General features: G+C 49.3%; 1 protein-coding gene across 1 annotated transcript; it reads right to left on the reverse strand.

The window, feature by feature from the left end:
- Nucleotides 1-45,390: 45,390 nt before the first annotated feature.
- LOC150024702 (uncharacterized) lies at nucleotides 45,391-46,586 on the reverse strand. The gene is made up of 2 exons (XM_090296108.1): nucleotides 45,572-46,586; nucleotides 45,391-45,446 (listed from the first exon to the last, which is right to left on the reverse strand). The coding sequence occupies exons 1-2, from the start codon at nucleotides 46,584-46,586 to the stop codon at nucleotides 45,391-45,393; spliced, it is 1,071 nt and encodes a 356-aa protein (XP_090152234.1).
- Nucleotides 46,587-72,089: the final 25,503 nt, after the last annotated feature.

A 72,089-nucleotide genomic window follows, 5' to 3' on the forward strand; every position in this document is an offset into this window, starting at 1 on the left:
GTTGTGAACAGGCTGCCAAGGCGGAGCGGATGGAGGAGGAAATGGCCACCCAGGCCAAAGCTATGGACCTTCTCCGAGTTGACTACGACAAACTGCGGGTCAAGGTTAGCCGGCTTCGTGTGGAGAAAGAGGCTCTGGAGAAGCAGGTGACCTCTGGAGACGCCGCCATTGAGGAACTGGAGAAGGAGAAAAAGTCCCTTATCCAGGAGATGGCGGGTACCTTCGAGGAGGGGTTCCAAGAGGCCCTGACCCAGGCGTCCTGCGAGAATCCTGGCGTCAACCTTTCGAACTGCGACCCCACACACCACGTCGTCGACGGGAAGGTCGTGCCCATGGATCTGGATGACTGAACCGCTGCCTCTCATCCACCGCCTTCCTCTTCAAGCTCAACTCTTTTATTCTTCACCTTCGTTTTTTGATTTTGTCTGCCAAAACTTGTAATTCTTTGAACTATCCGCACTCTTGTTACTGATTTGGGACGTTCATATGGTTGCCTTTATTTCTTTGTCACATACGATTCTGCCTATGCGATCTCGTTCTCATCTTTTCTCTTCACGCGCTTCACTTACTTTATCCGGGTTCTGCCCATTTCTTTCACATCGTTGGGCGGCTTGGTATGATTGGGTAAGGTCGCCCGCCAACCCTCACGCCCATGGAGAGGCTCACTAAGTGGCGCCGTATCGTCCACGGGACGTCTCTGATACCGAAAGGCCCTTTCTCTGATCCTTAACGCCCGGCGCCCACGCCTAAGGAGAGGCCTGCTAACAGCAGCACCGTATCGTCCCCGGGTGTCTAAAACGCCGAGCGCTCTGGAGAGGGTCTGTTCCCTCCATGGTATTTCCTTCCCATAGGTATCGGGGAACGCCCTGCCAGCAATTCGCTGGCGTTTGGCGATCTCATCTCCCTCCACAGTCTTTCCTACCTGTGGGTATCGGGGAGGTAACGCCTGTGACTAACTTTTCCTTTCTTTGATTTCTTCCCCCTCCACAGTCTTTCCTACCTGTGGGTATCAGGGAGGTGACGCCAGTCAGTATTTGGGTTGGCGATGCCCGCAACATCTCGCGCTGTCGTCGCCCTTTACGTCCTTCCTGGCAACGCCTCGGGCGTTACCTTTACTTTGACATTGACCTTAATTCTTGCCTTGGTCAACGCCTGATAACAGCGAAGAGCCCAAGGCTTTGCCTGTGCCATCCACGTGGCGCTCCTTGTATAGCTGATGGGACCTTCTGTCATTCGACTTGATGCACGTGGCGCTGCTTGTATGGTTGATGGGGTATCTAGTCATTCCATTTTCTGACTCCTGCTGTACCCCTGGCTCACTTTCGACGGCGCATCGTACCACTGGATATTCTGCTGATACGACGTAATCTGACTTAAACCAGTGGTGCCAGCGTCATCCTTTCATCTTCTGCCACGTGTATCAATCGTGCGGTGCATCCATTCACGTCGTTTGGCGCTCTAACCGCTTTATTTAACTCTTCAAACTCTGGAACTATCCTCATCATTTTCTCCCTCTTCATAACCTACTTACGTTCTTTCTTCTTGTACCCTTCCTTCTTGCACCCTTCCTTCTCTCAACTCTCGCATTTCTGGCCATCCTGATCTTGTTAAAGAATGTCTTCTCACGATGCTTCCTCCAGGGTCCGTCCCAAAGACTTGTACCCTTGGGCCTCGAGTGAACTTCTTGATGAGTGCTCATGCTTGCTCTCCACCAGGGCCGTACGGGAACACAAAGGGGAGTTGTGTTCTTATGACCACCGGGCCTTCGCAAGGAGGCACGATGACGACATCGCTGTGCTCCCTTGCACTCTGGGGGAGCCAGTGTGTGGAGACGAACGGGCCAACGACGGGGTCCCTTTCTTTTACTTTTACCAGGTGGTGTTCAAGACCATCGGGGTGCGCTTACCCTTCTCATGGTTCGAGAAGGAACTGCTGACGGAGATCAACGTTGCTCCGGCCCAGTTATATCCCAACAGCTGGGCCTTTGTCAAGGCCTTCGACGTTCTCTTCGGGTTTTTGGGTTGTGCACCCTCGGTTGACCTCTTTCTTCACTTCTTTGAGGTGAAGAGACAGAGACACAACCTCTGGGTAACTCTCAGTAATGTGCCCGGGAGGGTTCTCTTCACACCCTTCCAGAGCTCGTTCACCGGGTGGAAAGGCCGGTTCTTCAAGATCTGTCGTACTGACCTTGTTCCCGACGCTCTGGATGGGTTTCCACTGTACTGGGTGAGAGAGGAAAAGGCCCTCAAAGCCAAACCCCTCAAGAATCTGGCTCCAAGTGATCAAATAGCTTGCCGGATTCTTGCTGAGGCGAGAGGCTTTGACTCTGCTACAGTGATCAACTTGGAGTTCAACGCTAGGACTCTTGAGAAGTACATATGTGAGAACCACTGCCCTAGGCAACTTCGGCCTTCGTTACTTTCTAACTGTGCCTGTCTTTCTTCACAGTGTCTCTAATACATCTGTTCCTGTTGTGCAGGTTCAAAAATAAGCCAAGAAAAGAGGACATGACTTACTCGAGCGCTGCGGGCTGGGAAAGGGGCTTCGTCTTCCTCCAGTGATGGCCCCACGGTGGGCGCCAAATGTTCCGTCCGGTTGACCGGGACGTCTTCGTGCACGACCTCAACCGTCAGCTGGGGTCTCCCTCCCGCTGGTTGCCCGCGGATTCCTGCAAAAAAGGGGACAAAGAGGCGCCCTAGCGGCCGTGTGCACTCCGACGCTCAAGTCAGCCAGCAAGAAACACCAAAAACTGACCACCCACGTATCTGAGCACCGCGTGTGGCACTCTGAAGGTGGTAAAAGAACTGTGTATATGTGTGTGTGCTGTCTCCTTTAGGCAAAAATATTCTCCAGTCACTTGTACGTAATCTTAAGGCACGGGAAAGCAACCAGAGAGTTTCTCCTAAATTTGCCAAAGGTTCCCACCCTTTTTCCGACATTCCCAGCGCTATTTAAACTGCCCCAACATTTAAAGCACCTTAAAGCGCTTTTAATCTCAAACGTAACGCACTCATTAAAGCGCTTAATTACGAAACGTAGCGCATTTAAGACGTTGAAACGCTCGGGAGCCGTAATAGTACCTGAATGCCCGAAAGGGAAACTGTATTGAACATCTTTAATTACCTGGCACCTGACTAGAGGGTGTTTCTATTCTGGCATGGCTGTCGTACACGTGGAGGGCCTCACGACGCCATGACCCCATCTGGGGGCGTTTCTGCCCACCTGGGGACGTCTCTACGTGTGAGCCCTCCTGCTTGGGAGTGCTACTGCGCTAGGGGTGGCTTTTTGGGTGCCAACTCATGCCCCCAAGTATCTAGCCACTTACTCTGAGAGCGTATCTGCCTTCCTCTCGCACCCTGCACCCGGTTATCCTGGGCGTGACCTTCCTCTTGGGTCGTATCTGTCCCGAAGGCGTCTCTGGGGCGGCAGGGGTACTTCACGAGTCAGGCTGCCCTTCACTGGTACTATCACTATGGCCTTGAAGCCACCTTTTCCTTCTCTTTATCACTTTCCCGAGATATCGGGTCCTGAGGCTTTCCCACGGCGTCGCTCCCTCCATGGTCTTTCCTACCCATGGGTATCGGGGAACCATACTGTGATTGCCTTACTTTTACACTGTTTGATCTGGCTACGCCCTGGTTGGGCGACGCCTCCACCCAGGCGACGCCTGGCCTTGGCGACGCCTTGTCTCTATCTCGGCGACGCTTCCTCTTGGCGTCTCTACGCCTGGGCGACACCTTGAGTTGACTTTGACTTTCCAGTTGTTGACTTTGACTTAGTCAACGCCCTGATACGGGACGGTACAATTACTAATAGTAATATTAATATTATTAATATTTTTCTTTGTAAAAAAAGTTATAATGTTAGACATTGTACTGGCAGACATGTTCGGATCCTCGACCCAAACAGTTAAGTGTAGGTGTGGGCCTAATGACATTGTACTGGCAGACATGTTCGGATCCTCAAGTGGTCAACCTGTTGACTTCCTCCCCTTGGGCCCCTTGACGGGTCCCCCCATATGTTGACTTTAACTTTGGTCAACGCCCGGGGATGGGACGGTACACAAGCCCCCCAGTCTTGAGCTGACACTTGTTTCAACAAAAAGACTAAGGCCTCGCCCTCGCATTCACGTGGCATTCCTGCTGACGTGACATTCCCTTGATCAGTTGATGTGACGTTCTCTGAGCGGATGACGCGACATTCTCTGCGTTGAGGATGTGACACTTTAAGCTATGCTTTAATCTCTTGACACGTGGCTTCATCTCACGGCCATCACTTAGCGCCTCTCGAGTTCCTCAAGTTAACGTTATATCTTTCAAAAATGCGCGCTTCAAACCACTGTTTTATTCACTCTTCGCATTCCCTCTACTGTTCATCTTCTCTGTAATTTCTGCGACTCTTGCGCTCTTCCTCTTCACGAAACCTCGCGTCTTTTCAACTTCCAACCTCAAAGGTATGGTTTTTCTACTCCGATCCCCCTTACACTTTACTGTATTGATCTCATAACTGCCTGGGCCTGTTTATTTCTTCTGCATTTCTGTGTTCTTCCTCTTTCCTCTGCTTTCTCGTTCTTCCCTCTTTTCTTGATTTCTCGCGTGGGTAGGGTTTTTCTAGGGTTTCTCTTCCCCTTTCTGTCTTAACCTCATTCGCTAAACCCTTCCTCTTCTTCATTCTTCAGCTCTTCTCATCAAACTATGGCGCGTACAAAAATGACGTCCAGCCCTCCACCCCCAAAAATCAACTATAGGGCCCTTTACCCTTGGGCTCCCGACGAACTGCTCAACGAGTACTCGAGCCTGGTCTCCACAAAGGCCTGGAGGGATCACGTAGGAGAGTCGAGCACCTACGATCATCGCGCCTTCGCGAAAAGGCACGACGAAGACATAACAGTGCTCCCTTGTACCCTAGGGGAGCCTGTATGTGGGGACGAACGGGCCAACAATGGAGTCCCCTTCTTTTACTTCTATCAGATAATCTTCAAACGCATAGGGATGCGCCTACCTTTCTCTAGATTCGAAAAAGAACTTCTGACCGAAATCAATGTCGCCCCAGCCCAACTACACCCTAACGGTTGGGCCTTCGTCAAAGCATTCAATATTCTGTGTGGGTTCTTCGGACATGCCCCCTCTGTCGACATCTTTCTCCATTTCTTCGAAGTGAAGAAGCAGGGGAAGAGCCTCTGGGTAAACCTTAGCGGCATATCTGGAAGGGTCCTCCTGACTTTATTCCAACAGTCCTTCAAGGGGTGGAAGGGCAAATTCTTCAAAGTTTGCTGTTCTGATTTCGATCCCTCTGCCCTCGACGGCTTCCCCTTGTACTGGTGAAGGAGGTGAAGAACACAAAGCCTAAGTCCCTTGATGAGCTGCCCTCGACTGATCGAGAGGCTTGCCAAATTTTGGCCACTGTGGGGGCCTTCGACACCTCCACCTTGATAAGCCTTGAATACAACGCCGAGGCCCTCGCAAAATATATAAGTATGAGAGCCTCCCTCATAGCCTTCTATTCACTGCCCCTGCTTGTTCTTACTTTGTGTATGACTTATCTGCTTTCTTTGTATGGTTCTCAACCTGTGCCTAACCCCTACTGCATTCATCTTCTTGGTGCAGGTTCAAAAATGGACAGGCAACAAAGGGTAAGGCTTGCTCAAATTCTGAAGTCCAAAGGCAGGGCTTCCTCACAAGGGGTTGGACATTCCACACGTCCAACTTCTGCGACCGCCCCTGCTTCTCCCAACTTCGGCCCTCAACAACTTTCAACACCATCAACTCCACCAACACAGTTCTCTCCTGATCATCCTCCAAACTCACCCCCTTCCATCGCGACCATGCCCCTTGCGCTGGTCAAAACTGCTACTTCATCAACCCCCCTTGACAAAGGGAAAGGGGTAGTGGTGGTGCCCTCTGACGACGATGAAGACTATGCTAAGGGGCAAGTCTTCAAGCGACAAAGGACAACCCAGCGTGCCCCTTAGACTGCCACCTCTGCCACTTCCTCCTCACATGGGGCCGAACCTCTTAGGGAGAACCCTCCAAGTGCCAACTCACACCCTCAACCAATGGCCTTGGAGGGTGGGACTGAGCCCGAGCCTACTTCTGTTCCACCACCTACCCCAGAACTCCCCCTCCCAATGCAAGATTCGCTGAGGGGTTTCCTGGGTAGGACGTCCCCGCGTGGCCAGGCTGAAGGGCCCCAGAAGGAGAGCATTTACTACTACATGGGCACCTTCATGTCTGTGCCCACTCCTGGCATGCGCAGGCCAGGGCTAAAGCTGTCGAAGCCTCTGCTTTCCAAACGCTGGAGAAAGAGGTCGCCTCTCTAAAGGAGGAGAAGGAGAGGTTGGCCACCCACTAGAGGCGTCAAGAGGATGCCTACAAAACGTCTCTGAGGATGGCGCAGAAGGCGAAGGAGGAGGCCTATAAGCAGCTGCATGAGGTGTCACAAGCCCATGCTGAACTCCTTAATCAGGTGGTGCCCCTCCGAGTAAAGGTCGTTGATTTAGAAGCGGAGATGAAGACCTCAGAGGCGCAACAAAAGAAACTCGAGAACCAGTGCGTTGATCGGGAGCAAACACTGGGGAAGACTGAGGTCGCGCTTGAGGCAAAGACTGATTAATGCGCCCAGCTGGTCACTGAAAATGCCACCCTCCAAGCCAAAGTCCAAGAGTTGATGGCTGCTTTGGCCTCCAAAGAACAAGAGATGACCACTCAGGCTGCAAACTTCAAGGCTGCTGAGGAAAAGCTGATCGAAGAGGCTGCCACTGGGTTCGTCGGTGGGTTCGCAGAGGCTCTTGTCCAAGCGGCCTGTGCCAACCCTGGCATCGACGTCTCAGGGTGCAGCCCTTTGAACGAAGTGGTCGACGGCAACATAGTGCCCCTGGAGGCCTTTGAAGAATAGCCTTACTTTGCGTTTCGACCAAACATTTGACGTGTATATAATTGCCTTTTGCTTAATTTGCAATTGTCACGAACTTTATCTGTGTTCCGTCCGGTTGACCTAACGACCTCAACCGTCAGCTAGGGACTCCTTCCCACTGGTTACCTGTGGATTCCTGCAAAGAAGGACAAAAGGGCGCCCTAGCGGCCGTTTGCACTCCGACGCTCAAGTCAGCCAGCAAGAAACACCAAAAACTATGCACCTCCGTATCGGAGCACCGCGTATGGCACTCTGAAGGTGGTAAAAAGGAAACTGTGTCTAGTGTATATTTTCTCGTTCTGGCCAAAATCCTTCCCTAGTCCCTTGTGCAAAACCTCAAGGCTCGAGCAAGCAACTAGAGTGTTTCTGGAAAATTAGCCAAAAGTTCGAACCCTGTTTCCAACATTCTCAGCGCTATTTACACTACCAAGGCTCGAGCAAGCAACTAGAGTGTTTCTGGAAAATTAGCCAAAAGTTCGAACCCTGTTTCCAACATTCTCAGCGCTATTTACACTACCCAAGCATTTAAAGCGCCTTAAAGCGCTTTTAATCATAAAACGTAACGCACTTAATTAGAGCGTCAAATTAGAAAACGTAGCGCATTTAAGACGTTGAAACGCTTGGGAGCCTTTATAGTACCTTAAACGCTCGAAACAGAAACTGTATTAAATGACTTTAATTACCTGGTACCTGACTAAATGGTGTTTCTATTCTGACCTGGCTGTCGTACGCGTGGAGGGTCTCACAGCGCCATGACCCCAACTGGGGACGTTTCTGCCCATCTGGGGACGTTTCTACGTGAGTCCTCCTGCTTGGGAGTGCTACTGCGCAAGGGGTGACTTTTTTGGGTGCCAACTCATGCCTACAATCATCTAGTCACTCACTTTGAGAGCGTATCTGCCTTCCTCTCGTACCCTGCGCCTGGCTACCCTGGGCGTGACCCTCCCCTTGAGTCGTATCTGTCCCAAAGGCGTCTCTGGGGCGGCATGGGTACTTCACGAGTCAGGCTGCCCTACACTGGTGCTATCACTATGGCCTTGAAGCCACCTTTTCCTTCTCTTTATCACTACCCCGGATTATCGGGACCTGAGGCCTTCCCACGGTGTCGCTCCCTCCACGGTCTTTCCTACCCATGGGTATCGGGGAACCGCACTGTGATTGCCTTGACTTGATGATATTTGATCTTGGCGACGCCCTGGTTGGGCGACGCCTTGCCTTGGCGACGCTTCCTCTTGGCGATGCTGGCACTTGGCGTCTCTTCACCTAGGCGACGCCTTGTGTTGACTTTGACTCCAGGCGTTGACTTTGACCTTGACTTTGTCAACGCCCGGATACAGGACGGTACACAAGCCCCCCAGTCTTAAGCCGAAGACTTGTCTTCAGCGCAAAAACTAAGGCCTTGCCCACGCCGTCCACGTGCCACCCTGATGACGTGTCATTCCCTGCTGACTCAACAATTCTCGAATTATTGACGTGACACTCTCTGAACCATAGGGGCGTTCTTAATGGCTGATTGGACATCCTCTGAAGGGGGGGAAAATAATGCCTTTTGGGGCTACGCTTAATCGTGCACCACGTGGCTCATCACGCGACCAGCCTCTGGAGTCTTTTGCGCTCCCCTTGGGCGCTTAATCCTTTGACACGCGGCACGATCTCACGGCTCCTGATTAGCGCCTCTTGGGTTGCAAATGTAACGTTCAAGTTACCCCAAACCCCGCGCTCACACCACTGTTACATCCATTCTCTCTGCATTTCCGCACTGTTCATCGTCCTCAAACCCTTTCCCTGCAACTCCTGCTCTTTCCTTCGTGCTCTCCTTCCTCCCTTACTTCGACAACAAAGGTATGATTTTTGCACATCCCGACTCTTCTCCTTCATCGCATTGCATTGTTTATTGAACTGCCTGGGACTGTTTACGTTTATGCATCGTTGTGTTCTTCCGCTTCTCCTTTCTTCTCTGTTCCCCTCTTCTTCTTTCTGGGTTTTCTCGTGTGGGTGGTATTTTCTTGGGGTTTTACCCCCTTTTTCTGTCTTGGCATCACTTTGTTAAAAACCTTTTTCCTTCTTCTTTCTCCAGCTATTTATTCACACCATGACGCGCCCGAACTCCCAGTCTGGTTCTCCTCCCAAGACCCCCAAGTCCAATTATAAAGCCTTCTATACATGGGCCCCCGACGAGCTATTGAACGAGTGCACCAGCCTGACATCCTTTCAGGACCTGGAGAATCATCGTGGGGATCCCCACTTGTATAACTTTAATGCTTTCTGCCGCACACATGACGCGCACATCTCCGTTCGTCCCGACCGACCGGGGGAACCTGTGTGTGTGGATGATAGACCTAGAAAGGGCAGTCCCTTCTTCTTCATGTACCAGACGGTGTTTAAACGCGTCGGGGTGCGCCTCCCATTCACGCCCTTTGAGAGGGAACTCCTCACCGAGATTAACACCGCCCCCGCCCAACTCAACCCCAAAAGCTGGGCATTTGTAAGGGGTTTTCAAATTCTCTGCAGGTACCTGGGCATCCTCCCCTCTGTGGATTTCTTCTTGCATTTCTTCGAAGTGAAGAAACAGGGGAAGAGCTTCTGGGTAAGCTTCTCCGGGATCGCGGGTAGGATCCTTCTCACCCTCTTCCAGAACTCCTACAAAAACTGGAAAGGAAAATCCTTTAGGGTGTGCTGCGCCAAGCACGACCCCACAGCCTTAGACGGCTTTCCCCTGTACTGGACGGAGCACCCTAAGCTGCTCAGGGCCAAAGCCTTGGATGAGCTATACCCTGCTGACAAGGAGGTATGCAAGGCCTTGGCTGGCCTGGGGATCGTCTTCGATACATTGAAGCTTATCGCGAGCGAATACAATGCTTACGCCCTGACCACATATTTTGGTAGGGAGACCCTTCCCTTTCCATCTTCTGTTATATGTACCTTGCTACTATATGTTTGTTCCTCAGGCCTCTGGCACCTGTTTTCCATTGTGCCATGTGATTCGCGTCTCACGTTTCTACGCGTTTTGTGATTTTGCATAATTGCTTTGTCTTTGACTTCTGCTGCTTGGTTTATCTGAATGTCGGATCGGTGATGGGCGCCTCCAAAAGGATGATGCTGGCGAAGGCGATAAAGGACGCTCGTGCGGCCAAAGCGGGCGCCTCTTCCGCCCCTGCTGCTGACCCGAACCCCCCATCGACCTTGCCTCTGCCACCACCGACCCCTACTGAAGCTCCACTAGGCTCATCTTCACCGTCCCCACATAGCCCTGAGGCGTTTCAGACTCCCGGCTCTCCTCTGCCCATCGCCGCCGTTCCTCTTGCCGTAGCCTCATCGCCGGCCCCAACCCCCCTCGACAAAGGGAAACGGGTCTTGGAGATCATATCCGACGATGAGGACTCGGATGGCGTGGCACCCTTCAAGAGGAGGAAATCTGCAAGGGTTCCCCTCCTACCGGCGGCGTCGCCCCAGAGAGAGGATTCTTTCAGGGACAACCCTCCCAGCGCTACTTCCCTTCCCCCCACAACCGTCCAAGAGGATATAGGCGAAGGTGCCGAGTCTGCTCCACCCCCGCCACCGGCAGAGGTCTCTGATTCTCCTGCCCCCGTCGCTGCCGCCCCCGATTTCATCGCCATCCCTCCTCCAATCATGCATCTGATGAGGGGCTTCAGTGGTGGAACAATGCCAGAGGGCTCCGACAGGAAGGAGGGCATGCCTTTCTACTTGGGGGCCTTCTTGGCGGTGGCCCTTGAATGGCGTGCCCAGGCCAGAAACGCTGTTCTGCAAGCTCAAACACTCCAGGCCTTGGAAACAAGGGTAGCTGCCCTGGAGGAGGAAAAGAAGACTCTGGGACGCCAGAACGAAGCTTACCAAACCACCCTGAAGCAGGCGCAAGAGTCCAAAGCAGAGGCTGAGGGACAACTGGCAGAGGCGGTGGAGCTCCAGGCCGACTTCTACGCTCGGGAAGTCGCCCTCAAAGTTCATGTAACGAGCCTTCAAGACATAGTCGAAGCTTACGAAGAAATTCAAAGGGACTTGAAGGCCCGCTGCTGTGAGTAAGCTGACGAAATGGAGCGAATGGAAGGGGAAATGGCTACCCAGGCCAAAGCTATGGGCCTTCTCCAGGCTGACTACGAAAAACTGCAAGTCGAGGTCAGCCGACTCCGCGTGGAGAAGGAGGCTTTGGAGAAGCAGGTAGCTTCTGGGGACGCCACCATTGAGGAGCTAGAGAAGGACAAAAAGACCCTCATCCAGGACATGGCGGGCACTTTCGAGGAGGGATTCCAGGAGGCTCTGGCCCAAGTTGTCTGCATGAATCCGGGGATCGACATTTCCAACTGCGATTCCACTCACCACATTGTTGATGGAAAAGTCGTGCCCCTGGAGATGGACGATTAAACTGCCACCCTCGATAATCAATTCATTCCTTTACACTTGTTTTAACCTTCTTTGATAAAATTGTAATTCTTTGAATCGTCTGCACTTTCGTTACAACTTTGTGGTTTTTGCATTATTACTCTCGTGCCATTGCGATATAGAATTCCGCCTGTGTACTTTTACTTTCTTCCTTTGCCTTCGCGTGCTTCGGTTGTTTTGCCTGTACTATACTCGTTTCTTTCATTGCGTTGGGGGAAGGTCACGCATCGATGCCCACGCCCATGGAGAGGCTTGCCTAATGGGGCCTTAGCGTCCACGGGGTGTCTCTAACACCAAAGCGATCCGTCCCTTGATTCTTAGTGCCCGGCACCCACGCCTAAGGAGAGGCCTGCTACAGCAGCGCCGTATCGTCCCCGGGTGTCTAAAACGCCGAGTGCTCTAGGGGAGGGGTCGTTCCCTCCATGGTCTTTCCTTCCCATAGGTATCGGGGAACAACCCTGCCAGTGATTCGCTGGCGTTTGGCGATGTTGTCTCCCTCCACAGTCTTTCCTACCTGTGGGTATCGGGGAGGCGACGCCACTAACTAGCTTTGCCTTCTTCGATTTCGTCTCCCTCTACAGTCTTTCATACCTGTGGGTATCGGGGAGGCGGCACTGCCGATATTTGGGTTGGCGACGCCCGCAACGTCTCATGCTGGCGTCGCCCTTTGCGTCGTTCCTGGCGACGCCTCGGGCGTCTCATGCTGGCGTCGCCTTGGGCGTTATCTTTACCTTGGCATTGACTTTGACCTTGGCCCTGGTCGACGCCTGAGGACAGCGAAGAGCTCAAGGTTTCGCCTGTGCCATCCACGTGGCGCCTCTTGTATGGCTGATGGGACGTTCAGTCATTCGACTTGGTCCTGACTCCTACTGTGCCCCTGACCCACTCTCGACGACGCATCGTACCATTGGGCATTCTGTTGATACGACGTTTTATGAGTTTAACCAGTGGTGCCAGGGCCATCCTTCCATCTTCTGCCACGTGGCTCGATCGTGCGGTGCATCCATTCGCGTCGTTTAGGGCTGTAACTGCAATACTTCCATTTGCGTCGTTTGGCGCTCTAACCGCAATATTTAATTCTTCAAAACTTTGAAACTGCCCTCATCATTTCTGCGCTTTTCGTAACCTACTTGCACCCTTTCTCCTCTCGCGAAGAGTTCTTCCAGTGTTCGTTCCCACCAACGTTTTACCCTTGCCAAAACTTCAAACCTCCCTGATTCTGTTCAAGAATGTCTTCTCGTGCTACTCCCCCCAGGGTCAACCCCAAGGACCTCTATCCTTGGGCTTTGAGGAGCTTCTTGACGAATGCTCCTGCTTACTCTCCACCAGGGCCATAAGGGAACACAAAAGGGATTCATGCTCCTATAATCACCGTGCCTTCGCGAGGAGGCTTGATGACGACATTGTTGTGCTCCCTTGCACTCTAGGGGAGCCGGTGTGTGGAGACGAACGGGCCAACGACGGGGTTCCCTTCTTTTACTTCTATCAGGTGCTTTTCAAAACCATCGGCATACGCCTGCCCTTCTCCAGGTTTGAGAAGGAACTGCTGACGGAGATCGATGCCGCTCCGGCCCAGTTATACCCCAACAGCTGGGCTTTTGTCAAGGCCTTTGACATCCTTTTCGGGTTTCTGGGTTGTGCACCCTCGGTTGATATCTTTCTTCACTTCTTTGAGGTGAAGAGGCAAAGGAACAACCTCTGGGTAACTCTCAGTAACGTTCCTGGCAGAGTTCTCCTGACCCCCTTCCAAACCTCCTTTACTGGGTGGAAGGGCCGGTTCTTCAAGGTCTGCTGTTCTGATCTCGTTCCCTCCGCCCTGGATGGTTTTCCACTGTACTGGGTGAGGGAGACGAGGGCCCTCAAATCCAAACCCTTCAAGAAGCTTGCCCCGAATGACCAGGTGGTTTGCCGGATTCTCGCTGAGGCGGGAGGTTTCGACTCCGCCACCTTGATCGGTTTGGAGTTCAACGCTGGAACTCTCGAGAAGTATATAGGTATGAGTTACTGCCCTAGAAACTTCTGCCTTTATCGTTCTCTATCTGGGTGTGTTTTGCTTCATGGTGTCTCTGACACATTCATCTCCCTTGGTGCAAGCTCGAAAATAAACCAAGAGCGGAGGACGCTACTTACCCGAGCTCTGCGGACTGAGAGCGGGGCTTCGTCTTCCTCCCGTGCTGACTCCGATGGCCACTGAAGAGTGGTTATTTCGTGTTTTGTATGAGTTGTAATGTCGGCCCTATTCGCATTACTCCCATTTGTATCGAACACTGCTTGTAATATCAACTTTACTATACCATACTTGGTTTTTGTAACGCCGCTTTACTTTGCATACGTCTCATATATTGCGCGCTTTTCCTCCGTCATGTTTCTTAGCGGTGCCTGTACTTAGGTGACACCTTTCTTCTTGGCGACGCCTTTCTTCTTGGCGACGCCTTTCTTCTTGGCGACGCCTTCTCTCTTGGCGACGCCTTCTTTCTTGGCGACGCCTTCTTTCTTCGCGGCGCCTTCTTTCTTGGCGACGCCCCTTTTACTAGCGACGCCTCACGCTACTTCAAACGGAGAAAGATAAAGACTGAGAACCAAGGCACGGTTTTTTCTCAAACTTGTTTTTTCTTTTATTTGGGTGACCTCATTAAAAAACCCCGGAAAGGGAAAAAGAGCGTCCCCTTTAACAAGACTGTTACATAGCTGCTTTACATAAGTCAACTAAAATAAAACATCAGGTTGGCTGCATTCCAACTGCGCGGGATGGGACCTCCATCCAAGGTCTCTAGGCTGTATGAACCGTTGCCCTTAGCCTCGGTAACTCTGAAGGGTCCGGTCCACTTGGTAGACAGCTTATTCTCCAGCTCGTATGGGTGGGCTTTCCTCATAACTAGGTCGCCAATCTGAAATTGTCGCGGCTTTACCTTAAAGCTATATTGCCGCTCTACTCTTCTCTTCATCGCTTCAGCTTTTATTCTGGCTTCTTCCCTGGCTTCGTCTAGTAGATCCAGGTTTACCCGCCTTTCTTCGTTGGATTCCTCCGCCGCAAAGTTTTGAAAACATGGTGAGCTTTCATGTATTTCTACCGGGATCATCTCGTCCAACCCGTACACCAAACTGAAAGGCGTCTCCATGGTAGAAGATTGGGGCGTGGTGTGGTATGCCCATACGATCCTTGGAACTTCCTCCGCCCACGCCCCTTTGGCCTTCTCTAACCTTCTCTTTAACCCCCTCAGCAAAACTCTGTTTGCTGACTCCACTTGCCCGTTGGTCTGGGGGTGTTCGACTGACACGAACACTTGCTTGATACCTATCTTAGCGCACAGTTTTCTCAACTGCTGACTGGCAAACTGGGTCCCGTTATCGGATATCAAGCGCCTAGGTACACCAAAGCGGCACACAATGTTCCTCCACACAAAGTGCTGTACCTCGTGCGCAGTAATCTGTGCCACGGGCTCTGCCTCTATCCACTTGGTGAAGTACTCGATGACCACGATCAAATACTTCATCTGCCTTATCGCCAGTGGGAACGACCCCAGGATGTCGATTCCCCATGTATGAAAAGGCCACGGGCTATATATGGATCGCAGTTCTTCTGGCGGCGCCTTGTGCCAGTCAGCGTGCTTTTGGCATTGCCTGTAGCGCTGGGCGTGTCGCGCGCAATCTTTTTTTACTGTTGGCCAGAAGAACCCCGCGCGTATCACCTTGGAGGCTAAGGACCTTCCCCCTACGTGGCTCCCGCAAATGCCTTCGTGGAGCTCCGCCATTATCCTGGTACACTCGTCGCCACTTACACACGTTAGGATAGGGTGAGTGAACCCGTGCTTGAACAACACTCCATCCACCAGAGTATATCTTGCGGCATTTCTTTTGACCTTCTTACCCTCTTCCGGCTCCAAGGGGAGAGTCCCATCCGCCAGGTACTGTTTGTATGGCGTCATCCAGGTGTCTCCCTCGGTTAGGACACATACCTGCATTTGCTCTCCTTCTTCGGGAATATCCGCATACGTGCTGATGCGGGGCACCTTCAGCGTATCTTGGGTCAAAGAGCGATGACTCCTTGGCCTTCCTCTTGTTGTATAAATCTGGAGGACATCCACCCTGTTATCTTCCATGAATCTACACGGAGCTTTGAGCATCTCCTGGATCACTGTCCTCTGCCTACCCCCCTTGCTTGAGCTGGCCAGCTTGGCAAGCAGGTCGGCTCTGGCATTCTGCTCCCTTGGGACATGTATCAGCTCAAGAGTGTTAAATGCTCCCTTCAATAGTTGGACGTATCTTAGGTTTGCCACCATCTATGGGTCCTTCGCCTGGAACTCACCCGACACCTGCCCCGTAATCAGCTGGGAATCGCTTTTCACCAGGAGGTTCTGCGCGCCTATCTCCTTGGCCAGGAGCATTCCTGCTACCAGGGCTTCGTATTCCGCCTGATTATTACTTGCCTTGAAGGCGAAGCGCAGAGCTTGCTCAATCAGTACGCCGTTGGGTCCCTCCAAGACTATTCCCGCACCACTCCCCTGTTGGTTGGAAGAGCCATCAACCGAGAGCAGCCACTACGAGCCCACTTCCACCTCTTGTTCACCTCCGGGCGAGAGTTCCGCTATAAAATCTGCATACACTTGCCCTTTGATGGATCCTCTAGGCTCATACCGAATGTCGAATTCTGACAGCTTCACCGCCCAGCGTACCATTCTTCCCGCCACGTCAGGCTTCTGCAGCACCTTCTGTATAGGGAGGTTTGTCATCACTACCACCGTAAAGCTGTGAAAGTAATGTCGGAGCCTCCTGGCTGAAAACACCACTGCTAACGCTGCCTTCTCCAGCGCCTGGTATCTCGTCTCAGCGCTGTACCGCCCTGGTAGTCGGAGGTGATGACGTGGCATCAGGCTATTGAATAGGCGTGTTGAGAGGACGCCAGGTTGACAGAAGGGAAGGAGGTCGGGGGGCTCGTGTAGTCGCCAGTTGTTGAGTTGGCGTGCTCCGATCTCCAGCACACCAGAACCGGCGGTCACCAAGTTGAAGATGAAGTCGCCAGATGTAAACTCAAGCGACCAAGTGATTAGAGATCGTCGGAGCAAGCACATCACCGAAGATGAAGGGGGTGCAGATTATGAAGGCGGCCGGCGAGACCACACGGAAGGTGTGTACGAAGGCACCTTAGCTCGCCAATCCAGTAGAGATCGCACTCCAAGACAACTATGCACTGGGTAGTACCATGCATAAGTAACTTAGCCAAATGAGAGTCAGAAGCAGCGCCCAAGTCAAGGAGGCTCCAGATGATGGCACGTGTACAGCTGGATGCGAGCCACGTGTCCAGGTCTGTAACTGTCAGGAGAGAGAAAGTGTCCAGGTATATAAGGGTTTCCCAACGAACTTCTGAGGTACGCACGTTCAGATTGTCTTCTTTACGCTTGCGAGTTTCCTGAGTATACTGTGAGAGAGAACATTACACGGCTCCTTGAGAGTTCTTGTGTGTTGTTCTTAGTATTTGGTGGTTCGGTCACTGACTTAGGCGTTGGAGTGCGATCGGCCGCAGCGGCGCCGCTCTGTTCTTTTGCAGGTTCTTGAGGTGGATCGTGGCGAAGGACGGAGGTTGACGCGGTGCACACGTCGATCCAAGTTTGACGAGGCAAGCTCCAACGTTTTAGTCAACAGGCAGGATCAAGCGCCTTGTAATGCCTTGCTCACGAAATAGATGGGCTTTTGACTCTGGTCTTGCTCCTGGACTAACACAGAGCTGATAGCCCGCTCCGTTACCGTAAAATAGAGCCGGAGGGGCACACCTGTTACCGGTTTGCAGAGGACCGGTGGGGCCGCCAGGTACTCCTTTAACTTAATGAAAGCCGCTTCGCATGCGTCAGTCCATGCAAAGCGACTATTTCTCTTGAGGCACTGGAAATATGGGTGCCCCTTCTCTCCCCCGGCGGAAACAAATAATATCCCCCTCTCTGTGAGCATAAAACCCAAGAACTTACCGACCTCTACCCCGAAGACACACTTCTCAGGGTTTAACTTGAGGCGGTACTTCGATATTGTGACGAACAACTCCTCCAGGTCTGCCGTGTGCTGTGCCCTATCCTGCGACGCCACCACCATGTCATCTACGTAGGCGTACACATTCCTCCCTAGCATGGGCGCCAGGACCTTGTCCATTAACCTTTGGTATGTGGCGCCCGCGTTTTTCAACCCAAAAGGCATCACCTTATAACAGTAACTGCAAGTCTCAGTCATGAATGCAGTTTTACTCTCATCTCTCGGGTGCATCTTGATCTGGTTGTACCCTGAGAATGCGTCCAGGAAGCTCAGCACCTTGCTACCGGATGCACTATCCACCAACGCGTCGATGCTGGGCAGTGGGTACGAGTCCTTCGGGCACGCCTTATTGAAGTCTATGAAGTCCACGCACATCCTCCACTTCCCATTCGCCTTTTTCACCAAGACGACGTTGGCCAACCACTCGGGGTATTGAATCTCCCTGATGTGGCCAGCACTCAACAGCTTCTGCGTTTCATCCTTTACCACCTGCTGTCTCTCTTCGTTAAACTTTCTCCTTCTTTGACGCACGGGGCGGACCGTGGCGTCCATGCTGAGGTGATGACACAGGAAATCAGGGTCGATACCGGGCTTATCCGAGGCGGACCATGCGAAGGCATTCAGGTGGCGCGAAATCACTTCTGCCACCCCTTCCTGTTCTTCTGGGCTCAGCAAACTTCCTAACTTGAATGTTTTCCCGCCAATCTCCCTTTCCACCGCGTCGCCAGGGCCTTCCCCCATGGGTGCATCTGTTTCTGGCGTCGCCCTCGCGGGTACGGCCTCGTTAGGCGTCGACGCCGCGGGCGTCGCCTCAATCATCGTCGTGTCTGCACACGGCAGACGCTCATACACCATGAACACGCCTCTCTTCGTTTTCAGGCTGTTCTCATAGCCTTTCCTTGCCTCCTCCTGATCTGACTTGATGACTATCACCTTGCCATTGAGGTCCGGCAGCTTCATCTTCATATGGCGTGTGGAGGCTACTGCGTTCAACCGGTTCATCGCCGGCCTGCCCAACAAGATGTTGTAAGCGGAGCTGGCGTTCACGACCAAGTACTGGATGCTTTCGGTACGCGAGGCCTCTCCGTCCGTGAACGTAGTCCTCAACTCCAGGTAGCCTCGGACTTCCACCTGGTTGTCCGCAAACCCATACAGGCACCCTGTGTAGGGCCTCAAAAGGTCGGGGGATAACCGCAACTTATTGAATGTCGACCAGAACATAACGTCAGCTGAACTTCCCTGGTCGACAAGCACTCTGTGCACCTTTCTCCCAGCTGTGACAACTGAAATGACCACGGGGTCATTGTGGTGCGGCACCACGTCTCGGAGATCCCCTCTCGTGAATACGAGGTCCGACTCCCACGGCTCACCCGAGATTCTTTCTTCGATCGAGTTGACCCCCCTCGCGTATTTCTTTCGCTGGGAGGCGGTGGGTCCTCCGCCGGAAAATCCTCCAGCTATGGTATGGACCTCGCCGAGAACCGGCGTCTCTTGTGCTTGTTCTTCCGCTGGCGGCGGCAAGGTGGCGGTCGTTGTGGGTTCTGCGACATAATCCTTCAAAAACCCGGTTCTCACAAGCTCATCCAGCTGGTAACCCAACGACAGGCAGTTATCAATGTGGTGACCGAAAGCCTCGTGAAACTCACACCAAGAGTCTTTCCGAGGCCCCAACACCTTATCGGACTTCGCCGGTCGCCTCAATCTCTCAGCTATATTAGGCACGGCGATCAGGTCCTTCAATTCCACCACAAAATTGTATCTCGCCGGCCTCGTTCTTTCTCTGGCCGGGAGATCGCCTCCCGCTGGACCCCGGGGCTGGGGCTTTCTGGCCTCGTAGGGGCGTCTCCCATCTGGTTTCTTCCTTCCCGTCGTGGTCTCATTGACCCTGGCGGGTTGAGCTCACGCCGGTCCCCTCAGGCGTGAGGGTACGACGCTGGTGCGCTTCACGCACACCTCTCCTTCAGAAGCGATATGTTCTACCGCCCGACGCCGTAGCTCAGCAAAAGTCCTAGGGCGGTTGCGAATGATGGATTTTCCAAAAGGACCGGGGCATACGCCTTTCACGAACGCGTACACGATCATAGGTTCCTCTGTCGTACCCACCTTTACTACCTGGGCCCCGAAGCGATTGATGTACTCCTTTAGGGTCTCCCCTTGATACTGTTTCACATCAAACAAATCGTAGGAGACCGGCGGCGGGGCCTTGTTTGCTAGGTATTGTTCCCTGAACAATCGTGATAGTTGTCGAAAAGAGGTGATATGACCGTCCGGGAGGCTGATGAACCAGTCCATAGCCATCCCAGTCAAGGTGCTCATAAAGAGCTTACACTTGGCAGCGTCAGAGCCGCCTACCAGGACCATCTGTATGTGAAATGCAGCGAGGTGCGTCTCAGGGTCCTCCATCCCGGTGAAGATCACCTTGGGCCCCGCGAACGTGTTCGGGATCACCGCATCCAGAATCTCCTGCGAGAAGGGAGTGGAAAACTCCCTTGGCGGGGAGTGGTTCTCCATCTCGTCATGTTCACGTTGCCCCCAATAATTTCGCAGACCCCGGCGCAATTCCTCATTTACACGACGGAGCTCTTCATTCCTCTCATGCGAGGCTTCGAGATCTGCTTGCATGCGCTCCTGTTCCAGTTTCGACTCCGCCATATCCTCCTACAGCCCCCGCATTATCTCCAGGACCTGTTGCATGGATAGTTCTGCTGGGGCCGCGCGTGCAGTACCCCGTCTTGTGGTGGTCATTGTCACGGTCTCTTCAAACTTCTTCCAACGTTACTATAACGTGGTAGGTCTCCTCAAACTTGCGATGGGACTGATGTTTTATATCGGCCCCACGGTGGGCGCCAAATGTTCCGTTCGGTTGACCTGGGACGTCTTCGTGCGCGACCTCAACCGTCAGCTAGGGGCTCCTTCCCACTGGTTACTTGTGGATTCCTGCAAGGAAGGACAAAAGGGCGCCCTAGCGACCGTTTGCACTCCGACGCTCAAGTCAGCCAGCAAGAAACACCAAAAACTATGCACCTCCGTATCGGAGCACCGCGTGTGGCACTCTGAAGGTGGTAAAAAGGAAACTGTGTCTAGTGTATATTTTCTCGTTCTGGCCAAAATCCTTCCCTAGTCCCTTGTGCAAAACCTCAAGGCTCGAGCAAGCAGCTAGAGTGTTTCTGGAAAATTACCCAAAAGTTCGAACCCTGTTTCCAACATTCTCAGCGCTATTTAAACTACCCAAGCATTTAAAGCGCCTTAAAGCGCTTTTAATCATAAAACGTAACGCACTTAATTAGCGCGTCTAATTAGAAAACGTAGCGCATTTTAGACGTTGAAACGCTTGGGAGCCTTTATAGTACCTTAAACGCTCAAAACAGAAACTGTATTAAATGACTTTAATTACCTTGTACCTGACTAAATGGTGTTTCTATTCTGACCTGGCTATCGTACACTGTGATTGCCTTGACTTGATGATATTTGATCTTAGCGACGCCCTGGTTGGGCGACGCCTTCACCTAGGCGACGCTTCCTCTTGGCGATGCTGGCACTTAGCGTCTCTTCACCTAGGCGACGCCTTGTGTTGACTTTGACTCCAGGCGTTGACTTTGACCTTGACTTTGTCAACGCCCGGATACGGGACGGTACAATTTGTAATTAACACTCTTGATTTTTGCTTAAATGCCTATTTGCTTCATCTTTACATACTTGTGTGCTTTTAGCTTCTTTTGCACCTTTGTCTGCTTCTGCTTTCTTTACTATATCGAGTGTGTTACCTTCGATACATCTCTTCATTGCGTTCGACTTTAACTCTTTAGGTACCACGTGACCTTCTCTCTTACCCTTCCCTTTTGAGTCGCGATGCATACCCTTCTCCTGATCTTTTCACTTAGAACTGCACTTGGCCTTTCTATCTGCGAGGAATCTTCCTCATGAAGGCGTCGCCTGCCTCCCCATTGCCCAAAGGCAAAAGAGGATTTGATCTCTTCTATGGACTCAACATCGCTCAAAGGCGCAGAGGGCGTATCTGTTCATCTGGGGCCTCGACGTCGCTCAAGGGCGAGGGAGGACTTTATCTGTTTATCTCTGGTGCCTCAACGTTGCTCGAGGGCGAAGAGGACTTATTTGTTCATCTCTGGTGCCTCAACGTCGCTCGAGGGCGAGGAGGACTTATCGTTCTATTGCCTTAACATCGCTCAAAGGCGCAGAGGGCTTATCTCACTTGCACTGGGTGTCCACGCTCGAAGAGAGACCTGCTTTGGGTGTCCTCAGCGTGTTTAAACACTTGGGCAGAAAATCGCGCTTTGGTGCCCACGACCATGAAGAGGCCTATACAACAGCGCCGTATCATCCATGGGGTGTCTAAAACACCAAGGAAACTTAGCCCTTGATGCCCACGCTCGAAGGAAACGCCCCCCGCCACTTCCTCGCTTGGTGTCTAAACATCAGACACCGGGGCTAGCTATTCATACCTGAGGAGGGGGCATCCCGAAGGAATCCCTTAACCCCTGCTCAGGGACTACGCACCCGGATTTCAACTTATGTCGCAACATCTGACACCGAGGCTAGCTATTCATACCTGAGGAGGGGGTGTCCCGAAGGAATCCCTTAACCCCTGCTCAAGGACTAGGTGCCCGGATTTCAACTTATACTAAACATATCTGTTATCTTTGATCCCTGCACATGAGTATGTACTCCCTTTACTTGCTCTGATTTTGACGCTAGCTCCCTTATATGGTGATGTCTCAACCAGACGATGTCTTAACTTGGCGACGCCCACACCTGACGATGCCTTGATTCTTTGACTTTTGTTTCTTTAAGATTTGATCTTACATCGGGTGAGAGGGAAAAACTGAGACATAGTTTTCTTGAATCTTTTTTCTTTATTCGGGTGACCTCATTAAAAAACCCTCGAGAGGGAAAAAGAGCGTCCCCTTTATAACTGTGTATTTCGTATTGACTTGTAACTAAAGAAATTTCTAAACTACACTTGCTTCCCTAGGCATCGCCCTTTGTCCTAGAGGGGCGCTCCCATACCCTTAACACTCCCCTCTTCGTCTTCAAACTATTCTCATAGCATCTTCGGGCTTCTTCCTGATCGGACTTGATCACAATCACCTTGCCGCTCAGATCTGGTAACTTCATCTTCATATGGCAAATGGAGGACACTGCTCTTAGCCTATTCAGTGCTGGTCTGCCCAGCAAGATGTTGTAGGCTGAATTGGTGTTTACAACTAAGTACCGAATGCTCTTGGTACGCGACCCCGCTCCATCGGTAAACGTTGTCCTCAGTTCTAGATAGCCACGTACCTCAACCGGGTTGACTGCGAATCCATACAGGCATCCGGTGTAGGGTCTCAATAAGTCAGGGGACAAATGTAGCTTGTTGAAGGTCGACCAAAACATGACATCAGCGGAGCTGCCCTGGTTGACGAGAACTCTATGTACTTTCCTTCCCGCTGTGACGACCAAAATGACCACGGGGTCATTGTCGTGTGGGACGACATCCTGCAGGTCAGCCCTTGTGAAAACTAGGTCTGACTCCCATGGGTCATCCGAAAATTCCTCAGCGCCCAAACTCACTGACTCACATATCTCTTACGCTGGGAGGCAGTGGGCCCTCCTCCAGAAAAGCCATCAGAAATGGTGTGCACTTCTCCATGGATCGGCATCTCGTGTGCTTGATTCTCCTCAGGCACTGTTAGGGCCGTGGTCTCAGCAGACCCAACAAGGTAATCTTTTAGGAACCCGTTCTTCACGAGCTCATCCAACTGATAGCCCAACGCCAAGCAGTTGTTCATATGGTGCCCAAATGCCTCATGGAACTCGCACCACAACTCTTTGTGAGGGACCAGGACCTTATCGGACTTCACTGATGGCTTCAGCCTGTCAGTTATGTTGGGCACAACAATGAGGTCTTTTAGCTCCACCACAAAATTGTGCCTCAGCGGTCTATTCCCTTCCCTTGCTGGCCTGTTCCCTTCCACTCGACCCCTAGGCTGGGGCCTCCTTCCCTCGTAGGGGCGCTTCGTTTCTTGATCTCTCCTCCCCGTCGTGGCCTCGTTGGCCCTGACGAGTTGCGCACGCGTAGGTGCTCTCGGGCGTGTGGGCACGACAGTTGTGCGCTTCTCGTATACCACACCCTCAGAGGCAATGTGTTCTACTGCACGACGCCTTATTTCAGCAAAAGACTAGGGGCGGTTCCGGATGATCGACTCGCAGAAAGGCTCAGGGCACACCCCCTTTCTGAACGCATACCTGAGCATTGGCTCCTCTGTGGTGCCAACCTTCACCACTTGCACCCCAAAACGGTTTATGTACTCCTTCAAGGTCTCACCTTGATATTGCTTCACGTCGAACAAGTCGTACGAAACTGGGGGTGGAGCCCTGTTGGCTAGATACTGTTCTCTGAACAACTGTGAAAGCTGCGCGAAAGACGTGATATGGCCTTCCGGGAGGCTGATGAACCAGTCCATGTCAAGGTGCTCATGAAGAGCTTGCACCTTACGACATCGGAGCTGCCAACCAGCATCATCCGCGTGTGGTTATCTGCAAACCCATACAAGCACCCAGTATAGGGCCTTACAGCATCGTAACCCAACTTAGGGATAGTGTAAGTCCTCCTTCTTGGAGTGCATATGGCACAAAGGGGGTGACTTTCTGGGTGCCAACTCAGGCGCCCCAACCTCTAGTCACTCGCCTTGGGAGCGTATCTACCTTTCTCTCGTACCATGCACGTGGTTATCCCCTGGGCCTGGGTACTTCGCGAGTCAGGTTACCCCTTACTGGTACTAGAACCGTGGCCTTGAAGCCACCTTTCTCTTCTCTTTATTACTATTCTGAGGTACTGAGGCCTCTCGCGGTGTCGCCCCCTCCACGGTCTTTCCTACCCATGGGTATCGGGGGGTGGCACCGGCGATGCCTTAACCTGGCGACGCCTCATCTTGGCGACGCCTCAACTTGGCGACGCCTCACCTTGGCGACGCCTCACCATGGCAACGCCTCGTCTTGGCGATGCCTCGTCTTGGCGACGCCTCAAGTGGTCAACCTGTTGACTTCCTCCCCTTGGGCCCCTTGAGGGGTCCCACCATATGTTGACTTTGACTTTGACTTTGACTTTGGTCAACGCCCGGAGACGGGTTGGTACAACAATTAAGGAAAGCAATCAAACAATGATTAAAAAACTGTTTGCAGAATTTCAACCGATTGAAAACACATTTTAATCGGTTACTTATAGCATCAACAAAAGCAGAATTAAAACAAACAATTATAAGGAGTGAGTTAGAGAGAGACTTACACAAACACTTTTATACTGGTTCACTCAACCTTGAGCTACATCCAGTTCCCAGAACAACCACTGGGTTCCACTAGTAATCACTCACAGATTACAACAACACAACCACAAAGAGGTGCTCTTGAAACTACAAGAACCACTCACCCTCTTTGCAAACACTCACCTCTAGTCAGAAAACCCTAAGAATTTACAGGATTTCACACACACTTACAAGTTTCTTAAAGTACAATTACAAGAATCATGAAAGGAATAGAAAACACCTGAGATTATAAAAACTAGGAAACTTCTATGATCAGACCTTGTACCAGTGTACAGCTCAACAAGAATCTTGCAAAACTTTTGAAATCTTCTTTCAAATCAATATGAATCTCAATCTCACTTTGTTTGATATAAAACTTGTGTATTTTGTTTTTAAGAAAAGACTATATTTATAGCACAAAAAGCTAGCCATTTAAGGCAGCATTTATTGCAAAAACAGTTTTGATTCACATCCAAAATAGATTAACAGGTTGTCAAAAAGTTGTTATGAAATGTTACAATCAACCGGTTGAAAAGTCGTTTTAATCGGTTGAATTGGTTAGTCATTTACATAACCAAGTCAAAAAAAGTTTTAAAACCTCCAAACAAGCCAAGTGACAAACAACCGATTATTTCGATAATTCTACCGGTTGTTTTTCTCTTTGCTTAGAAAAAACACTTTTCTATAACAAAACAGATTGAGCAAGCCTTGTGCAAGGGACTAGGAAAGATCTTACAAAGATTCTAAACACCCTAGACTACACCCAAAACAAAGAGCAGCACAACTTCAAGCTTCATCATGGATTTGAAACATCAAAGCTCCCATGTTCAACAAAAGAGATGGTGGTTGCTGCTTTCGTAAAAGGGATGACAACAAGCCCATTCAGTGATTCATTAATCAGGCATATGATGAAGAAATTAGTCGAGGTGCATGAACGAGCTATGACCCATATCGAGGTTTAAGAGGAAGTGCTCAGGAAAAATAGAACCTCACGGTCCAAACAACCTAGACACATGGAAAATAGTTGAGATCGTTGAGCAATGAAGCATCCACCGAGAAGAGAATAAATTCAAGGTATGTCCCTATGTTGCCAAGAAGGACGAGCCTAAGATAAAGGCCAGGGAGGAGACGACAGTCATACCTAGATTCTGAGTACTCTATAAAGAACTCATAAGTATAGCAGGGGTAGTGGATAGGCCAAAATTTCCACAAAAGTCATTAGGATCGTGAAAAGATGCCTGATGCGACTTTCACAGGGCCTATGGGTATATCATCAAGCGGTGCATAACTCTAAGTTATCAACTGGCTAATTTAGTCAAGGAGGGCTTCTTCAAGGAACATCTCGAGGTCAACTAGGAGGAACCAAAAGGAGAGGCTACGTCCATGGATCAAACACATGAAACTCCAGTCCACGGAGATTTGAACACCATCACAAGAGGATTCTCTGGAGGTGGAAACTCAGCCTCCAAACGCGAACAGTAAGTGTAGGCTATAATGCCCCGAAATACAAGGAGGTTTGAATGCCCCATAGAGCCCTCCCTCTACTTCACAAGTTCCAAACTGGAAGATGTGTTTCCCCATGAGGACGATCCAGTGGTGATATTTGTTGTTAGGGTAGGATGAAAGGTGCACAAAGTCCTAATTGATCAAGGAAGCTCGATCGACGTGATGTTTTGGGGAACATTTACAAATTTGCAAATATCCCCTGATCATTTCTGGCTTTATGATGGCTGTTTGGTCGGCTTCGCAGGGGACTAGGTAGAAGTACGAGGATACGTTGAGCTGAGGACAACCTTCTCTGATGAAAACGCAGCCAGGATGATTCCTATCAAGTATATCATCGTCAATGCATCTTCTGCATACAACCTGCTCTTAGGGCGACCCTCCTTGAATAGGTTGGGTGCAATAGCCTTAACCACACACATGAAGATGAAGTTTCCCTCGTTGGAAGGAGGGATAATCACGATAAAAGTTGATCAAAAGATGGCATGGAAGTGGTACGAGAGCAGTTTGAAAAATCATAGGGGAACCTACGCAGTCACCATCCAATGATGATAGCCAGGATGGATGGCAGAAGCAGATATCACTGATGAGAGGCAACTTGGGTCTGCTGAAGAAGTGTGAGAGAGGGAGATAAAAGGGAAGAAATTCAAGCTCAACACCTCGCTTTGCAAAGAGTTAGAGGATAAAATAGCCGTCGTCATCTAAGAGAATATGAACGGTCTCTCATGGTCGTTTGCGGACATGCCTAGAATAAATCCACATTTTTTGTATCACCGTCTTACCATGGATGAAAAGGTTAAGCCCGTAGTCCAAAGACGAAGGAAATTCAATGAGGAGAAACGTTGTTGAACAAGATGCTTTGATGTCTCCAAATCCAAGTGGAAAGCTTGAAGACCTTGCTGTTGTTGTGTGTGTGCCTAGTTGTTTGAGACTTGTTAATTCACTCCTTAAGATGATCCAAGCTTAATTGAATCTTTAACATTTTTAAAAGATGGGTTTTCTAAAAGAATGTGAAATTTCAACAGGTTGAAATTTTGAATCAACAGGTTGTTTGATACTTAGTGGATTTCAAAATGATTTGGAAAAGCTTTGTCTTTGCCTTTGCTGTTAAACAAATTTCAACAGGTTGAAATTTCGAAACAACAGGTTATTTGACACTTAGTGGATTTTAATGCTGTCAAATAAAAATCAATCGGTTATTTCGAAAAATCAACCGATTGTTTTGCTGAAAAACTTAACAAAATTCTGTTAAGTGGTTTTTCTATTTTAAATTATTCCAACTGCTTTTGGGCTTTTGTTGTAACTGTTTTAACCATTTGATTGAAAGATAAAAAGATGGTTTTACGCTCCTATGCAATGACTAAGTAAAAGAGATCAATCAAAAACAATTTTCAAGTTTTCAAAGAGCTTTTGGATCATCTCAAGTGGAGAATAGGATTGGGTCCTGTATTCTGATCTTTGATCTTGTGATTTACCCATGTGTATTCTATTCCTTTCCTTTTTAATAATTGTATTTTTGTACTGGTGTTGCCAAGAAGTGTTGTGGTTCTTGAGGGGATCAAGATCAACATTCTTGGTGTGGTTTTTACCAAGGAGTGGTGTGTGTTCTTGAGGGGTTCAAGATCATCACTCTTGGTGTGTGTAGCTTGTAATCTAGGGTTGATTACATAGTGAATTCTCAGTGGTTTCTGAGGAATGGATGTAGCTCAGGTGTTGAGTGAACAAGTATAAACATTCTGTGTGAATCTCTCTATCCTTACACTCTTTAAATTGCTTTAACTTTGTTTTTATAAATTGCTGATAAAAAATACCGGTTGTTTCATAAAAACATCAGGTTGATTTTCTGCATCAAGGTTAAAAATAGTTTTATATTTGGTTGGACAGATTTTCCATTGATTAATTCTTCATAGCCTTTCACTTTACCTTCAATACTTGCAAAAATCTTTCAAAAACAATTCACCCCTCTCTTGTTTTAGCCCTATAATTCTAAGAAATGCCTCACCATCCAAGAAGAAACTCATAAACTTTTTGCTGCTAGCCACATAAGAGAATCCAATACCCTGAGTGGTTGGCGTACGTCGTATTGGTGAAAAAGGCAAATGGGAAGTGGAGGATGTGTGTTGACTTCACCAATTTAAATAAGGCTTGTTCTAAGGATTCTTACCCTCTACTAAGCATAGACTCCTTGGTAGACAACGCCTCAAGATGTCGTTTGTTAAGTTTTCTAGATACATTTTTGGGGTACAATCAGATTCATATGCACTCGAAGGACGAGAGTAAGACAACTTTTATGGGTGAGGTCGCCAGTTACTGCTACAAGGCCATGCCCTTTGGTCTCAAAAACACTGGAGCGACTTATCATAGACTCATGGACCGGATCCTTTCACCAATGCTCAGACACAACGTTCAAGCATATGTGGATGACATGGTCGTCACATCGGAAAGGGGAGATCAACATGTTCCCGACCTAGAGGAGTTATTTACCACCATAGCAAGGTACAATCTAAAGCTTAATCCTCATAAATGCATGTTTAGAGTTGAAGCAGGGAAATTTCTTGGCTTCCTGCTAACCGAAATAGGTATAGAGGCGAACCCCAACAAATGCACATAGTTTATAAAAATGAGAAGCTCAACTAATGTGAAGGAAGTGCAATAACTAACTGGGCGCATGACCGCCCTCTCATTTCTTGTCAGCGATTGGGGATAAAGGGTAAGCTTATTTCCAATGTCTTAAGAAAAACAACCGCTTTTGCCAAGTTAAAGGAATACATGGCTAGTCCCCAGTTCTCGGTAAACCAACTCCAGGAATCCTTATTCGTCTATACTTTTCAATAACAGATCGGGCTATCAGCTCGATCATTTTGCAAGATCAACAGAAGATCTAAAACGCAGTTTATTTCGTAAGCAAGGTGCTACAAGGATAAGAGGTTCAATATCAAGCTATCGAGAAGTCTATTCTAGCTCTGGTTTTCACAGCTCGGCGACTTCGTCATTATTTTCAAAGCTTCACTAGGATCGTAATAACCGACTTGCCTAGTAGAATATGTGGCCTTAAATGAGAGGACGGTGAATTGTTTAAAGGGGGTTTTTGAAAACTTTTTTAGCTAGAACAAAATCCTTTGTATGAAACTCAATCAGAAATTCAGTTAGCCAAGATATAAAGCACAAAACAGCAAAGCATGAGAAAAAAAATCAGTTGTTTCTTCGAAACAATCGGTTGTTTATACCAGCAAAGCAATAACAAGTGAATTTAAATAAGTTTAAGGGAAGAAAGAGATACACAAACAGTTTATACTGGTTCACTCTTAAACCAAGAGTTACATCCAGTCCCCAAAAGCCACTGGGCAATCCACTAAGCAATTAATACAAATTACACACAAAACCACCAAAGAAGTGACCTTGAACCCTTCAAGAAACACACTTCCTTTGGCACAGCACACACCAAGAATGTTGATCTTGACAACCTCAAGAGCACACAACACTCCTTGGCTACAACACCAGAAATTACAAAGAATTCAAAACGAATTACACTTGTTTATAGAACAAACTGAAATCAATACAGATGTAATCCTATTCCACTCTCTCTTGAGAAAACCAAAGTTGAAAAGTGAATGTTCAAAACTTGTGTACCAACCCGTCCCCGGGCGTTGACCAAAGTCAGAGTCAAACATATGGCGGGACCCACCAAGGGGGGCTCCAAAGAGGAAAGTCAGAGTTGACCGCTTTGGGTGTCGCCAGGTGTGGGCGTTGCCAGGTGTGGGCGTCGCCATAAGTGGGTGTCGCCAGGTGTGGCCGTCGCTAGATTCAGGCGTCGATGCAGCCATCCCCCGATACCCACGGGTAGAGAAGACCGTGGAGGGGCGACACAATAAGAGGCCACGGTACGGACGAGGAGGCCTCGGGCCCCGGTGCCTCTGAACAGTAATAAGGGAAAGAGAAAGGTGGCTTCAAGGCCATATCCCCAGTACCAGTAGGGAGTAACCTAACTCGTGAAGTACCCACGCCACCTCTGGAGAATCCCTGGGATAGATACGACCCGGGAGAGGGCCATGCCCAGGGGTAATCCATGTGCATGGTACGAGAGGAAGGCTGATACACTCCCAGGGCGAGTGACTAGAGGCTGGGGCGCATGAGTTGGCACCCAGGTAGTCACCCCTTGTGCCAGATGCACTTCGAGGAAGGAAGACTTACACGCTGGGATTTCCGTAAGTTGGGTTACAGCGTCGTAAGGCCTTCCACGTGGAGTTGCGGTTAAGTCAGAAAGGCCACATGGCAGTAAGCACTGAAACCCAAGGTATATAAGCTTCTCTGAAAGCTTAGTAAGGTACGCTTTCACACAGTTTACACACACTCTGATCATTTTCTCGCTTACTCACTGTACGCACGAGTGATTGGAGAGAGAGAGAGAAGTTAGTTACAATTCAGGTACACACCTTCAGAGAATTGAGTTACGGTGCTCCGATACGGAGGTGTTTGGTGTTTTCTGCTTGCTGACTTGATCGTCGGAGTGCAAACGGCCGCGAGGGCGCCCTTTGCTCATTCTATTTCAGGTACTCACGGAGGAGTAGGGTGAAGATCTGAGTTGAAGACGAAGGAGTCCTTGTTCGCGAGTCAAAGCAACGAACGAAGATCTTTTTGGTCAACCGGCAGGAACAACTTGAAACAATCTTGCACAACTGAAAAACTCAAATTTGTTTTTCTAGTTTGTTATAAAACATAAACAAACTATTTATAGCTTTCAAAGATTGGTCAAACCATTTAATACAGGAGCGTATTCATTTGAAAATCATTTAAAGCACACTCAACTAACAAAACAAAATTCTGTTAGGATTTTCAAACAAACAATCGATTGAAATCATGAAACAATCTATTGTTTTGGTTTGACAAAATATTTGAAACCTCAGAACCTTTGGGAATCCATTTCATGAAACCTTTGGGAACAAAATATTTCCTTATTTTACATAATCTGACTGAATGGCCTCTTTTCATGCAATAAAAGCGTGTAACAACCGGTTGTTTTCCTGGCAGTTTTGAAAGTCTTTGAAAACTTATCTTGCTTGTTCTGTGGATTAAAACCTAATCCAGCTCTTCCAAAAACACAATTTTGAGATGCCAAGACATTCCCAAAGTTTGATTTACCCTTTGAAAGTTTATCCACAGTTCTAACAAGATAATGAACTTTCTTTTCAAGATTTTCACAATTTTCACAAGCAAGAGAGTCACACACATGAGAAGTGTTTTTGAAATGTTTTTCAAAATCATTTTTTGATTTTTCCAGCTCTTCTTCAAGTGTCTTAACCCTTTTTTCAAGCCAGTTGTTCAGCCCTTTCAATCGGTTGTTTGAGAGAATCAATCGGTTAGCTTCTTCATGAGTTTCTTGAAAAGCTTAAAGCAATTTACTATAATTTTCAGCACTTAGGAAAGCACATGAACTTACACTGCTTGAGCTGCTTGACTCATCATATCCTTCTACAATTAAGCATATGTTTGCTTTTTCATCTTCACTTGATGAGGAGACTTCATTTTCATCCCAAGCAATATATGCTCTTCTTGATTTTCCCTTCTTCTCCTTGTAGCTTGATTTCTTTTCATTACTTTCTTTATTTGGGCAATCAGCTTTTATATGCCCTTGTTCACCACAACCAAAGCAAGTGTAATTGTTAGAATTGAAATCACTAGTTTTCTTGTTGCCATACCTTTCTTTGTTGGCTTCTTTGTTGCGATTTCTCTTCAAGAATCTACTGGACTTTTTTGGACAGCAAACTAAGGTTTTCTTCTTCACTTTCATCACTTGAATCTTGTTTTCTTTTGTGCTTGGAAACTTTCAAGGCAATGTTTCTCACATGCTTGTCTTCACTTTTTTGAACATTGAGTTTATTCATTTCTAACTCATGTTCTCTAAGCTTAACAAACAATGAAGCCGTTCTCAAGGATGTCAAATCTTTTGATTCAGAAATTGCTGTTACCTTAGGTTGCCAAGATCTATCTAGGCACTTGAGAATCTTGATGTTTAGTTCTTCTTTATCAAAAGTTTTCCCAAGGCTCATTAGATGGTTGATGATGTGAGTGAACCTTTTTTGCACTTCAGCACTAGATTCTTCTTTAAGCATTTTGAACATCTCATACTCTTGTATTAGAGTATGTTTCCTTGCTCTCTTCACATCATTTGTTCCTTCATGGGTGATGTACCGATCAGGTCATTAGGAGTGATGACGTGGCAGCAAGTGACAATATAGGCGTGTTGAACGGGACACCTGGCCGACAGAAGGGAAGTAAATCGGGAAGTTAGTATAGTCGCCGATCGATGAATTGGCGTTCTCCGATCTCAAGTATGCGTAACCGACGGTCACCAGAGTTGCGCCACAATCACCGTATGAGAGTACTAGGAGATCAGATAGTTAGAGATCGCCGGGGAATGCTAGGAGATCGGGTGGTTTACACACCGCCGAGAGGGGCACATCGCCGAATGATCAGGAAAGCTTATTTAAAGGTTTCCAAGAGGTACAAGTATGGAAGACGAGCGATATGTTGTCAAGTAGCAGCGGAGGATGAGGACATCAGATGATCACACCCTAGCCAGAGGTCGGGTCGAGGGAACAGTTTCCCAGAGCGTGCATGGTGTGCAAGTGAAGCAGATTGTGACGGCGGCAGGCGAGACTACAGGAATGGTGTAGGTGGTGGCACCCAGTACTCGTCACTTAAAGGGTCGCGCTCCAAGGAAAGCTGTGCACCAAGTTACTCCCTGTATGGATAACTTAGTTGCATGGCGAAAAGAGTAGAAGTAACGCTCAAGTTGAGGAAGCTCCAGATGTTGACACGTGTACAGCTGGATGTGAGCCACGTGTCTGGAGGTGTAATCGTCAGGAGAGAGAAAAAGCTCAGGTATATAAGGAACACTTAACAGACTTTTGAGGTAGGCTTTCAGAATACTTTCTAGTACATTGAGTTGAGATCTTTTCTCTGAGTTTTTGGTGATTCTTTCGCTGACTTGAGCGTCGAAGCGTGATCGGCCACAGTGGCGCCACTTTGTTTTCTTCAGGTTCTTGCGAGGAATTGAGACGTGAAGAGCAAAAGCCAACGTGGTGCGAAGCTGATCCGAAGGAGAGATCTTTGACGTGGCAAGACTCTTGCACTCAGGTCAACCGACAGGATCATCAGGCGCCCACCGTAGGGCCTTGTAAAACGTGTTTCCCATCCACAGCGTGAGTTTCTTGAAGTTTCTGCAGTTCTTGTGTGGTTGTGTGCTGGTGCAACCATTTTCTGAAGTTTTTCACCGTTTTGTTTGAGCTTTCGATCGGTGAATTGGGGGTTTTAGTGGAGAAGTAGGAAGTTCGTGTTGAGATTGCGAGTTTCTGTGGAAGTTTGAACATCCGAATCGATCGTGTGCTGTTGCGATTGTTTTCTTAGAAGTTTTTCGAAGTTAGAGAAGTTTTGATCGATTGATTGCTGGATCGATCGTTTCGCTGGTGAAGGTTTTGGTTGTTAGAGTTTGATCTGTTGATATTTCATGCGAAAGATGAGAAGAACGCGTCCAAGTCCCGTTGTGCCAACGGTTGAAGAAAGCGTCGTAACCATGGCGCAAATGATGGAGATGATGCGCACGTTGCAAGAAAATGTGGAGGCGTCGCGCGTTGAGCAAGCGAAGATGCACGAAGACCTGGTCGCATCTCTGGCCAGAAATGAAGAGCTCAGCAAGGTTAATGAGGAGTTGCGTCAAGCTCTTCACGAGCAGAGAGGACGCACAACCGATGAAGAAGTTGCACCATCGTCGCCACCGCATGTTTTCCCGATGCCATTTGCTCAGGCGATCATGGACACGGTGATTCCTGCGAGCATAGTGGCTGTGAATGCCTCTTTCACCGGCGTGGAGGATCCTGAAGCACATCTTACCGCGTTTCATACGCAGATGATGCTGTCAGGAGGCTCAGATGCAGTTTATTGCAAGATGTTCATGAGCATACTCCATGGAACAGCGCTGGAATGGTTCGTCAGCCTGCCTACAGGTCACATAACCAGTTTCCAGCAGTTCTCTAAGCTTTTCGTCGACCAGTACATCGTGAACAAGGCGCCACCTGTGGTGTCTTATGACCTGTTCGACGTAAGGCAGCATCAGGGAGAGTCCCTTAGGGACTATCTGAACAGGTTTGGAGCACATATAGTTCGCTTGCCTAGCAAGGACGAGGAGATGTTCGTGCACGCCTTCAAAAAGGGCGTGTTGCATGGACCTTTCAGCGAGTCGCTGATTAGGAACCACCCCGCCACGTTTGCCGAAATCCGGCGACGTGCTGTGGCTTACATCACCGCTGAGAGTGAGGTCGCTGAGAAGAGAGGGAACGAGGCTCCTAATAAGCCACGGGCCCAAACTAGAATTCAACCACAAAGGGTGTTGGAGACGGCGGCAGCCAAGAAGGATCAAAGGACTCGCCATCCTTATGATCCAAAGAAAAACAAGGGGAGAGGGCCAGGGTGCCCTAGAGAGTTCAACCGATCCCCGAGGTACGAGTTCGTCATGGGATTGGCAGACCTGATCGCCATCCCCAACATAGCTGCCAGGCTTAAAGCGCCTGAGAAGATTTCAGACAAGGTGTTGAGACCAAAACCGGACACATGGTGCGAATTCCACCAAAGTTTTGGTCACTCCCTTGATTCGTGCTTGGCCCTGGGTTACCAACTCGACGAGTTGGTCAAGTGTGGCTTCTTGAAGGATTACCTGCTGGACAAGAGGACGGGGCAAGCATCGAGCTCCCAGCCGGCGAGCAGTGAGGGCCAACAGCATGAGGTACCCACTCATGGAGAGATCCATACCATAGCTGGAGGTTTCTCAGGGAGTGGATGCACTGCATCACAGAGGAAGAAATATGCAAGGTCTGTGATGGCGGTAGAAACGTTTGAAGATCACTCGCCGGATGTGGACATTACGTTCACCAAGGAGGACCTTAGGGACGTTGTGCCTCATGACAACGATCCCATAGTTATCTCGCTAGTCATGGCGGGAAGGAAGGTCCACCGGATACTGGTGGATCAAGGAAGCTCGGCAGATGTTATGTTCTGGCCGACTTTCAATAAGCTGCAACTACCCCTTGTGATGTGAATGCAACAGCAAGAATACATGATTCTTTGACATTCTTAGGAGCAACTTGAGTTGGTCATGAAATGGCACTTTATTTAGAATTGGATCAATGTTCTAATTCAAGAACTCACCAAGACTTTGCACCAAACCAAAGCTCATATGGAGGTCCATATATTGTCAAATGGAATCAACAACAAAGAATGAAGAATAGAATTATACAACCAAACAGAAATGAAAAGGAAAACTACTGCACCGAACAAAAAAATGGAAACAAAGCTAGAAACACAATTGTAATCGATACACATGAAAGGAAACACTAGAAACTAAGAAACTACCGAATGAAAATTGAAGAAATGAAAGAAGAACACTTATAGAAAGAAGCTTGCTGGATTTTGAGACTTGGAGAAGCAGTTCACGCCACTTGGAGCCTTGTTCCAAGATAAGTGAAGGAGTGCCGCCACTTGAAGCTCACCATTGCTCACAAGATAAGGCAAAGGAAGAAGAAGACTCAAGACTCACAATTTCTCTCTAAATTTGAGTATAGTCTCTCTACTTTAAATTCCAAATCTGATTTGTACAAGGGCAACACCTTTATTTATAGCCTATAAGGTGCTGAAATGCAAAGCCAAATGTGCCTCAAATGAGACTCAAATTCGGTGCCAACTAGTGCATGAAGGAAGTGTGACTTTCCTTCCTAGTTTGGCACCTCCTAACTCCTATCTACACTCCCCCCTAGCCTCCCTTACTACTTACACCTATTTATTACATCCGCACCCCTATTCTATAAAAGAAATAAGAAGAGCCATCTTATTATACTCTTGTCCCAAAGCTCTTGTCCCAAAGCTCTTGCCATGCTCCTAGTGATTCGTTGGGCTTGGGCCCCTTGTTGGGCTTGGACCCCTCGTTGGGCTTGGGCCCCTTGTTGGGCTTGGGCTTCATGGGCTTGAGCATCCTCTACTTGGTTTCCATCATACTCCCCGGGTTGGAGAGAATTCGTCCACGAATTTGGGAAACCGGCAGCAAAAGGAGTGAGATCAGTAATATTGAAAGAATTACTACCAAGATAAGTAGTGGGCATATCTAACTCATAGGCATTATCATTAATCCTCTTGATGACTTGGAAACGGCCATCACCACGAGGCATAAGTTTGGACTTCCTTAGAGAAGGAAATCTATCCTTTCTCAAATGAAGCCAAACCCAATCACCGGGCTCAAAGATTAATGCCTTTCTCCTTTGGTTGGCAGTGTCAGCATACTTACCAACTTTCTTCTCAATTTGTAACTTGATGCGGTTATGCAAATCCTTAATAAAAGAAGCCTTTTCAAAACCGTCTTTGCATAGAACCTCATCCAGTATAGGAATGGGAAGAAGATCTAGAGGTGTGAGGAGATTAAACCCATAAACAACCTCAAAAGGAGAATGGTTAGTGGTGGAATTTACTACCCTATTATAAGCAAATTCAACATGAGGTAGTAAATGCTCCCAAGCCCTTCGATTCCCAGAAATAAAGCATCTCAATAATTGACCCAAAGTTCTATTAACCACTTCGGTTTGACCATCAGTTTGGGGGTGGCAAGTAGTAGAAAACAGAAGTTTTGTGCCAAGTTTCCCCCATAAGGTCCTCCAAAAGTGACTTAAGAACTTAGAATCCCTATCGGATACTATACTTATAGGAAGTCCATGTAAACGAACAACTTCATTGAAGAAAAGATTTGCAATATAGCATGCATCATCCACTTTGTGGCATGGAATAAAATCAGCCATTTTAGAAAAACTGTCCACTACCACAAAGATGGAATCCTTACCCTTCGATGTCTTGGGTAGTCCTAAGATAAAATCCATAGAAATATCAACCCAAGGCATTGTAGGCATAGGAAGAGGGGTATATAAACCATGGGGTTGGACCTTAGATTTAGCCTTCCTACATGCTATACATCTATCACAAAAGGTATGTACGGATTTGCGCATGTGAGGCCAAAAGAAATGTTCATGCAATGTTTCTAAGGTCTTAGCTACCCCAAAATGTCCCATAAGCCCACCCTCATGAGCCTCTCTAACAAGATATTGTCTTATGGATCCTTGGGGAACACAAAGTCTTTTTCCTTTGAAAAGAAAACCATTATGTAAGAAAAAGTCTTTGTGACCTCCCTTGGAACACTCTTGATAGATTAGAGAGAAATCTAAGTCATCATGATAAAGTTCCTTTATGTGATCAAATCCTAAATATTGAACATTCAAAACAGTTAACAAGGTATATCTTCTTAAAAGAGCATCGGCAACCACATTAATTTTACCTTGTTTATGTTTGATCACATAAGGAAATTCTCAATAAACTCCACCCACTTAGCATGTCTCTTATTAAGCTTGCTTTGGCTTTTTAAATATTTAAGGGACTCATGATCACTATGGATCACAAATTCCTTTGGAAAAAGATAATGTTGCCAATTTTGCAAAGTTCTAACAAGAGCATAAAGTTCTTTATCATAAGTGGAGTAATTGAGATGACTCCCTTTGAGTTTCTCACTAAAATAAGTTATGGGGTGTCCTTCTTGAAGGAGGACGGCCCCAATGCCTATATTAGAGGCATCACACTCTATTTCAAATGTCTTAGCAAAGTTAGGAAGGGCTAAAATGGGGGCTTTAGTTAATTTATCCTTCAAAGCTTGAAAAGCGTTTTCTTGCTCTTGTCCCCACTTAAAAACCACATCCTTCTTTACTATGGCATTTAAAGGTGCGGCAATTGTACTAAAGTCTTTCACAAACCGCCTATAAAAACTAGCAAGTCCATGAAAACTTCGTACTTCATTGACATTGGTGGGTGTAGGCCAATGTTGAATTGCTGCAACTTTTGTTTGATCTACATGCACCCCTTTATGACTAACCACAAACCCTAGGAAGTCTATATGATCTAATGCAAAAAAACATTTAGCATGATTAGCATACAATTTTTCCTTCCTAAGAGTTTCTAAAACTTGTCTAACATGTGACTCATGATCTTCTAAAGACAAGCTATATATAAGAATATCATCAAAGTAAACCACAACAAACTTGCCAATGAATGCTCTTAAAACATGATGCATGAGTCGCATGAAGGTACTAGGAGCATTAGTCAAGCCAAAAGGCATGACCAACCACTCATATAAACCAAATTTGGTCTTAAAAGCGGTTTTCCATTCATCACCATGTTTAATTCGAATTTGATTGTAACCACTCTTAAGATCTGATCTTGCCGGTGACTTGTCTGTTGAAGGCCCCGCAACGTCTAACTCCGCCTTCCGTAAGTCAGTGAACAAAACCACCAAAGAGTTGTTTACTCTGAGTCTCTGTGAGGACCGTGCTCTCTGCGAATTCTCTCTCTTCTCTCTGTGCGAAAACTAGATCTTTTCCAGTATCAAAACGTACCTCTGTAACTACGTGGAATGCATTTATATAACCTCCTGCCTTCCCACGTTGTCTATACACGAAGTAACTTAGTGTGTTTCTTTCGTTGGATGTCTCGTGCAACCTTTGCGTAGGTACCAGGTGCGACTGGGGCAATCGCGCGTACCAGGTACTACCTAACGCATGGGCGATCACCTCTGTCCTGCCCCGTGCACGTTACGGGCCGAGAGGGATGCGATCACCGACCGACTGGCTTCCTTGGACCACTCTCATGCATGGTACCATAGACCGCATAACCTCTCTGATCTCTGATCTCCTCCTGACCACCGATCTCCTGATCACCCTCTTCAGGTCACACCAGCTTCCTTGGCCCACCTGTCTCACTAAGAACAACCCACGTGGCCATCAGTGGCTGACGTCATCCCAGACCGATGACCGACCGGATCACAAGCCCCCCAGTCTCGAGCTGCGTACTCGTCCTCAGCGAAGAGACTAAGTGCTCGTTCTCGGTGGTCACGTGGCAAGTGACACCACATCACGTGCCGCGTCAGGTGTTGTACTTTAAGTAACGTTACGCTTTCCTTCCCTTATCTTGCGACACGTGTGCGCATCAACGGTTAGCGTGAAGCGTCGCTTGCAGTTCCTTTATTCAAAACTTACGCGCCTCTACTGTTCCATTATCTTCCCCAACACGTTTCTTTGCAACCTCTCGAACCTTCTTCCGCGATTCATCTTCCTCGCTTCCATGCTCCTAGAAACCGTTCGCGATCACAAAAAGGTACTTCCTTTCTCTATCTATGGCGTATTTGGACATTTTCTACCGATTGCATTTCCCAGTAACTGTATTTATTCATGCATATTTATTCATGCATCATGAGTCACTTTCCCTCTTCTGCGCTGTATCAAGGCCTCTTCTGACTTTTCTACGTTCCGCTTCTTCTTCCTCTTCGTCGCTGTCATTTCTTTACCCCTTCGAACCATAGCATTTACTCCCTTCATCTTCTTCTAGTTTTTACTGATTCCTCACCTTTTCCCTTCTCCATTGTAGTTACAGACAATGGCTCGCACCAAAACTACCGCGCGCCTTGCCTCGCCTTCTGGTGCACAGCCTTCCTCCAGTGCACCTTCATCGCCCTCAACGAGCGCTACCCCCTCGGCGGGTACACAACCCAGGGCGACGCTCGCTCCACAAGACTACGCGCAAGCGTACAAGTGGGCTCCCCTCCACCTACGTGCTGAAACGTCCAGCCAGCTCCCAGTCGATCACCTCGCCACCCTGCTGAAGGGTGCTGAGGACGAGCCTTCATGCGCCATCGACAGGGAGGATGATCGAAATCTGGGTGTGCGCATCCCCCCCTAGAGCATGGCCATTTGCGTAGATGACAGGGACACCAACGGGGTGCCCTTTACATTCATCTACTCGGCTATCTTCAAGAGGTTGCGCCTCCGCTTACCCTTCACCGTCTTTGTGAAGTAGCTCCTTACTGAGTTGAACGTTGCCCCTTGCCAACTTCATCCGAACGCTTGGGTCTTCATCCGGGCGTTCGAGATCCTATGCAACCACTTTGGGCACCCTCCATCAACCAACGTCTTCCTCTACTTCTTCGAGGCCAAGAACCCGGGTGATAGGTCATGGGTCAGCCTAAACGGTGTGACAGGGAGGGTGATCTTGGGCCTGTATCAGCAGTCTTTCAAGGATTGGAAGGGTAGATTCTACATGATCACCTCTAATAGACACAGCCCTTTCCTTCTCGAGGGCTTTCCCCTCTACTGGGTTCCTAAGGTGGAATTTAGGAAACCCCGAGGTTTGGAAACCATGGCCCCATACGAGCGCGAGCTGTGCGGCCTTCTCTCTGGCTTGGGCGCCAAGTTTGGCTCTTCCACCATTATCAAGCACGAGTTTGACGCCGAGAAGCTCAAAAGATACATCGGTTTGTTCCCTCCTTTCTCTTCTACCTGCCTTTACCTAGGGCTTCCGATTCGCTTCTTTCCCCACATATACTTGCTAACTACCTTTATGTTTGAACTGCTTGCTTTCTTGAGCCTTGGTATGCTAACCTTTTGCCATGTTGAATTGATGCAGATATGACTTCTGACAAGGAAAGGCGGCAAAGGCTGCTCGCTCTGGCCAGGAGCCGTCGGGCTGCTGAGGAGCCCTCTGAGGTGGAGGCGATCGCCGAACCCATTCGTGCCTCTCCCATCTCGGTCGCGCCAGCTGAAGGGCGTGAGACCAGGGGTGACAAGAAAAGGAAACGATTGGTGAAGGCCCCCACCACCGTCATAGCCATTGAGGAGGAGAGCTCTGGGTCCCCTTTGGTCCAAAGAAAAAGAAGGGGAACCGAGGGCCCCGAGGATGATGCCAACCCGCTTCCTCGAGCCCATGCCTCCCCCGAGCGCCCTCCATCACCAGCCCCCCTTTCCTCTCCACCCCCAGCAAAGTCACCCCCTCCGACTCAAGCAGCTGGGAGTGGGATCGCGCGTTCGGAGGGAACCCCTCGTCCCCCGCCATCGCTGCGCCCCCAAGACTCTGCCACCGCATCTGAGGGTGGTGGTGAGAGCTCCTTCCAGGTGACGGGCCCCAACTCCGAGGGACTCCCCAAGGTTCTCTGCCTGACCAAGCAACTGCTACAAAATCAGGAGCTGGTCAAGTGGAGCTCCAGCGAGGTGGACCTCCACTTGGCCCGTCAGATGGTGCTCTCCTTGGAATTCTCCACACAACACCGCCACCTCGAAAAGCTAGAGGGCAAGGTGAAGGAGCTGCTCAGCCAACAGGAGTCGCTGCGAAGTGACTACGAGGCTTTGCAAGACACCAACGGCATGTTGAAGGACATGCTGGAGGAATCCAAGATGGCTCGCGTCCAACAAGTCCAGGAGACCATCAAGACCGAGATGCTGATGGGGGATGCCATCGCCCTCGACTTCCAACTGCTGGAAGACTACGGGTAAGGCCATCCAACTCGAGGCTGAAACCGCCTACATGTGTCAACAAAATGCTAGCTTGACGGAGGCCCTCGCCGCGAGTGACCGGAAGCTCAAAGAAGTCGAGTCGACCATTGCCACCCTGACCATCGAGAAGGTTGCGCTCGAGACCGATAAAGCTGGGTTCGAGGCCGAGAAGACCAAACTATGGGAAGAGGCGGCCGACACCTTTGCTGAGGGTTTCGACTTCGCTCTTGAGCAACTCAAGTGCGCTTTACCCGAGGTCGACCGCTCCCAGCTGTCCATTGAATTCGAGGTGGTGGATGGCAAGGTCGTCCGTCCCTGACTGCCCTTGACGTGGCTTTTCTTTATTTTGCCCATAAATATTTGCCTTGTAAAAACTCGAACTATAGATTTATTAAATTCTTCTCTTTGCTATTGCTTGTTTGTTTGTGTATCTTCTTGCCTTTATCCCTTGCTACGTGCGATTAATTGTTAATCTACACGAGCTTGATGCCAGACCTTAACCGTATTTGAACTTCTTTTATCTCTTACTATGATCACAACGAGCAACCCTTGATAACTGATGACCGATCGGGTTTAAACCACCACTACCACCTTCTCATCGGTCATCGCGGTTCTACCGTACATATTTTTTTATTGCTTTGTCGCTCCAACGCTAAGTGCATAGAGGACTTCCACACCGATCGGTCTAGGATGACACCTTGTTTTTGGGAGGAAGAGTGTTTCTCGACACCCTCTCTTACCTGCCCCAAGGCCATCGTTCCTCAGAGCTTCAGGTGGCTCTACCATCTTCTCACTCCTTGGGTGAGAAGGTATTTGACTAAGAGTCCTACCGAGCCAATATTGACGGTACGCCACTTGGGTAAAGGCGTTTCTCGAATCCTTCCTTTCCCTTCTTTGGGCTTACTAGCGCCCCTGGCATTTCGAACTTAACTGCCTGCACTCACGCCTGGGGTGAGGAGGATTAAGACCGGTTGCCTTCACTCGCGCCTGGGGCGAGGGAGGCCTAACCGATCACCTGCACTCGCGCCTGGGGCGAGGAGGATTTTAAACTCAAAACTTTGCAAACTTTATACTCATAACCTCTTTTTATTTCTGGGAAAAAGGGCTTACCCTTAACTTGTTCACATTGTTCACCTTGGCGCGAAAACGCGGCCTCACTACACATTTTAACTAAAGTAGAGTTTTAAATGCGTGGCGTTCCACGTCCTGGGGATCGCCCCTCAATCCAAGGTTTCCAGCCGATAAGCACCGTTCTCCAATGCCTCCACTATTCTGAACGGGCTGGTCCACTTGGGAGACAGCTTATTCTCTAACTCGTGCTGATGCGCTTTCCTCATCACCAGATCTCCCTCCTGGAATCGCCTCTGCCTCACCTTGGAGTTATGCCTTCGCTCCACCCTTCTCTTTATAGCTTCAGCGTTGATCCTGGCTTCTTCTCGTATCTCGACCAAAAGGTCTAGATTCACCTTTCTCTCCTCGTTGGACCTCTCTGCCACGAAATTCAGAAATCTTGGTGAATTTTCCTGTATCTCCACAGGGATCATAGCGTCTGACCCATAAACCAAACTGAAAGGTGTCTCATGGGTGCTAGATTGCGGAATAGTGTGATAGACCCATACGATCCTGGGAACTTCTTCCGCCCACGTTCCTTTGGCCTTTTCTATTATTCTCTTTAGCCCTCTGAGCAGCACTCGGTTGGCAGATTCTACCTGCCCGTTCGTTTGAGGGTGCTCTACCGAAGCGAACACCTGCTGTATCCCCACCTTCTCGCATAGGTTCCTCAGCTGATGGCTCGTAAACTGGGTGCCATTGTCGGAGACTAGACGCTTGGGCACTCCGAAATGGCACACGACGTTTTTCCATACAAACTGTTGAACCTTGTGAGTGGTGATTTGTGCGACCGGCTCTGCTTCCACCCACTTCGTGAAATACTCGATGGCGACGATCAAGAACTTCATCTGCCTGATCGCCAGGGGGAAAGGTCCCAAGATGTCGATTCCCCACGTGTGGAAAGGCCAGGGGTTGTGAATTGACCTTAGTTCTTCGGGGGGCGCCTTGTGCCAATCTGCATGCTGCTGGCATTGCTTGCACCGCTGAGCGTAACCCACACAATCTTCCCTCAGCGTTGGCCAGTAGTACCCTGCACGGAGAATTCTACCCGCCAGGGCGCAACCGCCGACGTGGCTCCCGCATATTCCCTCGTGGAGCTCTGACATAAGCCTCGTGCACTGCTCTCCGTGCACGCATACTAAAACTGGATGGGTGAATCCGAATCTGAAGAGGTCCCCATCAATGAGGGTGAACTTGCTCGAGCTCTTCTTTATTCTCTTTGCCTCCGCCGGCTCTAGCTGAAGCACCCCATCTGCCAGATACCGCTGGTATGGGGTTATCCCGTGTCAGCCCTTGTCGTGGCGTCAATCTCCATCACCTTGTTGGATCCTGTCGATCGAGCTCTCACTCTTGGTGCTTTCAAGGTTTCCTGTGTGAGAGACCGATGCCCGATCGCGGCACGCTCGCGAGAATCGCACAACTGCAGCACTTGGTTGTCTGTAACGAACGCACGAGGTACCCTCAGTGTCTCCTGGATGACGGTCCTCTGCCTTCCCCCCTTGCCCGAGCTGGCTAGCTTGGCGAGCAAGTCGGCTCTGGCATTTTGCTCCCTTGGTACGTGGATCAATTCAAACGCTATAAAGGATACCTTCAAGGTGCGCACATACTCAAGCTATGCAGCCATCTGCGGGTCTCTGGCCTGGAATTCCCCGGTTACCTGCCCAGCGACCAACAGGGAATCGATTTTGGTCGTTAAACTTTTTGCTCCCATCTCCTTTGCCAGCAGCACTCTGGCGATTCAGGCCTCGTACTCCGCCTGGTTGTTGCTGGCTTTGAAGGCGAAACGCAGGGACTGCTCGATCAGTACCCCGTTTGGGCCTTCTAGGATGACCCCCGCGCCACTCCCCTGTTGGTTTGAGGATCCGTCTACCGATAAGACCCATCGGAAGACCGAGCCCTCGGGCGGTGCGTCGCCCGATGACAACTCAGCGACGAAATCCGCGCACACCTGCCTCTTGATCGGTCCTCGGGGTTCGTATCTGATATCGAACTCAGATATTTCTACGGCCCACTTTACCATTCTTCCGGCTGCATCCGGCTTTTTTAGCACCTTTTGGATGGGAAGATCAGTCATCACTACAACCGTGAAGCTGTGAAAGTAGTGACGCAACCTTCTTGCTGAGAATACCACCGCCAAAGGTGCTTTCTCCAGAGCCTGATATCTTACTTCGGGGCCCTGCAGCACCTTGCTCACAAAATAGATAGGTCTCTGGACCTGCTCCTGCTCTTGGACCAGAACCGAACGGACCGCCCTCTCTGTTACAGCAAAGTATAAACGAAGAGGGGCGCCTGTCTGTGGCTTGCACTGCACCGGCGGGCTTGCCAAATATTCTTTAAGCTTAACAAATGCCTCCTCACATTCTTCGGTCCAAACGAACCTGCTGTTCCGCTTGAGACATTGGTAGTAAGGATGGCCCTTCTCCCCTCCAGCGGACATGAATCGCGACAAAGCCGCCAGCCGACCAATGAGTTGCTGCACCTCCTTCACCGACGCCGGGCTCCTCATCGCCATGACCGCCGCACATTTCTCGGGATTTGCCTCAATCCCTCGCTTTGTTAGGAGGAAACCCAGAAACTTCCCCGCTTCTACACCAAAGATACATTTCTCTGGGTTGAGCTTCAACCCGTACTTGGCGATCGTTGTGAAAAGTTCCTCCAGATCAGCGACATGCTCCTCCTTCCCTCGCGAGGTGACCACCATGTCATCGACGTACGCCTGTACGTTCCTTCCCAGCATCAGCGAGAGTACTCTATCCATCAGCCTCTGATAGGTGGCTCCCGCATTCTTCAAACCGAACGACATTACCTTATAACAGTAGCAGGACCGCTCGGTCATGAATACGGTATTGCTCTTGTCCGACGGGTGCATCCTGATCTGGTTGTAACCCAAAAAGGCGTCCAAGAAACTCATCAGCTGGCATCCTGACGCACTATCTACCAGGGCGTCAATGCTAGGCAGGGGATAAGAGTCCTTGGGGCATGCTTTGTTGAGGTCGGTGAAATCCACGCAAATCCTCCATTTGCCGTTTGAGTTCTTCACCAGCACCACATTGGCCAGCCACTCTGGGTACTGGATTTCCCTGATATGCCCCGCGGTCATGAGTTTGTGGGTTTCTTCATGGATCACCTGCCTCTCCTCCTCATTGTACTTCCTCCTCCTTTGGCGCAACGGTCGGACCTGGGGATCCATTGCGAGGCAATGGTAGAGGAAGTCCGGGTTGATGCCCGGCATGTCCGAGGCCGTCCACGCAAATGCGCCCATGTTCTTCTCAATTACCTCGGCGATCTGTCGTCGTGTGTCCTCGTCGAGCTGTCCTCCCAGCTTGAACCCCCTTCCCCCGATCGCCGCCTCCACCCACCCCTCAGTCGGGTGGGGCCTTCTTTCTCTGGCGATGACCGCCCTCGCTATCCCAGACTCGCGAGGCGCGATCCCTCTTTCCCCTTCAGCTTCACCCTGGGCACTTCCCGTGCCCCCAAGCATCGCCTCTTCCATTTCCACGTCGTCGTGCGTGCCTCTTACCAACGTCACGACCTCTGCTGTTCCCTCGTCCGACCTTGGCGGCGGCGTTGTGGTACCATGGCACACGCTTCTCTGCTGCTTGAGACTGTTTTCATAGCAGCGGCGGGCTTCCTTTTGGTCCGATTTAATGGTAACCACTACCCCTTCCATCGAAGGCATCTTTACCTTCATGTGCCTTGTCGATGGTACGGCTCCTAACCTGTTGAGCGTCGGTCTTCCCAACAGTATGTTGTAGGCGGACGGAGCATTGACCACCAAGTACTTAATCTTTTCAGTGCGGGCTGTGGCACCATCCATGATTGTGGTCCTCAGCTCCACATAGCCCCGCACCTCTACCTGGTCCCCTGCGAAACCATACAAACACCCTGGGTATGGCTTCAGAAGATCAGGGGACAGCTGCAGTTTGTTGAATGTCGGCCAGAACATCACGTTTGCCGAGCTTCCCTGGTCCACAAGGACCCTGTGCACCTTCCTCCCTGCCGTGACAAGAGAGATAACTATCGGGTCGTTGTCGTGAGGCACAACGTCCCGGAGATCAGCTTTGGTGAAGACAATGTCGACGTCGGGGGAGTGATCCTCCTCCGCCGAGTCGACTGCCAACACCGATCGCGCGTACCTCTTTCTCTAAGAGGCTGTACATCCTCCCCTAGAGAATCCTCCCGCGATCGTGTGCACCTCCCCGTGCACCGGTACCTCGTGCTGAGGATCCCCTGCTGGGGCCCCCGATGTCTGATCGCCTTGCGGCTCTCGCAAGTAATCACTCAGGAAGCCATTTTTTACCAACTCCGCGAGTTGGTGTCCTAATGCCAAGCACGCGCGGAGTGGGTGGCCATAGGCCTGATGGAACTCACACCACACGTCTTTCTTTCGCCCCAGCACCCTGTCGGTCTTCTCCGGTGCTCGCAGCCGTGCTGCTATGGCTGGAATGACGATCAGTTCCGCCAGTTCCACCACAAAATCAAACCTGGGGGGTGCGTTACTCTCCCTCGTGCGCCCCCCATTCTAATCCCTCCGAGGCTCGTAAGGGCGGGGTTTTCCCTGAGCCCTTTTTCCCTCCTTGGCCTCGTGCACCCTCATCGGCTGCTGAGTCCTGCTTGGTCCTGCGCGCGACTTGTTAGGGACTGCGCTTTCCCTTTTCTCAAAAACCGCTATTTCTACAGTGATGTGCGCCACGGCACGACGCCTAATCTCCGCGAACGTGCTAGGGCGGTGCCTGCTCAAAGACTCACTAAAGGGGCCAGCAAGAACCCCTTTCTGGAACGCGTGCACCAGCATATTTTCATCCTTGCTGGGCAGCCTCACCACCTGCGACCCAAAACGGCTAAGGTAATCCCGGAGGGTCTCGCCTTAGTTCTGGTGCACATCGAAGAGATCGTACGACACCACTGGGGGTGCCCTGTTCACGATATATTGCTCCCTGAACAGCTTTGAGAATTGTTGAAACGACGTGATGTGGCCGTCTGGCAGGCTTACGAACCATTCTAGCGCAACCCCACTCAGGGTACTCATGAATAGCTTGCAGTATACGACATTCGAGCCTCCAGAAAGCATCATTTGGGTGTGGAAAGCCGTCAGGTGCGCTTCTGGATCCTTTACCCCTGTGAACGAGGCCTTCACCCCCACTAAGCCTGGTGGTACTACTGCGCCCATTATTTCAGATGAGAATGGCATGGGGAAAGTCATGGGAGGGGATGGTGGTGGCGCCACTCCTTCCTCCGCCACCCTCTCTTTCTGCGCCTGTAAAGACTGGCGCAGCTCTTCATTAACCCGATTCAAATCTTCGTTCCTGCCCTGCGATGCAGCCAAGTCTGCTTGCATCCTTCCTTGCACCATTCTTGACGCCGCCACATCGTCTTGCAGCGCGCGCATTATCTCCAAGACTTGCGCCATCGTTACAGCTCCTTCTTCGACGGATGGCGCGGGTGTAGTTTGCCTTGTCTTCCTCATTCTTGCAGCAAAGAATCTTAAGAACACACGAAATCTGGCAGGACAGTGGACGGGATCACAATTTCAAACGAGCCCCACGGTGGGCGCCAAATGATCTTGCCGGTGACTTGTCTGTTGAAGGCCCCGCAACGTCTAACTCCGCCTTCCGTAAGTCAGTGAACAAAACCACCAAAGAGTCGTTTACTATGAGTCTCTGTGAGGACCGTGCTCTCTGCGAATTCTCTCTCTTCTCTCTGTGCGAAAACTAGATCTTTTCCAGTATCAAAACGTACCTCTGTAACAACGTGGAATGCCTTTATATAACCTCCTGCCCTCCCACGTTGTCTATACACGAAGTAACGTAGCGTGTCTCTTTCGTTGGATGTCTCGTGCAACCTTTGCGTAGGTACCAGGTGCGACTGGGGCAATCGCGCGTACCAGGTACTACCTAACGCATGGGCGATCACCTCTGTCCTGCCCCGTGCACGTTACGGGCCGAGAGGGATGCGATCACCGACCGACTGGCTTCCTTGGACCACTCTCATGCATGGTACCATAGACCGCATAACCTCTCTGATCTCTGATCTCCTCCTGACACCGATCTCCTGATCACCCTCTTCAGGTCACACCAGCTTCCTTGGCCCACCTGTCTCACTAAGAATAGCCCACGTGGCCATCAGTGGCTGACGTCATCCCATACCGATGACCGACCGGATCAAGTAGCTTCCATTGGAACAACATCACACAAGACCTCATCTTTATATTTGCCAATGGAAAATGTAATGAGGACTTGTTTGTTCACTACTAACTCACCCACCTCACTCAACCATTGTAACTTATAGGGCTTGGCATGAGAGATGGTAGGCAATCCAAGTTTGTCTACTACTTTTGTGCTTGCCACATTCGCACAACTCCCCCCATCCACAATCAAAGAGCATACCCTATCATAATAAGACACCTTGAATGAAAAATATTTTCTCTTTGATTGTCATCAAAAGGTTTTAAAACTTGTCCAAGCATGCGTCTTATTACTAATAGGTCACCCTCATGTGGGCTTTCACTCTCACTCTCACTTGGGGATCTAGAAGGTGAGGAATGTCTAGAAGATTCGGACCCATGCTCACTGCTATCTACCCCATCATGCATATACATAGCTCGTTTAGAAGGGCAATTAGAAGCAATATGTCCATAGCTTAAGCATTTAAAACATTTCTTACTAGACGATTTATGTGGTGATTTAGGCCTAGAATTGGAAGTGGAAGGCTTAGACTCTCTAGGTTTGAAAGTAAAGTCCTTAAAAGAGATATTTGAAAAAGAGTTATTTTTATTTTTCCAAGAAGAGTGGTAGTAGTTATCCTTAGAAGAATTTTTGAAAGCATTTTTCCTTGCAAGTTGATTTTCAATTTTACTAGCAAGGTGCACCACATTTTCCAAAGAAGAATATTCTTGTAATTCTACCACGTCTTGAATGTCCCTTCGAAGGCCACTCACAAACCTAGCTATCTTAGCTTCCTCACTCTCATCCATATTAATTCGAATTAAAAGCGTGTCTAGTTGTTTAAAGTAATCATCCACACTTAGCATGCCTTGATGAAACCGTTGGAGTTTCAACATAAGGTCTTTCCTAAAGTGTGGGGGTACGAATCTAGCGCGTAAACATGCTTTCAAATTGATCCTGCCTGTTGACCGGAGCGCTGGAGAATGCCTCGTCAAAGGATCGACGTGCGCGCCGCTTCTCACTTCTGTTCCTCCTCTGGATCTATCTCAAGAACCTGCAGAGAAACAACACGGCGCCGCTGCGGCCGATCGCACTCCGACGCTCAAGTCAGTGACGGTATCACCAAATACTAAGAACTGGAACCGTGAAAACTCTCTCTCACAAACAGCTCTGTCACTCGCAAGCGTAAAGTGTATGAACTGAACGTGCGTACCTTAGAAAATTTGTTAGGAACTCTTATATACCTGGTGGTTTTCTCTCTCCTGGCAGTTACAGACTTGGCACGTGGCTCGTATCCAACTGTACACGTGCCATCATCTGGAGGCTCCCTGACTTGGCGCTGCTTCTTCTCTCATTTTGGCTAAGTTACCTACGCATGGTACTGCCCAGTGCATAGCTAACTCAGGAGTGCGATCTTTACTGAAACTGGCGAGGTAGGGCCTTCATACACCTTCCCTGTGGTCTCGCCGGCCGCCTTCATAATCTGCTTCTCCTTCGCCTTCGGCGATGTGCTTGTTCTGGCGATCTCCGACTGCCTGGTCGCCTGAGTCTGCATCTGGCGACTTCACCCCCAACCTGGCGATCGCCTATTCTGGTAAGCTGGAGATCGGAACACGCCAACTTAACACCCGGCGACTACACGTGCCTCCCGACTTCCTTCCCAACTGCCAACCTGGCGCCTTGTCAACACGCCTGCACTGTAGCAGGGTGCCATGTCATCGCACCCAACCACCAGGGCGGTACACAAGCCCCCCAGTCTTAAGCGAAGACTTGTCTAGCGAAAAGACTGAAAAAGCCTTCGTTAACACCGGTCTACGTGGCATGGGCGCAGAATTCCAAGCGATAGTACTTTCTGCTGCTCTGACGCTCCACCAAACCCTTCGCGCATCGTTCGACACGCGGCTCTCATCAACGGCTATCTTCATCTGCCGTTAGCGCTTCCCAAAACCGTTTCGAAAACCCTTAAACCCCTTACGCTCCTACTGTTCCATCACTTTCTTCACACTTGCATACGCTCTCATTTCCTTCTGCGAAAGCTCTCGACGTTCCTCGACGCTCCAGATCACCACCTCCCTTCAACGTTCTCCTAATCATCGAAAGGTAACTACTTTCCTTCATCTGCTGGGTTCCCTTGCATTTTCACCGATTTGCATCATCCTGTAACTGTCTGGTGCATACGCTGTGGGCTATTTTTCCATTTCTCCTTCTGCGTAACTTAGGGCTTTGTCGATCGTCGCAACGAACTCACATTCGTTCGTCTTTCACCTTCCTTTCATGATCGAGTCAGCCTTTGTAACCCTCCTGATTTCTTTCTTCTACGTTTGCAGTTGCTATCATGACTCGCACGAAGATCACCCCGAACCCCCCTCCATCAGCGCGAAACCCTCCTTCACAAGCACACGACTCAATGCAAGTTCGTGGTGCTCCCTCTTCGCAGGCTGTGAGGCCTGCGTCTTCTCAAACCGCTCTGGCCCAGGCGACTCCACCAAACGCTGGAGGAGCCCCCATCCCACTGCCAGACTTCAAGACGTTATACCCATGGGCTAACTCAACCCTTTTAAAGGAAACCTCATCGGTGAACACCGCGGGAGCGGTTCTGCGATTGACCAATGGGGACGAGGCCCACCAATCGTTCCACAAGGAGCACGATGAGAGAATGATGGTGCTGCCTTGCCCCACCACTCTGCCAGTGTGCGCCGATGATAAAGTGAGCACCGACGGGCCCTTCTGCTTCGTCTACACCACTTTCTTCAAGAAGGTCAAACTCAGGTTCCCTCTTACTCGATTTGAGAGGGAACTCTTAACCGAGCTCAATATCGCTGCCGCCCAGCTTCACCCCAACAGCTGGGCGTTTGTCCGAGCTTTCGAGATAACGTGCGCCCACCTGGGGTTGCCCGCGTCAGTGGACGTGTTTTTATTCCTGTTCGAGGCCAAGCACCCAGGAGATCGCCTGTGGGTCAGCCTGAACGCCATTGCTGGGAGGTCCATTTTCACCATCTTCCAGCAGTCGTACAAGGATTGGAAGGGGAAGTTCATCCAGGTTCGCGCAAATGACAAAGACGCTTCCCTTCTCGATGGTTTCCCCTTGTACTGGGTGGACAAGGGGAAAAAGGAGTCCAAGAGCTGCTTCAGGAGGCCCAGAAGTCCTGATAGCATGGGAGCTTTGGACAGAGACCTTTGTCTCTTCTGGAAGAGGGTGGCAGATGCCCACATAACATTCTTGACCCCCACCCTGATTTCCTTCGAGTTCTTTGAGGACCAGCTGGAATTCCAAATAGGTTAGGATGCTACATCTTTATCTTGACATTGCTTCTGATATTGTTTCTGGGCGTCTCGCGCGACACACACAAGACTTGGGTTTTATCTTTTCTGCATATGCTTGTTTTTGCTGTCTCATTGTCTTGTACACTTACCCCTTTCTCCTTTGAGCTAACTTATGCACTTTCATTTCATGCAGACACCATGTTGGGTAAGAACATGCTCGCCGATTTAAAGGCGCTCGCCCGCAACCACGGGTTGGCGACCGGCTCCCAGACGGTTCCCAACTCGGCGGTCGAGAAGGCCATCATCCAGGGGCGATCACCACCTAAGGAGCCCACGCAACGAAAGAAACTGGTCCTTAAGAGGCCAAAGCGGAAAGCCCCCCAAATCGTCCAAGAGGAAGAAGAGGATGACGAGGTCACAGAGGATGGCCTTGTCACGAAAAGGAAGAGGGTGGCACCATCTTCTCCACCTGCCCCGCCTCCTCTTCCAGCTTCAACACCACCATCAACACCTGCTCCTCCTCCCTCACCACCAGCACCACAAGCCCCTTCACCACCAGTCCAAGCAGTTCCATTGGCCACTGCGCCACCTGCAACTGAGGCCCCAGAGCCAAATTTCTTGGAGGACCCCCCGAGCGCCTCTACACCACATATATCAGCAGGAGGGGGCCCTCCTTCCAACACTTCAGCTGCAGGAATCGTTCCAATCGGGGATGAGGTCGCTCACACCTCTCCAATCCTAATCACCGAGTCCCCGATTGCGTCGCCACGCCAGGAAGCAACCACTGAAAACATTGCTAAGGAAGGTGGCGACGAGAACCCTCAACAAGCCCCCCTGGCGCCTCTCCAAGCTGCAAACCTTTCCCTCGAGGTCACAAGGATGTGGGAGCCTCTGACTGCCAAACTCAAAACCATAGCAGAGGATATCCCATCAATCATAACGAGGGCTGTGGAGAGCTCCACTAGGCGGCTCCAAGACGATGTTTACAACCTCAAGACCGAGAACAGCACAATGAAGGTTGAGGTAGAGAAGGTGGCATTCAGCCTGACGCTCGCGGAAATGGAACATTCCCGAGTAGAGGATGCCCTAAGCACCGAGCTTAGGCTTGCGCGCAAGGAAGCTGCTGACCTTCGCCGCAAAGTCCATGAACTTGCCCAAGAAAAAGTTGAACTCGAAAGCAGAATCGTGCCTCTGCGCACCAAGGCGAGCGACCTGGAGGCTCACATTCAAGCTAATGCCGATAAGGTACAAAAACTGGAGCAAAGGTCCATCGACCGCGAAAAGCTACTTGGGCAAGTGGAGAAAGCGAGAGACGACGCCATGGCTGATCTCGCCGAGGCAAACAAGGAGAAAGGGAAGATGGCTGCCGAGTTGGCCCAAGCTCGAATAGAATCCAAGAAGGTTACTGACGACCTTCTCCATGCTCAAGAAACTAACAAACAACTCCAAAAGCAGATTGAAGAGTAGGGGCAGCAGAACAAGGAGCTCAAGAAACAAGCTGAAGAGCTGGGGCAGCAGAACGAGGAGCTCAAGAAACAGGTTGAAGAGCTTCAAGGACAATTTGAAGAGCTTAAGCTAAATTCTGCTCAGATTCTGACTGCTGGATTCGAAGCCGCTCGGGAGCAATTCGCATGCCTATTCCCTGATCTCGACCTCAGCATGGTGTCGTTAAACAATGAAGTAGTAGATGGAAAGGTCGTTCCCGCCGAAGGCTCAACCAATTCCACCCCATCTGCTTCTTTATAAACTCACCTTTATTTACCTTGTAAAAACTCTTGCACATGTGTTTTGAACAATTACTCATTTCAATAGCGAAACTTGGATATCTCTTCTGACTTCTTTTGAGCGCTTTTTACTTCTTTGTATGTTTAACTTTGCTGCGTTCAACTTAGCGATTTGGCAAACACGACCTTTGCGTAACCGCTTCGAGCCGATTCAAACTTAAGCAATAATCGCTTTAAACAACTTGTACCCCTGAGGCACTAACCTGATCATAAGAAAAGTTTCCAAGCAACGAACTGTAACTCAATCATCAGTTCAAACAACGTCTCACTCGACCCGCTTTATCAAACAAGTCTTTCAATCTTCTCGCCGTGCTTGAATTTTTTCCCGATCGCCAAAACCTCTTGGTAACACCAGCTTTTCCCAGCCTCACGCTTTGGCAGCCATTTCTTTATCTGGGGCAGAAATGCCCTTTGGGAACTTCCTTTACCCTCCCTGAACTTCAGAGCTGAAGACCGGCTGGCTAGGCGTTCTCTTCGAACCTACCTTAGCCACCTTTCAAGCTTCTTCCACCCTCTTCGCCATACCTGAACTCGTTCAAGACGAGAAGGATTTTATCTTGCCTATACCCGCATATAAGCGAGAAGGTCTTTTAACTCGCCTGAACTCGCTCATCGGCGAGAAGGACTTTAAATGGCCTTAACTCGCTCGACGGCGAGAAGGACTTTGTTTGGTGCCTCAACTTGCCCAGGGTGTACATCCCCTCCCCCCTGGATGCACTGAGGACCTTTTCTTTCTCTCGCCTGCACTCGCTCAACGGCGAGGAGGTCTTTATTTGGCCTTGGCTCGCACAACGGCGATAAGGACTTTATCCGGTGCCTCAACTTGCCCAGGGTGTACATCTCCTCCCCCCTGGATGCACTGAGGACCTTTCTCGCCTGCACTCGCTTAACGGCGAGGAGGTCTTTTAACTTGCCTCGACATTGCCCCAGGAGTTACATCTTCTCGCCCCCAGAAACACGGAGGACTTTTTCTCTTTCTCGCCTGCACTCGCTCAACGGCGAGGAGGTCTTTTAACTTGCCCCAAAACGCGCGAGGGCGTTGAGGTCTTTCATCTGGTGCCTCCGATCGCCGAAAGACGATGAGGACTTTAAAACTTAACTGGTGCCTCTAATCGCCGAAAAACATTGAGGACTTAAAACCTTTTAGAAAGCACGCGATATATCTTTTCTTGCCTTAAATCATGTACGAATGACAAGGTCTTTCTTCAAAACTTTCGAAAATAGCACACATGCAATCTGAAAACCCCTTATACTTCAAAAACTCTTCTTTATTGGGTGGCCTCATTAAAAACCCTCCTTAGGGAAAAAAGAGTGCCCCCTTTGAAACTGTCTTAACAAAGACATTGTAATGTAATGTTTGTGTTTGTCTTTACTTACAAAGCTCTTAACTATAGTACAACTTCAGGTGTGTGGCGTTCCAGGTACGAGGGATCGCCCCCCCTTCCAGCGTCTCCAAGCGGTAGGCTCCGTTCCCGAGTGCCTCGGTTATTCTGAACGGTCCAGTCCACTTGGGTGATAGTTTATTCTCCATCTCGTACTGGTGGGCCTTCCTCATCACCAGATCGCCTTCTCTAAACTGCCTTGGCATCACCTTTGAGTTGTATCTTCGCTCGACCCTTCTCTTCACCGCCTCAGCCTTCAGCCTTGCCTCCTCTCTGACTTCGTCCAGCAGATCCAGGTTCAGCCTTCTCTCTTCATTCGAGTCTTCCTCTACAAAGTTCTGGAATCTCGGCGAGCTTTCCTGGATCTCCACCGGAATCATGGCGTCACACCCATAGACCAAGCTAAAAGGGGTCTCATGGGTTCCGGACTGCTCGGTGGTGTGGTACGCCCAGACTATACGGGGCACCTCCTCAGCCCAACTTCCCTTGGCTTTCTCAAGCCTTCTCTTCAAACCTCTCAACAACACCCGATTAGCTGATTCTACCTGGCCATTCGTCTGAGGGTGCTCAACGGATGCAAACACTTGCTGAATTCCAACCCCTTCACAAAGCTTTTTTAACAGGTGGCTTGCAAACTGAGTCCCATTATCTGACACCAGGCGCTTAGGCACTCCAAACCGGCACACGATGTTCTTCCATACAAAACCTTCGATCTTGTGCGCGGTGATCTGGGCCACTGGTTCCGCTTCAATCCACTTAGTGAAGTACTCAATCGCCACTACCAAGTATTTCATCTGCCTGATCGCCAGTGGGAAAGGTCCCAGGATGTCGATTCCCCAAGTATGAAACGGCCAGGGGCTATAGATCGACTTCAACTCCTCGGGAGGTGCCTTATGCCAATCGGCGTGCTGCTGGCACTGTTTACAGCATTGGGCATACCTCTTGCAATCTTCTCTCAAGGATGGCCAATAGTAGCCTGCACGGAGAGTCCTCGCGGCCAGAGCTCGACCCCCGACGTGACTTCCACATATTCCTTCGTGGAGCTCTGCCATAATTCTCGTGCACTTCTCGCCGTGTATACATTCCAGGAGTGGGTGAGTGAACCCAAACCTGTACAGATCGCCATCAATCAGTGTATACTTGCTGGAATTTTTCTTTACCTTCCTAGCTTCTGTTGGATCCAACGGGAGGAGACCATCTGCCAGGCACCGCTTGTACTGTGTTATCCAAGTGTCTGGCTCATGGGCGGCGGAGACCTGCATCACGTCCACCTTCTCTCCTCGACATGCTCTAATTCTCGGCGATCTCAGAGTTTCTTGCGTCAAAGACTTATGGCTCCTCGCTGCTCTCTCCGTCGACTTGCTTATCTGAAGGACCAGGTGATATGCTACAAATGCCCTCGGCGTCTTCAGAGTTTCTTGAATCACCGTCCTCTGCCTACCCCCCTTGCCTGAACTGGCGAGCTTAGCAAGCAAGTCAGCTCGGGCATTCTGTTCTCGGGGCACATGGACCACTTCAAAAGAGGCAAAGGAACTCTTCAATTCCCGCACATACGCCAAGTAAGCCGCCATTTGTGGATCTTTAGCCTGGAACTCGCCTGTTACTTGCCCTGTGACTAGCAGCGAGTCACTCTTAGCCATCAGCACCCTAGCTCCCATCTCCTTGGCCAGCAGAATCCCGGCGATCAGCGCCTCATACTCTGCTTGATTGTTGCTGGCTTTGAAGGCGAATCTCAACGATTGTTCGATCAACACGCCGTTGGGTCCTTCCAATATTACTCCAGCACCGCTACCCTGCTGGTTCGATGATCCATCCACCGAGAGTACCCAACGGAAGTCGTCACCTTCAACCCGCGTTGCCTCTGATGAGAGCTCGACTACAAAATCTGCAAAGATTTGCCCCTTGATCGGGCCTCGGGGCTCATATTTAATGTCAAATTCTGACAACTCCACTGCCCACTTCACCATTCTTCCCGCAACGTCAGGTTTCTTTAAGACCTTCTGGATGGGCAGGTCAGTCATCACTAGTATTGTGAAGCTGTGGAAGTAGTGGCGCAACCTCCTCGCCGAAAACACCACAGCCAGCGCAGCCTTCTCAAGGGCCTGATATCTCGTTTCTGGGCCCTGCAGCACCTTGCTCACAAAATAGATAGGCTTCTGAGCCTGATCTTGGTCCTGGGCGAGCACCGCACTCACCGCCCTCTCAGTCACACCGAAATACAATCTGAGAGGGATTCCCGCCAGTGGTTTGCACAGAACCGGCGGGCTCGCCAGATATTCCTTCAGCTTGACGAAAGCTTCCTCGCATTCTTTCGTCCAAGCGAACTTGTTATTGCGCCGCAGACACTGGAAATAGGGATGTCCCTTTTCTCCGCTCGCTGACACGAAGCGAGATAGGGCTGCCATCCGACCCGTCAGCTGCTGGACTTCTTTCACTGTAGCCGGGCTTCTCATCGCCAAGATGGCGGCACACTTGTCTGGGTTGGCTTCTATTCCTTTTTCAGTCAAGAGAAAACCCAAAAATTTTCCAGCCTCCACGCCAAAAATGCATTTCTCCGGGTTGAGCTTCAACTTGAACTTGGCGATCGTCGTGAACAATTCTTCCAAGTCTGCAACGTGCTTGCTTTTCTCCTGCGAGGTCACGACCATGTCATCGATGTAAGCTTGCACGTTCCTTCCCAGCATTGGTGCAAGTACTCGATCCATCAGCCTCTGGTACGTGGCCCCCGCGTTCTTCAGCCCAAACGGCATCACCTTATAGCAGTAGCACGACCTCTCCGTCATGAAGGCTGTCTTTTCCTCATCCATGGGATGCATCTTGATCTGATTATAGCCCGAGAAGGCGTCCAGGAAGCTCAGCAGCTTGCACCCTGCAGCACTATCAACCAGGGCATCGATGCTTGGTAAAGGACACGAATCCTTTGGGCAAGCCTTATTCAGATCGGTGAAATCGACGCACATGCGCCATTTCCCGTTGCTCTTCTTCACCAGTACGACGTTCGCCAACCATTCAGGGTACTGGACTTCCCTGATGTGGCCTGAAGCGAGGAGTTTCTGGGTCTCTTCCTTGATCGCCTGCCTCCTTTCTTCATTAAATTTCCTCCTTCTTTGTCGCACCGGTCTCACCATGTTGTCCATTGCCAGATGATGGCACAGGAAGTCGGGATCAATCCCGGGCATGTCCGAGGCGGACCATGCGAACGTGTCCAGATGCCGCTCAATCACCTTGGCGATCTGGTCTTGGAGATCGACCTCCAGAGATCTTCCGAGCTTGAAAACTTTCCCCCCGATCTCCTTCTCGAGCCACTGCTCGATGGGTTTGGGCCTGGATTCTCTGGCGATCACCGCCTTGGCGATTCCCAGTTCCCTTGCTTCTTCAGGGCGATTCCGCGCCTCTTCTTCCTCCAGGCCAGCATTCCTTTCCCCCAGCTCAGCATCTACCATCTCTACATCCCTTCCGGCGGCCTCCTCTGTTACCGGTGGTCTGGGCTTCACACCGGGAGGCGGAGTGGTCGTTACATAGCTCACGGACCTTTTGTTTTTCAGGCTATTCTCATAGCACCTTTTCGCTTCCTTCTGGTCCGACTTGATCGTGATCACCACCCCTTCCATGGACGGCAGCTTCACCTTCATGTGCCTAGTCGATGGAATGGCGCCTATCCTGTTAAGAGTGGGCCTTCCCAACAGGATGTTATATGCTGAAGGGGCGCTTACGATGAGGTACTTGATTTTCTCCGTCCTCGACCCAGCCTCATCCGTAAACGTGGTTCTCAGCTCAATGTACCCCCTGACCTCCACCTGATCGCCAGCGAACCCATACAAGCACCCTCCATAGGGCCTCAGCTGGTCAAGGGGCAATTCCAGCTGTGTGAAAGTCGGCCAGAACATCACGTCTGCCGAGCTTCCTTGGTCCACCAGAACTCGGTGGACCTTCCTCCCTGCCGTTACCAACGAAATAACAATGGGATCGTTGTCATGAGGCACAACGTCCCGTAGATCCTGCTTGGTGAACGTAATGTCCACTTCCGGCGAGTGATCTTCAAACATGTCCACTGACATCACCGATCGCGCATACTTCTTCCTCTGCGATGCGGTGCATCCACCACCTGAGAAACCCCCTGCAATGGTGTGGATTTCCCCATGGATAGGCATCTCGTGTTGTTGGGCTTCTCCACCCGCCGGCTGGGAACTCGACACTCCTTCGGTCCTTCTGTCCAGCAGGTAGTCGTTTAGGAACCCGCTCTTAACCAGATCATCGAGCTGGTATCCTAAAGACAAACACGAGTCCAGGTTGTGGCCAAAGCACTGGTGGAAATCGCACCAAACGTCTGGCTTTGACCCCAGCACCTTGTCGCCCACCTTCTCGGGCGCCTTCAACCTAGCGGATATGTTAGGGATAGCGATCAGGTCCGCTAGTCCCATGACGAATTTGTGCTTAGGCGGGCGATTGTATTCCCGGCGTGCTGGTTGTTGGCGTGCTGGCGGTTGGCGCGCTTGACTTCTTCCCTTATTTCTCCTATCGTAAGGATAGCGAGTCCTTTGGTCTTTTCTGGCCGCCGCCGCCGTTTCCAGCACCCTCTGTGGCTGGATCCTGGTCTGGGCGCGTGGCCTGGCGGGAGCCACGCTGCCTCTCTTCTCGGCGACTTCGCTCTCGTCGGCGATGTGGGCCACTGCGAGTCGCCTGACTTCAGCAAACGTCGCTGGATGAGCCCTGATCAAGGCCTCGCAGAATGGCCCTGGCTGCACGCCCTTCTTGAAGGCATAGACCAGCATCTCTTCATCCTTGGCCGGCGATCTGACCATCTGCGCTCCGAAGCGATTGAGGTAGTCTCTAAGGGACTCCCCATGGTACTGCCTTATATCAAACAGATCATAGGACACCCTGGGCGGTGCCTTGTTCACAATATACTGCTCGACAAAGATTTTCAAGAATTGTTGAAAATTAGTTATGTGGCCATTAGGCAGGCTCACAAACCACTCCATCACCGTTCCCTGGAGCGTGCTCACGAACATCTTACAATAGACGGCGTCCGACCCTCCTGACAGCATCATCTGTGTGTGGAACGTGGTCAGGTGAGCCTCTGGATCCTCCACGCCAGTAAAAACAGCTTTAACCGGGACCACGCTCGTGGGAATTGGCGTGTCGGTAATCGCCTGAATGAAAGGCATTGGGAAAACACGAGGCGGCGTCGACGGTGCCACCTCTTCAGCAGAAGAGCGAACTTGCTGCTCCTGAAGAGCTCGACGTAGCTCCTCAGCCACCTTGCTGAGCTCCTCGTTCCTGACGCGAGAGGCGACCAGGTCTTCATGTATCCTTGCCTGCTCGACGCGCGAGGCTTCTACAGTGGCCTGCAATGAGCGCATCATTTCTGCCATCTGCGCCATGGTCATGGCGGCGTCGCCTTCAGCTGCGACGGGAGCCACGGGACTGGAACGATTGCTTCTCATCTTTCTCATTAACTTCAGCGAACCACAGAAATACAGTAAATAACACTTCGACCACGATCGAATCAGCGATCAACCGGAGAAAACTCAAGAAACTGCGCAAGAACTCCAAGAACACCGCAAACCTTCGAAGAAGATCGCAGCTTCACTAAAAACCACCGTTTCCCCGCGAACCAAACAACCGAACGAAAGAACTCGAATCCACCGATCGAAAAGCCAAACGAACGGTTTAAAACGCAAACTTCGCCGAACGAAACTCAAAGAAACCAAGAACGACGGTTGCACCAGCACACAACCACGCCAAAAACCTAGAAAACTTCCACGAACTCACGCTGTGGATGGGAGCACGTTTTACACGACCCCACGGTGGGCGCCTGATGATCCTGCCTGTTGACCGGAGCGCTGGAGAATGCCTCGTCAAAGGATCGACGTGCGCGCCGCTTCTCACTTCCGTTCCTCCTCTGGATCTATCTCAAGAACCTGCAGAGAAACAACACGACGCCGCTGCGGCCGATCGCACTCCGACGCTCAAGTCAGTGACGGTATCACCAAATACTAAGAACTGGAACCGTGAAAACTCTCTCTCACAAACAGCTCTGTCACTCGCAAGCGTAAAGTGTATGAACTGAACGTGCGTACCTTAGAAAATCTGTTAGGAACTCTTATATACCTGGTGGTTTTCTCTCTCCTGGCAGTTACAGACTTGGACACGTGGCTCGTATCCAACTGTACACGTGCCATCATCTGGAGGCTCCCTGACTTGGCGCTGCTTCTTCTCTCATTTTGGCTAAGTTACCCACGCATGGTACTGCCCAGTGCATAGCTAACTCAGGAGTGCGATCTTTACTGAAACTGGCGAGGTAGGGCCTTCATACACCTTCCCTGTGGTCTCGCCGGCCGCCTTCATAATCTGCTTCTCCTTCGCCTTCGGCGATGTGCTTGTTCTGGCGATCTCCGACTGCCTGGTCGCCTGAGTCTGCATCTGGCGACTTCACCCCCAACCTGGCGATCGCCTATTCTAGTAAGCTGGAGATCGGAACACGCCAACTTAACACCCGGCGACTACACGTGCCTCCCGACTTCCTTCCCAACTGCCAACCTGGCGCCTTGTCAACACGCCTGCACTGTAGCAGGGTGCCACGTCATCGCACCCAACCACCAAGGCGGTACACAAATCGTTCCAAGAGACCACGGGCGGCCTCTTGTGTAGGTCAATGTCCATGAGGTATTGATGCCACCATTGCATGGCATAGTCCAAAAATTATAAAGAAGCTAATCTAACCCTATGCTCATCCCTAACCCCATTTACATCAAAAATTTGGTCAACCTTAGCCTCCCATCCTAAGTATACATTGGGATCAATTTCACCACTAAAACTAGGAAGTTTTACATTAGGAGAACAAGGGCCAGCCACATGTTGGCGCCTCTCTTCATGGTGATGATGTCTTGGCCGTGCATTGTCTTCATAATAACCATGAGAAGAATGAGAGTGCCTTGAAGAATGCCGAAGAGGAGGAGGAGGTCTTCTCTCACGGTTTTGATGTATTTCTTCACGGTTTAACTCAAAACTTTGGAGCCTTGCCTCCATTTGCCTTATCACATCAAGATAGTGAGCATTGGATTGCTTGGCATTCTTTAAGTCTTCATAAAGGGCTGCCTTTTGGGGTGAGCACGGTTTGGAGGACTCTCCACTAGAAAAATGAGCCATGATCAAAAAATACAAAAAACAGAAAACAAACAGTGAAAGAAACTTGTTAGACAAATAAAAGTGAGATATAGGTTGCTAGAAAATGCCCAAGAAAGTACTCAAGCCACTCCAAGCCTTTCTTGGAGGAGCTTCAAATGAAATAATGTCACAGCAAACCAACTTACTTAAGAACAAGTCTCCACACAACTTTGAGAAGAACAAAAAAGACAAGCAAGAAAAGGTATAAACAAGAAAAGCTAAACCAAAAACAGAGAGCAATGTATGACAAACTAGAAAGAATATGAATGAAAGACAAGCAAGAAAATAAGGAACTCAATGAATAAAGAAGGCACATAAAAAGAGTCCTAAAGAAAAGTGCTAGAGTAGATTGAAGAAAACAGAAAACAGCTACTGGAAAAAAAAAAATTAAATGCAAACTGTGCTATGTTTACAGATTTAACTGGAATGATTGAAAGCGAACTGGAATGTGAAAAATTAACCACAGAAACTTCAATGTCTTAACTCAATAACGGCACTGGAATGAGGTAAAAACAGTAAGCCAATTGAGAGAAATAAATTTTTCAAAATTGCTGCCCAATTACCGTATTCTTTTCGGCAGTATTGTACACTTTCCGTATTTTATTTATCATTTTTTGTGTACTTGGAATTTTTGAGTAATTCTTTTTTCTATGCTTTTTTAACACTTTGAAGAATGTAAATCCAAATTTTCACAAATTTCCCATGAGCCAATTAATTGCAGTAAATTGAAAACAGTAGCACGTTTGTAAGAAAACAGAGGAGCTTATTTAGGAATGAAAAACAGTATGATGAACTAACAAAGACATAATGGAAAGTATGTAAAGGAACTTGTATAGAATGAGAATACAAGCATGAACTCAAATCTAAAAATGAAAATGCACAAAGGATCAAGCAATAAACTCAAAAACAGAAAGTAAACCAAAGCAAGAAACAATCAAAGCAATAAAAGTACTACAAGAAGTAATGACAATTATGGAATAACATGACTAAGACAAAACTTGACATGATTACAAAATTAAAAGACATATCACAAGATATAACAACAAGTGAAAGGAAGCTTAAGGTCAGCTCTAGGAAGGGCGGTGTGGAGCCCGGGCCAGCAGAGGGGCGGGTTGTTGATACGGCGATGGAGCTGATCACCGAAAGTGACGAGGTCATGATGGACGCCGAGGCAGGAGGAGAGAACGCCGGTCGGGAAGAAGAAGCGAGAAACCGCCCAGAGGAGGCTAGGGAATCGGGAATCGCCAGGGCGGTGATCGCCAGTGAAACAAGGCCCAAACCCGTCGAGGAGTGGCTTGAGAGGGAGATCGAGGGTAAGGTCTTCAAGTTTGGAAGATCTTTGGGAGGTGAGATACAAGACCAGATCCCCAAGGTGATAGAAAGGCATCTGGACGCGTTTGCATGGTCTTCTTCGGACATGCCGGGAATCGATCCCGATTTCTTGTGTCATCACCTAGCAATGGACCCTCAGGTAAGACCAGTACGACAGAGAAGAAGAAATTTCAATGAGGAGAGAAGACAGGCAATTAGGGATGAAACGCAGAAGCTCCTCGCCGCGGGCCATATCAGGGAGGTCCAATACCCTGTTTGGTTAGCCAATGTCGTGCTGGTGAAGAAGAGTAATGGGAAGTGGCACATGTGCGTGGACTTCACAGACCTAAACAAGGCTTGTCCGAAGGACTCATACCCATTGCCAAGCATAGATGCCCTGGTCGACAGTGCAGCAGGGTGCAAGTTGTTGAGCTTTCTGGACGCCTTCTCGGGGTACAACCAGATTAAGATAAAGAGAAGACTAGAGAAAGCTAAGGGATCGTGGGCTGAAGAGGTGCCCCGCATAGTTTGGGCGTACCATACCACTGAGCAGTCAGGAACCCACGAGACCCCGTTTAGCTTGGTTTATGGAAGTGATGCGATGATTCCAGTCGAAATCCAGGAAAGCTCGTCGAGATTCCAGAACTTTGTGGCGGAAGACTCGAACGAAGAAAGAAGAATGAATCTGGATTTGCTGGATGAGGTCAGGGAGGAGGCGAGAGTGAAGGCCGAAGCAGTAAAAAGAAGGATTGAGCGAAGGTATAACTCTAAGGTAATGCCAAGGCAGTTTAGAAGTGGCGACCTGGTGATGAGGAAGGCCCATCAGTACGAGTTGGAGAACAAGTTATCGCCTAAGTGGACGGGACCGTTCAGAATAACCGAGGTGCTCGGGAACGACGCCTACCGCTTGGAGACGTTAGAAGGAGGGGCGATTCCTCGCACTTGGAACGCCACACATCTCAAATTGTATTACAGTTAAAGCCTTGTAAGTAAAGACGAACATGAAGAGATTTGAATAGTTTCTGTTAAAACAGTTTCAAGGGGGCACTCTTTTTTCCCTAAGGAGGGTTTTTAATGAGGCCACCCAATAAAGAAGAGTTTTCAAGGTTGAAGCTTCTAAGATTGCATGCTTATTGTTTTGAAAGTTTTTAGAAAAAATACCTTATCACTTGTACGTGATCTAAGGAAACAGTAAAGTTATATTGCATGCTTCCTAGTTAAAAGTTTTAAAGTCCCAATCGTTTTTCGGCGATCAGTGGCAATAGTTAGAAGTTTTAAAGTCCCCATCGTTTTTCGGCGATCGGTGGCAATAGTTAAAAGTTTTAAAGTCCCCGTCGTTTTTCGGCAATCGGTGGCAATAGCTAAAAGTTTTGATCCTGCCTGTTGACCAGAACGTTGGAACTTGCCTCGTCAAACTTGGATTGACGTGTGCACCGCTTCAAACCTCTGTCCTTCTTCAAGATCCACCTCAAGAACCTGCAAAAGAACAAAGCGGCGCCGCTGCGGCCGATCGCACTCCAACGCCCAAGTCAGTGACCGAACCACCAAATACTAAGAGCAAAAACACTCAAGAACTCTCAAGGAGCCATGCAATGTTCTCTCTCAGTATGCTCAAGAACTCGCAAGCGTAAAGAGTATAATCTGAACGTGCGTACCTCAAAAGTTCGTTGGGGAACCCTTAAATACCTGGTCACTTTCTCTCTCCTGGCAGTTACAGACCTGGACACGTGGCTCGCATCCAGTCGTACACGTGCCATCATCTGGAGCCTCCTTGACTTGGGCGCTGCTTCTGACTTTCTTTTGGCTAAGTTACTTATGCATGGTACTGCTCAGTGCATAGCTAACTTGGGAGCGCGATCTCTACTGGAATTGGCGAGTTAGGGTGCCTTCGTACACCTTCCCTGTGGTCTCGCCGGCCGCCTTCATAATCTGCACCACCTTCATCTTCGGCGATGTGCTTGCTCCGGCGATCTCTGATCACTTGGTCGCCTGAGTTTACATTGTTGGGTCTATTAGTGTCTAAGTTCAAGAGGGGAGGGGTGAATTGAGCTTATAAAATTTTCGCAAGAACACACAATTTTTCAGTATTCCAGAGGCAAAAAGAACAGATTGTTTTTACATGAAACAGATTGATTTTTCAGAGCAGTATTGGCACAATTTGAATTTTGTTCACTGTAAAATTGTGATCAACAGAGAATCAGAACAGAACCAGATCAGCTTAATATTGTGAGGATAAAGGATATAGCTATGCTTAGAGATCAACCAAAATTACACAACACAAGACTTCAAGAAAAATTATCCTTTCACAGGTTTTAACGAATGGTCAGTTTGTTCACAATTCACTTAAGCCATTATATGCAGCAACCTTGTTTATGATCAGAAACCTTTAACAAGACAGGAAGAACAGTTTTCACTTAACCCAGAATTAACAGATTCAATTTAAAAAGAACAGATTTAGTTCTTGACAGAATTAAGCAAAAACAGAAAAGAGTGCAGGGATGAGAATGCAAGATACACACGTTTTTATACTGGTTCACTCATACAGAGCTACATCCAGTCTCACCTTACCCCAAGGTGGAATTCACTAAAAAACAGTGCCAAACACTTACAAAACCAGCAGTTCTTGAACACTACAAGAACACCACACACAATGCTGAAAAACCCTATTTCAGCACACCTTGCACTTCAAGAAACCCTATCAAGGAGTGACTAACACTTACACCTTTACAAAACAGAATAAAGGAAAGATTACACCTGAAAAGAAGATGCAAGAACTCAAAACCAGTAGTTCAGTTTGCTGCAGAAACTGCACCAGCACCTTCACCAAGATTCAAGGTTTCCTAGAACAAGCACACTTGAAAATCTCTTTGGAAACCTTTCAAAAACTCTTTTCAATCCTTCTTCTCACATGGAAATTGTTTAATCTCTGTTAAAAGCGTAGTTCCTCAGCACTTTTTCATGTGAGAGAGACATTGTTTATATAGAAAACAGTTTCCAACTTCTTTTCAAAAAACAGTTGAAAAGCAGTTAAGAAAACAACAGATTCAGTTTTGAACTTAACAGATTTATTCTGAAAAAACTGCCAACTCAGCTTAACAGAAATAACTGTCTGAGTGGTACCTTTGGAGCCCTAACTAACTTGTGAAAACCCTTTCAACTCACCAAGGAATAAACCTGTTCTTTCTCAGTGAAACAGATTAAAGTATAACACACAGGCCAGCTCAGCTTAACTGAAATAACGAACTGAGCTTTCCCTTGGTGCCTTAACAGAAATTTAGAAAAGCCTTTTAACAGAGAAGAAATAAACAGATTCTTTCTCCATAAAACAGATTTATTTGTGTACTGTTTTAAAACTGTTAAAACCATTTTAAAAAGCTTTTCAAAAACCATTTAACGAAAGCCTTTTTAACAGAGAAGAAATAAACAGATTCTTCCTCCATAAAATAGATTTATTTGTGTACTGTTTTAAAACTGTTAAAACCATTTTAAAAGCTTTTCAAAAACCATTTAACCACATCATGTGCTTGATCTAGACTTGGTTAGGCATCTAGGATAGGTTACTCAGCAAAAGGCAATCATACACACTTACAAGCCTAATTACATATGAATCTAAAACCTATTACAATCTTCAAAGCACCCAAGCCATTTTCTTCATCAAACACACATCAAGCCTTGGTAGGGAAGAAGCTTCCTCCAGCTTCAACATACATCTGGCGACTTCATCTTCAACTGGGTGATCGCCGGTTCTGGTATGCTGGAGATCGGAGCACGCCAGCTTCATAACTGGCGACTTCACGAGCCCCTCGACTTCCCTCCCTTCTGCAAATTTGGCGCCTTGTCAACACGCCTACACTGTAGCTCGGTGCCACGTCATCACTTCCGACTACCAGGGCGGAACAAGTTTTAAAGACCTCATCGTCTTTCGGCGATCGGAGGCACCTGTAATGTAAAAAGCCCTCAACGCTCTCGTGCATCTTGAGGCGAAAGAAGAAGTCCTCCTCGCCCTTGAGCGAGTACAGGCGAGAAGAAGTCCTCCTCGCCCTTGAGCGAGTGCAGGCGAGAAAGAGAAGAAGTCCTCCTCGCCTTTGAGCGAGCGCAGGCAAGAACAGATTGAAAGACCTCTTTGCATAAGCAGATTGAGGCAAGATTAAAAGTCCTCAGTGCATCCAGGGGGGGAGATGTACACCCTGGGCAAGTTGAGGCACCAGAGAAAGTCCTTCTCACCTCAGAGTGAGTTCAGGCAAGATGAAATTGAAAAGTCAGGGGTGTTCATGACCTTAAACGGCGGGAAGGGAAGGTTGATGGAAAACACCTTTTCCCCTTTAAGTGAAACATCAATATTGACCCAGTAAGACCAGATAAAGCTTCCACGCTTGCGGGCGGTGCGAAGATAGGTAAAATCCTCCTCGTCTCGAACGAGTTCAGGTACGACATGAAGGGTGGAAGAAGTTAAAAGATAGCTAAGATAGGTTCGCAGAGAACACCTCACTATCTAGATCATTGTTCTAAAACTCAGGGAGGTAGAGAAGGATCCGAAAGGCGCCTGTACCCCCAGATGAGGGAACAATGATCAAGTTATGCAAAAAGGGTAACATCGCCAAAACCTTATGGTGTGAAGGTTGAGATAGTAAGGGAGTTGTACAGTGAGTGCCAGATCAGAAGAGTTTCAGGCGATAGCAGAAGTAAGGGTCACCTCATTTGGCAGATCAGGTAAACTGTATTTTAATTATAGTTTGAGTTAAAACCTGCTGCCTAGTAAGTGATTTTATGTTAAGGTTTATTGCCTTAAGTTCACAAGTTTTATTGAACGCCATCGCCGAAGAGTTGATAGTTGCTCAAATTTACTTTGAGTTAACAGTTTGTTAAGTTTGTTATAAGGTTAACAGTTTGCTCGAGTTAAAAGCAGCATGTGAAGGGTTAAGTTCAAGTATTGCTGAGTTAATTCAGTTGAGTAAGTTTCACCGGTTATGTTGGTTAACCCCACAGCAAATAGAGGCAAAGGCATACAAGGTTAAATAGAAAGACAATATTCAAGCAATAAGAGTTATATAAGCAATATCAATTCAAGTTTTTACACAGATTGGTCATTACAAACAAAAGATAAACAACAAGTTTTCAAAGAAGAGGTGATGGGTGATCCTGCCGGTTGACTTAGCGCAAGAGTGTTGCCTCGTCACGATCTTCCTCACCAGCTTGACACCACGTGCCCTCCAAGTCCACTCCACAAATAGCCTCTCTGAGAACCTGAAAAACACACAGTGGCGCCTCTGCGGCCGGTGGCGCTCCGACGCTCAAGTCAGTGAGAAGAACACCCAAAAACTAAGAGAGAATATGCTCTGTAGAACCGTACTGTAGGCACACAACCCTAGCAGTATCAGCCTTAATGAAAAACGTACCTCTGCAAATTCTGTTAAGGTTACCTTTATAGCTAGGTTTCTTCTCTCTCCAGGCTGTTATGCTTTTGGACGCGTGGCTCGCATCCAGCCCTGCACGTGTCACCATCTAGACTGGGATAGCAAGTAGCGCCCAGCCCTACACGTGTCGTCATCTGAGCCAAGGCAACTTGAGCGTTATTTCTCCATTGCTCCCAACCCTACACGTGTCATCATCTAGGTTGGAGTAACTGGTAACATCCAACCCTACACGTGTCGTCATCTGGATTGGGGCAACTTGAACGTCATTCTTGTGTAGTAACCAGCCACACAGCTAAGTCCTCCACTCCAGGAGCAAGCTAGCGCACAATGCGCTGTGAAACATCACCCGACAAGGCGAGTATCGGATGCAACAAAGTGCATCATCTCTGTGATATCGCTCGCCGCAAGCGCCACCTTCCTTACTGCTACGCCATGCATGCTCTAGCTGAGGAAACCTTGCCACCAACGAATGTCCCCTCTGGGAATCCTGTTGCTGATGAGCAATCTGTTCCCTTCAACCTACTCCGCCTTCACGCCCCATGCTGGCGCAACAGTCATCTTACTGAACTTACACGCTTGAGATTACCCTTCTGAGCCTCTAACAGTTTTAACTGAGTTTACTGGGAGATCCGGCGATGTGCTCCTCGTGGCGACGTGTAAACCACCCGAGCTCCTAGCATTCTTCGGCGATCTCTCACCGCCTGATCTCCTAGCACTCTCATACGGCGACTGCGCCGTAACTCTGATGACCGCCGGTTACGCACACTAGAGATCGGAGAACGCCAATTCAGTGTAACCGGCGACTATGCTCACTTCTGAACCATTCATCTTTTCTAGCCTACGTGTTCCACTAGCGCACCCCACCCGGGCACGCGCCAGACACGTCATCGCACCCGATGACCTGGTCGGTAAAGGCAGTTAGTCTTCAGAACGTACAATCTTCCCATCCACCACTTCGTTGCAGATCGACAACATGGAAAGGTCAAGCTCAGGATATTGGCATGACATTTGCTCCAGAGCAGCTTCGAACCCAGAGGTGAGGATTTGAGCAGCACTCTGCTCGAGCTCATGTATTTGTTTTTTCAGTCCTTCCTTTTCCTCATGAGCTCGAGCAAGTTCTTCAGCAGCTTTCTTACTCTCACCCCGAGCTTGGGCAAGATCTACAACAACCTTTGTGGCTTCCTCACGAGCTTGGGAGAGCTCAGCGAGGGCCTTATCCCTGTCTGCCTCAACCTTCCCCCAAAGGATCTCCCTATCCGCCGATCTTTTCTCAATTCTTTCCACCATGGAAGCTTCAGCCTTTCGTGCAGCCTCCAAATCTGCCACCTTGACCCTAAGTGGGACCAACTTGCTCTCCAAGTCAATTTTCTCTTGGAGTTGGAGGTGCAGTTTTTGGCGCAGATCGGAGGCTTCCTTGCGTGTGTTCCTTGGCTCAGCATCCAACGCATCCTCCAGCATTGAATGTTCCATTTCATTCATCAGCAGATTGCAAGTGAGATTTTCAGCCTCAGCCCTTATCATAAGATTTGACTCTTTGAGCTCGGAGTTTTCCTCTTGAAGCTTCTTGAGTGAATCCTTCACAGCTCTTGATACAAGCGAAGGGAGATCTTCCGCCACGATCTTCAGTTGAGCTGCGAAGGGTCCCAAGGTCTCTTTAAAGGGATCTGGGAGGCTTGAGGCTGATGCTGGAGGTACTGGTGGAGTTTGATGTTGGCTTTCACCACCACGCTCTTGAGCTTGTATGGCAAGGGGGGCTTCCAGGTGTGGTGGTGAGGCTGGAACTTCTATTATAGGCATTGGAGAAGCCTGAGCACCTTCGTCTTCTCCTAATGCGGCCCCAGCAATGGATGTGGTTGAAGGAGGACCCTCTCCAATAGATAAAAACGGTGTTGAAGCGCTTGGAGGGTTCTTTCCACAATTCAGGCTGCCACTCTCGATCACTATGGGCGCGGCGGCCAGTGGTGTAGCTTGGACTGTTTCTAACGGAGCGGGAGGTGATGGCGGTGTTGGTGTTGGAAGTGCAGGTGGTGTGGAGGTGGTTACCCTTTTTCTCTTGGTGATAAGACTATCCTCGGTGGCTTCGTCATCGTCTTCTTCTTCCGACACCACCTGAGGAGTCTTCCTCTTTGGTCTTTTCAGCGCCAGTTTTTTCCTTTCTGGGGCGGGTAGGGCCCCAAAAGGAGTTGGACCTCGGGGAGGAGTTTTTCCTTGAGAGATGGCGATCTCCACAACTGAGTTGGGCACAGTTTGGGAGCCCGCCGCGAGTTTGTGGGATCAGGCGATCGCCCTCAATTCTGCTAGTTTCCCTTTTCCCAACATTGCGTTTGCACAAGGTAAAAAACGGATGAGTATGCCCCAAAGCAGAAGCAGAACATGTAAATGCATACATACAGAATGAACAAGAATTCCAAAGACAGAATGGTAGAAGTGCTAAGTCAGTTTCAACACAAAATGAGAGACTTGGTGTTAGGGTAGGGCTAACCTATGTGCATTTCGAGTTGGCCCTCGAGGAACTCGAAGGAGATTATTGAAGCAGTGGGGAAAGTGATGTTGGCAGAAGCCACGCTTTTCCATAAAACACAGAGGTCTTTGTCCAAATCTCCCATTTTGTCAGGACTTCTTGCTTTCCTGAAGCTGTCCCTGGAATCCTTGTTCCCCTTGTTTACCCAATACAAGGGGAAGCCATCAAGCAGCGAGGGGTCTTGATCGTTCGGGCACACTTTGACGAACTTCCCCTTCCAGTCTTTGTAGGATTGCTAGAAGATGGAGAGGATTGACCTCCCAGCAATTCCATTCAAGCTGACCCAAGGGCGATCTCCAGGATTCTTTGCCTCAAATAGAAAGAGGAAGACATCAACCGAAACTGGCAGCCCCAAGTGCGCGCAAAGGATTTGGAACGCCCTCACGAATGCCCAGCTGTTGGGATGGAGCTGGGCAGGGGCGATGTCGAGCTCGGTCAA

The sequence above is a fragment of the Phaseolus vulgaris genome, chromosome 10 (genome assembly GCF_051622355.1).
Source record: "Phaseolus vulgaris cultivar YP4 chromosome 10, ASM5162235v1, whole genome shotgun sequence".
Classification (NCBI taxonomy): Eukaryota; Viridiplantae; Streptophyta; class Magnoliopsida; order Fabales; family Fabaceae; genus Phaseolus; species Phaseolus vulgaris.

Bases quoted from the DNA above. Each gene is read 5' to 3' on its own strand.
- LOC150024702 (XM_090296108.1), bottom strand. From the start codon at position 46,586: ATGTTCTGGCCGACATTCAACAAACTGCAGCTGTCCCCTGATCTTCTG. The intron at 45,447-45,571 runs GTGCGTCAGGAT...TACTGTTATAAG, and splicing joins CATTGACGCCCTGGTAGATA to GTAATGTCGTTCGGTTTGAA.